Raw genomic sequence first — 72089 nt, 5'->3', positions numbered from 1 at the left:
TCTCCTCCAGAAATGGCCACACAAATATACTTACTGATAATGTTTTACCAGGTATCGGGCTATCCCTTAGTCCAATCAGATTGACACATAAAATTAACCATCATAGTCTACCTTTGTAGTTTTTTCCTATGATTGAGGCTATTATTTCAGAAAATTCATAAGTCAAAAATCTTCAAACAAATGAATGCCAATAGGAAATGTAGAAACTTGACATCATTTCTAAACTACTCTCTTAATGTTTCTGAAGCATGAGCCATGTATATTGGGCCATGCTGTGACATTGGCAATGTACTCTACAGCCAATGAACAAAGATGAAACTAGAAATAAAGATATTCTTTCTTCTAGATGAAGTTAAAAAAGCTTTACCGTGACCTATAAGGCATTATGTGGTTCATTCCATCATGCCTTCATCTTGTATTACTCTTCCTGTGATGTTAACTGACAAAATTTTGGTGCCATGATATTAGTCTATTAGCTTGAAATGGCAACCACTAAAAGTTTACACTTGGTATAACCCTCCCACAAATATTACTTCAAGTGATTTTCTTAACATCCTTGTGAGAGATAATAATACCTATTTAAAACTGTGGATACAGGATTGGAAACATTAAAAAAAAAACATATTAACTGGTAGAGCCATGACACAAACCTAGGCATTCTGACTCCACACCTCATGAGTTTTCCAGTCTGCCATGCCTGTCCTACTACAAACACAGTGATTATGCCACTTCCTTTGAGAGATTGTCTTGCCCTTTACTGATCTACTTCTTCTAAGATACCATATTCTTTTGGTAGTATCCATTTTAAGCTGTAGTAGATTTTTTTTTTTTTTTTGAATTTTATTTATTTATTTATTTTTTTTTTTTTTTATGAAATTTATTGACAAATTGGTTTCCATACAACACCCAGTGCTCATCCCAAAAGGTGCCCTCCTCAATACCCATCACCCACCCTCTCCTCCCTCCCACCCCCCATCAACCCTCAGTTCTCAGTTTTTAAGTCTCTTATGCTTTGGCTCTCTCCCATTCTAACCTCTTTTTTTTTTTTTTTTTTTTTTTCCTTCCCCTCCCCCATGGGTTCCTGTGAAGTTTCTCAGGATCCACATAAGAGTGAAACCATATGGTATCTGTCTTTCTCTGTATGGCTTATTTCACTTAGCATCACACTCTCCAGTTCCATCCACGTTGCTACGAAAGGCCATATTTCATTTTTTCTCATTGCCACGTAATATTCCATTGTGTATATAAACCACAATTTCTTTATCCATTCATCAGTTGATGGACATTTAGGCTCTTTCCATAATTTGGCTATTGTTGAGAGTGCTGCTATGAACATTGGGGTACAAGTGCCCCTATGCATCAGTGCTCCTGTATCCCTTGGATAAATTCCTAGCAGTGCTATTGCTGGGTCATAGGGTAGGTCTATTTTTAATTTTCTGAGGAACCTCCACACTGCTTTCCAGAGCGGCTGCACCAATTTGCATTCCCACCAACAGTGCAAGAGGGTTCCCGTTTCTCCACATCCTCTCCAGCATCTATAGTCTCCTGATTTGCTCATTTTGGCCACTCTGACTGGCGTGAGGTGATACCTGAGTGTGGTTTTGATTTGTATTTCCCTGATAAGGAGCGACGCTGAACATCTTTTCATGTGCCTGTTGGCCATCCGGATGTCTTCTTTAGAGAAGTGTCTATTCATGTTTTCTGCCCATTTCTTCACTGGGTTATTTGTTTTTCGGGTGTGGAGTTTGGTGAGCTCTTTATAGATTTTGGATACTAGCCCTTTGTCCGATATGTCATTTGCGAATATCTTTTCCCATTCCGTTGGTTGCCTTTTAGTTTTGTTGGTTGTTTCCTTGGCTGTGCAGAAGCTTTTTATCTTCATAAGGTCCCAGTAATTCACTTTTGCTTTTAATTCCCTTGCCTTTGGGGATGTGTCGAGTAAGAGATTGCTACGGCTGAGGTCAGAGAGGTCTTTTCCTGCTTTCTCCTCTAAGGTTTTGATGGTTTCCTGTCTCACATTTAGGTCCTTTATCCATTTTGAGTTTATTTTTGTGAATGGTGTGAGAAAGTGGTCTAGTTTCAACCTTCTGCATGTTGCTGTCCAGTTCTCCCAGCACCATTTGTTAAAGAGGCTGTCTTTTTTCCATTGGATGTTCTTTCCTGCTTTGTCAAAGATGAGTTGGCCATACGTTTGTGGGTCTAGTTCTGGGGTTTCTATTCTATTCCATTGGTCTATGTGTCTGTTTTTTTGCCAGTACCATGCTGTCTTGATGATGACAGCTTTGTAGTAGAGGCTAAAGTCTGGGATTGTGATGCCTCCTGCTTTGGTCTTCTTCTTCAAAATTCCTTTGGCTATTCGGGGCCTTTTGTGGTTCCATATGAATTTTAGGATTGCTTGTTCTAGTTTCACGAAGAATGCTGGTGCAATTTTGATTGGGATTGCATTGAATGTGTAGATCGCTTTGGGTAGTATTGACATTTTGACAATATTTATTTTTCCAATCCATGAGCAGGGAATGTCTTTCCATTTCTTTAAATCTTCTTCAATTTCCTTCATAAGCTTTCTATAATTTTCAGCATACAGATCCTTTACATCTTTGGTTAGATTTATTCCTAGGTATTTTATGCTTCTTGGTGCAATTGTGAATGGGATCAGTTTCTTTATTTGTCTTTCTGCTGCTTCATTGTTAGTGTATAAGAATGCAACTGATTTCTGTACATTGATTTTGTATCCTGCAACTTTGCTGAATTCCTGTATCAGTTCTAGCAGACTTTTGGTGGAGTCTATCGGATTTTCCATGTATAATATCATGTCATCTGCAAAAAGCGAAAGCTTGACTTCATCTTTGCCAATTTGGATGCCTTTGATTTCCTTTTGTTGTCTGATTGCTGATGCTAGAACTTCCAGCACTATGTTAAACAGCAGCGGTGAGAGTGGGCATCCTTGTCGTGTTCCTGATCTCAGGGAAAAAGCTCTCAGTTTTTCCCCGTTGAGGATGATGTTAGCTGTGGGCTTTTCATAAATGGCTTTTATGATCTTTAAGTATGTTCCTTCTATCCCAACTTTCTCAAGGGTTTTTATTAAGAAAGGGTGCTGGATTTTGTCGAAGGCCTTTTCTGCATCGATTGACAGGATCATATGGTTCTTCTCTTTTTTTTTGTTAATGTGATGTATCACGTTGATTGATTTGCGAATGTTGAACCAGCCCTGCATCCCAGGAATGAATCCCACTTGATCATGGTGAATACTTCTTTTTATATGCCGTTGAATTCGATTTGCTAGTACCTTATTGAGAATTTTTGCATCCATATTCATCAGGGATATTGGCCTGTAGTTCTCTTTTTTTACTGGGTCTCTGTCTGGTTTAGGAATCAAAGTAATACTGGCTTCATAGAATGAGTCTGGAAGTTTTCCTTCCCTTTCTATTTCTTGGAATAGCTTGAGAAGGATAGGTATTATCTCTGCTTTAAACGTCTGGTAGAACTCCCCTGGGAAGCCATCTGGTCCTGGACTCTTATTTGTTGGGAGATTTTTGATAACCGATTCAATTTCTTCGCTGGTTATGGGTCTGTTCAAGCTTTCTATTTCCTCCTGATTGAGTTTTGGAAGAGTGTGGTTGTTCAGGAATTTGTCCATTTCTTCCAGGTTGTCCAGTTTGTTGGCATATAATTTTTCATAGTATTCCCTGATAATTGTTTGTATCTCTGAGGGATTGGTTGTAATAATTCCATTTTCATTCATGATTTTATCTATTTGGGTCATCTCCCTTTTCTTTTTGAGAAGCCTGGCTAGAGGTTTGTCAATTTTGTTTATTTTTTCAAAAAACCAACTCTTGGTTTCGTTGATCTGCTCTACAGTTTTTTTAGTTTCTATATTGTTTATTTCTGCCCTGATCTTTATTATTTCTCTTCTTCTGCTGGGCTTAGGCTGCCTTTGCTGTTCTGCTTCTAGTTCCTTTAGGTGTGCTGTTAGATTTTGTATTTGGGATTTTTCTTGTTTCTTGAGATAGGCCTGGATTGCAATGTATTTTCCTCTCAGGACTGCCTTTGCTGCGTCCCAAAGCGTTTGGATTGTTGTATTTTCATTTTCGTTTGTTTCCATATATTTTTTAATTTCTTCTCTAATTGCCTGGTTGACCCACTCATTCGTTAGTAGGGTGTTCTTTAACCTCCATGCTTTTGGAGGTTTTCCAGACTTTTTTCTGTGGTTGATTTCAAGCTTCATAGCATTGTGGTCTGAAAGTAAGCATGGTATAATTTCAATTCTTGTAAACTTATGAAGGGCTGTTTTGTGACCCAGTATATGATCTATCTTGGAGAATGTTCCATGTGCACTCGAGAAGAAAGTATATTCTGTTGCTTTGGGATGCAGAGTTCTAAATATATCTGTCAAGTCCATCTGATCCAATGTCTCATTCAGGGCCCTTGTTTCTTTATTGACCGTGTGTCTAGATGATCTATCCATTTCTGTAAGTGGTGTATTAAAGTCCCCTGCAATTACCACATTCTTATCAATAAGGTTGCTTATGTTTATGAGTAATTGTTTTATATATTTGGGGGCTCCGGTATTCGGTGCATAGACATTTATAATTGTTAGCTCTTCCTGATGGATAGACCCTGTAACTATTATATAATGTCCTTCTTCATCTCTTGTTACAGCCTTTAATTTAAAGTCTAGTTTGTCTGATATAAGTATGGCTACTCCAGCTTTCTTTTGGCTTCCAGTAGCATGGTAAATAGTTCTCCATCCCCTCACTCTCAATCTAAAGGTGTCCTCAGGTCTAAAATGAGTCTCTTGTAGACAGCAAATAGATGGGTCTTGTTTTTTTATCCATTCTGATACCCTATGTCTTTTGGTTGGCGCATTTAATCCATTTACATTCAGTGTTATTATAGAAAGATACGGGTTTAGAGTCATTGTGATGTCTGTATGTTTTATGCTTATAGTGATGTCTCTGGGATTTTGTCTCACAGGGTCCCCCTTAGGATCTCTTGTAGGGCTGGTTTAGTGGTGACAAATTCCTTCAGTTTTTGTTTGTTTGGGAAGACCTTTATCTCTCCTTCTATTCTAAATGACAGACTTGCTGGATAAAGGATTCTCGGCTGCATATTTTTTCTGTCTAGCACCCTGAAAATCTCGTGCCAATTCTTTCTGGCCTGCCAAGTTTCAAAAGAGAGATCAGTCACGAGTCTTATAGGTCTCCCTTTATATGTGAGGGCACGTTTACCCCTTGCTGCTTTCAGAATTTTCTCTTTATCCTTGTATTTTGCCAGTTTCACTATGATATGTCGTGCAGAAGATCGATTCAAGTTACGTCTGAAGGGAGTTCTCTGTGCCTCTTGGATTTCAATGCCTTTTTCCTTCCCCAGTTCAGGGAAGTTCTCAGCTATTATTTCTTCAAGTACCCCTTCAGCACTTTTCCCTCTCTCTTCCTCCTCTGGGATACCAATTATGCGTATATTATTTCTCTTTAGTGCATCACTTAGTTCTCTAATTTTCCCCTCATACTCCTGGATTTTTTTATCTCTCTTTTTCTCAGCTTCCTCTTTTTCCATAACTTTATCTTCTAGTTCACCTATTCTCTCCTCTGCCTCTTCAAGCCGAGCTGTGGTGGTTTCCATTTTGTTATGCATTTCGTTTAAAGCGTTTTTCAGCTCCTCGTGACTGTTCCTTAGTCCCTTGATCTCTGTAGCAAGAGATTCTCTGCTGTCCTGTATACTGTTTTCAAGCCCAGCGATTAATTTTATGACTATTATTCTAAATTCACTTTCTGTTATGTTATTTAAGTCCTTTTTGATCAGCTCATTAGCTGTTGTTATTTCCTGGAGATTCTTCTGAGGGGAATTCTTCCGCTTGGTCATTTTGGATAGTCCCTGGCGTGGTGAGGACCTGCAGGGCACTTCCCCTGTGCTGTGGTGTATAACTGGAGTTGGTGGGCGGGGCCGCAGTCAGACCTGATGTCTGCCCCCAGCCCACCGCTGGGGCCACAGTCAGACTGGTGTGTGCCTTCTCTTCCCCTCTCCTAGGGGCGGGATTCACTGTGGGGTGGTGTGGCTCGTCTGGGCTACTTGCACCGTGCCAGGCTTGTGATGCTGGGGATCTGGCGTATTAGCTGGGGTGGGTAGGCAAGGTGCTCGGGGGCAGGAGGGGCAGGCTTAGATCGCTTCTCCTTAGGTGATCCACTTCAGGAGGGGCCCTGTGGCAGCGGGAGGGAGTCAGATCCGCTGCCGGAGGTTTGGCTCCGCAGAAGCGCAGAGTTGGGTGTTTGCGCGGATCCAGCAAGTTCCCTGGCAGGAACCAGTTCCCTTTGGGATTTCGGCTGGGGGATGGGCGGGGGAGATGGCGCTGGCGAGCGCCTTTGTTCCCCACCAAACTGAGCTCTGTTGTCAGGGGGCTCAGCAGCTCTCCCTCCCTTTGTCCTCCAGCCTTCCCGCTTTCCGAGCAGAGCTGTTAACTTATGACCTCCCAGACGCTAAGTCGTGCTTGTTGTGGGAACACAGTCCGTCAGGCCCCTCCGCTTTTGCAAGCCAGATTCGGTGGCTGTGCTTGGCCGGCGAGCCGCCCCTCCGCCCCGGCTCCCTCCCGCCAGTCCGTGGAGCGCGCACCGCCTCGCCGCCCTTCCTACCCTCTTCCGTGGGCCTCTCGTCTGCGTTTGGCTCCGGCGACTCCGTTCTGCTAATCCTCTGGCGGTTTTCTGGGTTATTTAGGCAGATGTAGATGGAATCTAAGTGATCAGCAGGACGTGTGGTGAGCCCAGCGTCCTCCTAAGCCGCCATCTTGCCCTAAGCTGTAGTAGATTTTGATCCATGTGTTCTGACTTGCATTTAATCACATTTCTGCATGCTTTCATGGCCTCAATGATTAATTATCCCTATACCTCCCACCACCAGAGCAGGCCACCCAGAAGTTTTGGATATGGAGCGCTGCAGACTATTTAGTAATGGTAGTCAGCCTCAGGTGGCACATTGTAAGGATAGTAGAAATCTTTATTTCCCTTGTTCGCTCCAAGATGATAGCAGTTGGAAAAATGTTATGCAATTAGGCTCCTTTCTGTCTTGAAAACAAATTTTTCTTTGAGATGTCGGAGATAACTGGCTGATTATTTGCCTATGGGTCCTAGAATTACATTTTATAAAGGTAGAAGCAGACTCCATTAAAAAAATGTTTGAATTCCATATACTTTCATTAGAGGACTGTACAGCCTTGTTAGCAAACACAGGTGATGCTCACAACTGGTGAGGCTGCTTGCTGTGCCCTCCCTAGTGCCAGAAATCCTCAGGCTGACTTGGAACCACAGTCCGCATTCCTAGCAGTCTCTAGCTGCCCATGAAGAAGGCCCCGCTACAACAAGTTAGAGGCAGTGATGGCAGAGCAAAGCTGTGACTGAATGTGTCTCCTCACTCTCCTCACACTGACTCAGTGGTTTGGGTGCACCTGTATATTTCCTCACACTTTGATTTGGCCATGGGACTTGTTTTAGCCAATAGGATGTCAGCAGATGTATTGCCAACAGAGGACTGAAAAATTCCTTGCTCGATATAGTTTCCCTCTCCTGGATCACTGCCATGATCATGGGAAGAATGTGCTCACTGATCACATGAGGAGATAAACACATGGAACAGAGCTGAACCTCCCCAGCTGAGCCCAAACTAGATCAGCCAAACCCCAGACAACCCTCAACTCTGTGATAAAATTAACTGTTGTTTAAGGCCACTGTGTTTGGGGTTGGTTTTCTAGGAAACATTTTTTGTAGCATTGATTAAGTGGCACATACTGTCTTTTTTACTGTTATCTCACAGTCAAAAAAATGAATGTACTACCATTACCAAGAAACATGTTGGACACATTGAGTTTTATACTAGGATAAAATATCATACATCATAAAATATACACTAAAATGCTGAGTTACTTATGTTGATTTTACTAATGAGGAAACTGAAACTCAGAAGGATGCCACTATTTACAAAACTAGATGGAATAAGATGGAATTATGACCTCAGAAACAAAGCCTTTTACAATATATTATTTGTCTCTGGCTTGAAGGTGATTTGCCAAAATTTAGGATTCTTGCCAGCCAAATCATCCATCATAAACAACACCATAAAATGCATAAGCATAATAAATCCATTCAAATATTAGTTAGATCCTTAGGGTTCATGATCCTAAACTGAATCATACCTGCAATTATGGGATATAATAAGCTTTGCAGATAGGTGAATTACTGTCATGTTTTCCATTTCTACCCCCACCAATCATTATAAACATAAAAGTGACTGAGCAGTAATGCAGTCATGGCTGTTAATAAATCATCACTATTGATAACATGACTTAAAAATCCATCTATAAAAGCAGTTCTGGGCTAGCCATATTCTGAGAGATTTGGCAGTATGGCATTTTCCTGGCAAATGTTTTCTAACTTAAAACGAGAATTTGTAAATAAATTGGAACACATGCAATTTTATCTTACAGTAAAACCTATAATAATAGCGTTGTTCAATCAACTTCACAGAAAGAGTAAGGCAAGACAACAGGTTGAAGACCCAACTAAGGACCTAATCACAAAATGCCTTAGAGATCATATCAAGGATTTTGGACCTCATCCGAAGCAATGGCATGATGTATTATTTTCCTAAGACTGTCATAACAAACTATCACAAGGTATATGGCATAAAAAAATTTCTCTTGGTTCTGGAGGCTAGAAGTACAAAATCAAGATGTCAGCAGGATCATGTTCCCTCTGAAGACTCCAGAAAGAATCCTTCCCCATTTCTTCTAGCTTTGAGCTGGTGAGTGCCAGCATTCCTTGAGTTCCATGGCTTATGGCAGTATAACTCCAATCTCTGCCTCTGTCCATACATGCCTATTTCTGTGTTGAAATCCGCCCTCCTTTTTTTTTTTCTTTTTTTAACAGGCAAAGGTAAACTATACAGATGGGAGTCAAGACAGTGATTGCCTTTTCTTTGTTTAAAAAACTTTTTTTTTAATGTTTATTATTTATTTTTGACAAAGAGGGAGAAAGAGATAGAATTCAAGCAAGGGAAGGGCAGAGAGAGAAGGAAACACAGACTCCAAAGCAGGCTCCAAGCTCTGAGCCGTCAGCACAGAGCTTGATGCAGGGCTCAAACTCACAAATCACAAGATCCTGACCTGAGCCAACGTAAGACACTTACCTGCCGGAGCCACCCAGGTGCCCCAAAATGTCCCTTTTCTTATAAGGACATGTTATTGGATTGTCACCCACCATAATCCAGTATGACCTCATCGTAAATTGATAGCATCTTTGGAGAGCACATATCCAATTAAGGTCATGTTCACAGGTTCCAGATAGACATGAATTTTGGGGAGACACAGTTCAATTCAATGCAGAATCATGAAAAAGTTTTATGCAAGAAATTAGCTTGACTATGTGGCCCTCTATACATATGTCTTCTCCATGTGTGGCACTAATTAGGAACCTTATTACCTCAAGTGCTATGCATCAGTATAGACTCTTATTTACAGACAGTAGCAAACATCTCAAACATTTTAAAATGTTTAACACACAGCAAATCCAAAATGCATTTGACTAGATGATTTTGTTCTTAATAAGATAATACAATTAAACTTTAGTTCCCACATTTCTAATTCACTTATATTTAAGTCAGCAGAAATTTCTATCTGTCCAGGTATCATAGTCCCCAAATTTTCAAATATACCTACATATACATACATGAGAGAAAGATTGAGAGAGGGTGAGAGAGAGAGTCATTTGTACTTTATGCATCAATAACAAATTCAGATTAAAAAGCTTCAAGAAAAAATTAAAATCTAATATGATAAAAAGAGGGTTTTCTCAATTTGAACTTTATTTGAGATTTTTTATTGATAAAAGCATTTCATATATAATGAATAAGAATAACTTTTTATCCTATCTTGGAAGGTTTCTGGAATATAGAGTTTATTCTCATGAAGAATTTAAAAATTCAAATGAATTCCTAGAGATAACATAATATTGTATTTCCAACAAATTCAACAATGTAATAGTTTTTCTCTAGAATAGCTTTTCTCTATAAATTTCATGACTCTTTGTTAATTGTGGGCAGAAAATTTATATATATATATATATATATATACACATATATATACAAAAATATACAAATATAGATAGATAGATAGATAGATAGATAGATATAAACTTTTTTATTGGCCTTCACACTTGATTATTTCTTTTTTTCCTTTTTAAAACAGTGAGGGAAAAGTATTTTTTTTAATTTTTTATGTTTATTTATTTTTGAGAAAATAGAGAATGTGAGCAGGGGAGGGGCAGACAGAGAGGAAGACATAGAATTTGAAGCAGGTTCCAGGCTCTGAGCTGTCAGCACAGAGCCTGATGCGGGGCTCAAACTCACAGACTGTGAGATCGTGACCTGAGCCAAAGTCAGATGCTTAACCGACTGAGCCACCCAGGCACCCTGAGGGAAAAGTATTAATGGTGCATTTCTGAAACGTGTGGATGACTTGCACTGATTTAAGTCCCTAAAGCTGATAAATCTGTAATCATAGGACTCTGTGACTTTGAAGGAGTTCATCAGCTTTAGATTTCCAGTCATCAAATTTGTACAGTTCCACACTGGTGATGGAAATAGAGCTTTAGATCTTCTCAGCCTTTTGGCTAAGATCAACTGAAACAGAGCCATAGAAAAGTCTCTGGTGTTCTGTTAACACTCTCAGAATACAGTTCTCTCCACCTCCCTTTCCCTGTACCTTCTTTCTCCTTCTCTTATCCCCAAAACTATCTACCAGTGAAACATTCAAGTGGTTACTCGTGATACTCATAACAAGATCATGTGTCAGGCCCTGTAAGAGGGAGCCTCCTTATCTCTAGACCAGGGGCTTCTTAATTCATGGATCCATGTGTCCAAGGAGACTTCACAGATGGGGATCTCAGGTCTGTGAGCCCCTTAAAGCTGTATGCAGCATTGTAAGTGTGGTATATATATATATATATATATATATATATATATACAGTGGAATATTATTCAGCTTTAAAAGGGAATGAAATCTTGCCATTTGCCATGACATGGATGGAGCTAGAGACTATTATGAAATAAGTCAGTCAGAGAAAGACAAATACCATATGATTTCACTCAGATGTGGAATTTAAGAGTCAAAACAAATGAACAAAGGGAAGAAAAGAGAGAGGCAAACAAAGAAACAGACTCCTAATTATAGAGAACAAACTGATGGTTACCAGAGGAGAGGTGTGGGGGGGTGGGGGTATGGGTTAAAAAGGTGATGGGGATTAAGAAGGGCACTTGTGATGAGCACCGGGTGTTGTATGGAAGTGTTGGATCACTATATTATACAACTGATATATTTATTAATTGGAATTTAAATGAAAACATAAAAATAAGTGGTATAAGTTATTAAAGTCATTATTACATGTTTAGATAGAGATCATAATGAAACGTTGCACACTTTGCCTTATGTAAAATAGACAAAAACCCAAAAATATTTTCCCAGGTAATATAAAGATGTAAAAAACTCTTGTATCTTCAATGCCTCTATACTTGTATACAAAGTCTGATTTTTAACTCCTGTGGGTTTAAGAAAGTCAAAAATCTTTCAAATATCAGGGTGGACTTTGAACTAAATCTATTCTCTGGTTCAAAGCATCCAACTGAAGTATCTCCAAAGGAGGTCTGCAATGGAATCTACAATTAACCTACTTACAAGATCATTAATGTCATGCTATAATGAAATATTTGAGCATATTATAGCTATTTTTAAAAAGTTTCTAAAATCATGCTATTGATGCAGAAAGAGAAGTAAATTGAAATTCAATTAGCCTCTACTTTTAGAACGCTTTTAATTATCAGGTTGAAAACCTGCACCAATTCAATTCCCATTCATTAGGGACATGAATTTTTAGGACTCTCCTAAATTTAACACGTAAAAAAATAAAATCTTTTGCTGTGAAGCACTTAGAAGTATTGTTTCACCAATGGAAAATAACTGGGGCAATATGAGTAGGCAATGTTAAACTGTGATAATTTTCACACAGATATTGTACTAACTCATCCCTAAGATGCTTGGATTTCACTTTACCCCATCAGCTACAGAGTATACATGTTCCAGTGCCCAGGAGCTGCTGAAAAATAGACTAATGGGAGGAGACAGGTGACCAGTAACTAAGGAAATGCTGCTTGCACATTTTAGCCATGGGTCCACACTGACGTGGACCAAGTCATGTTTCACTAAGTCACTAAGTGAAACACTTTTCCATCTAATTCACAGCTTCTTTCCTTCACTAAATTTTTCTATTTCAAACAGAATCTGATGAAAGATTTTCCAAACTGCCAAAGAAAGCCCTACAAATCAATTTTTAAAGGTCAAGGGACACCTGGGGAACTCAGTTGGCTGAGCGACACATTCTTGATTTGGGCTTAGGTCATGATCCCACAGTTCATGGGATTGAGCCCTACATCAAGCTCTGTGCTCATAGCATGGAGCCTGCTTGGGATTCTCTCTGCTCCTCCTCCATTCGCGTGCACATGCTCTCTCCCTCTCTTTCTCTCTCAAAATAAATAAATGAACTTAAAAAAAAGTCAAGCAACCCAATTTAAGAAGATGAACAAAATATTTTAATCATCACTTCACAAAAGAGTCTATCTAAATGTGCAGTAAGAAAATGAAATCATCCAGGCATCTGGGTAGCTCAGTCGGTTAAGCCTCCGACTTTGGCTCAGGTCATGATCTCTCAATTCGTGAGTTTGAGGCCAGCTTTGGGCTCTGTACTGACAGCTCAGAGACTGGAACCGGCTTTGGATTCTGTGCCTCCCGCTCTCTCTGCCCTTCTCCCACTTGTGTGTTCTCTCTCTCTCTCTCTCTCTCTCTCTCTCAAAAATAAATAAAAAACATTAAAAAATTTTAAGGAAAAAAGAAAATGAAATCAGCAGCAGCAAACACAAAAACCATAAGTGTATTCTACTACACTCTTATCCAAATGACAAATAAAAAAATCTGGAAAGGATATGAAGCAACAAAATTTCTCATGCAACACGGATTAATAAAACCATTTTGAAAATTTCCTTAACAGTTTCTAATAAAGATGACTACAATATATAACCTATTACCAAGTGATTGCATTCTTAAATATATACCCAGCATTAATCAATATATGCTTGAACCAAAAGACATGAGTAAGAATGTTTTTAGAAATGTTTTTATAATAACTAAAACTAGAAAAAACCAATATGTCCATCCACAAAATGCCATATTATACAGTGATAAAGAAGTTGTTGAAGTATAAATCTCATTCACATAATGTTGACACAAAATCATCCAGACCCCAAATAATATATACTTTTTTCTTTTGCCTTATTGTGGTAAAATTAACAGATATAATTGTAATATACTTACAGTATACAATGTGATGATTTGATATACATTGCGAAAGGACTCCCACAATGAAGTCAATTAACACATCCATCACTTCACATATTTACCTTTATTATGAGAACACTGAAGTTCCACTTTAGGCAAATTTCAAGTATGTATTATTAACTATAGTGACTATGTTATACATTAGGTCCTCAGACTTTATTTGATAATTAAAAGTTTGCACCTTTACTGGGTGGCTTGGTTGGTTGAGCATCTGACTTCAGCTCAGGTCACGATCTCATGGTTCATGAGTTTGAGCCCTGTGTCGGACTCTGTGCTGACAGCTCAGAGCCAGGAGCCTACTTCAGATTCTGTGTCTCCCTCTCTCTCTGACCCTCCCCTCCTCATGCTCTGTCTGTCTGTCTCTCTCTCTCTCTCAAAAATAAATAAACATTTAAAAAAAATAAAAGTGAAAAAATTCCCCACCCTTTTGGGGCACCTGGGTGGTTCAGTCAGTTAAGCATCTTGACTTTAGCTCCCATCATGACCTCATGGTTAATGAGTTTGAGCCCTGAATCAGGCTCTAAGCTGACAGTGAGGAACCTGCTTGGGATTCTTTCTTTCTCAAAAACAAAAACATAAACATTAAAAAAAGTTTGCACCCTATTTCTCCCATCCCCTATCCTCTGAAAAACCACCATTATACTCTTCTTATTTCTCTGAGTTTGACTTTTTTTTTTTTTGATTCCACATATAAGTGATATTGTGCTTTTCCTGTCTGGATTACTTCACTTGGCATAATTCCCTGTAGATTAATCCATGTTGTTGCAAATGGCAGGAGTTTCTTTTTTCTTTAAAGCTAGATAGTAGTCTATTATTCCATAATACTATTCCATATATATATGTATGTATATATATGGGAGGGGGGCAGAGAGAGAGAGAGCTGTTTCTTTATACATTCATCTGTTGGAGACTTAGGTTGTTTCCATACCTTAGCTATTATCAATAACGCTGCAATGAACATAGGAGTACATATATGTCTTTGAGATCCTGATTTTATTTCCCAGATATATAATTAGAAATGGGATTGCTAGATTACATGGTAATTCTATTTGTGACTTCTTGAGGAACTTCCATATTGTTTTCCATAGTGGTTGTAGCAATCTGCATCCCCACCAACAGTGTACAAAGATTCTTTTTCTCTGCATGTTCACCAATGCTTGTCCTTCTGTTCTCTTTTTGATAGCAGAGATCAGCCATGAAATTGTATCTTGTTGTGATTTTGATTTGCATTTCTCTGATAATTACTGATGTTGAGCATCTTTTCATGTATCTGTTGGCTGTTTGTATTTCTTCTTTGGAAAATGTCTTTTTTTGGAATCATGTCTATTCAGACCCTTTGCCCATTTTTTAATTGGATTATTTGGAGTTTTGCTACAATGTTGTTTCTTCTATATTTTGAATATTAACTCCTTATCAGAGATGTGGTTTGTGAATATTTTCTTCCCTTCACAGGATGCCTTTTCATTTTGTTGATGGTTTCCTTTGCTGCACAAAAGCTTTTTGTTTGATGCAGTCCCATTTGTTTACTTTTGCTTTTGTTGCCTTTGCTTTTGATGTCAAATCCAAAAAAAAACCATCGCTAAGACCAATGTAAAAGAGCATACACCTGCTTTTTTCTAGATGCTTTATGGTTTCAGGTCTTACATTGAAGTCTTTGATCCATTTTGAGTTGATTTTTGTGTATTGTATAACATAGGGGTCTAGTTTTATTCTCGTGCGTGTGGCTGTCCAGTTTTCCCATCACCATTTAGAGACGATCCTTTTGCCATTATATATTCTTGGCACTTCTGTCAAAAATTAATTGACCACTTATGTATAAATTTAGTTCTGAGTTTTCTATTCTATTCCATTGATTTATTTATGTGTCTGTTTGTATGCCAGTACCATAATTTTTTATTTCCATGGTTTTCTAGTTTGAAATCAGGAAATATAATGTCTCCAGCTTTGTTCTTCTTTCTCAGGGTTACTTTGGCTATTTGGGGTCTTTTGTGGTTCATACAAATTTTAGGATTGTTTATTCCATTTCTATGAAATTTTAGGAGTCTTTAGTCTATTTCTGTGAAAAATGCCATTGATATTTTTATTGGGATTGTACTGAATCTGTAGATTGCTTTGGGTAGTCTAACATTTTAACAATATCAATTCTTCCAATCCATCAACACAGATTGTCTGTCAATTTATTTGTGTCTTCTTTAAATTCTGTCACGATTTATAGTTTTCAGTGTAGAGATATTTTACCTCCTTGGTTACATTTATTGCTAGGTATTTTATTCTTTTTGATGTAATTGTGAATGGACAAATTGGACTGTTTCCTTAATTTCTTTTTCCAGTAGTTTGTTTTTAGTGTACAGAAATATAAATAATCTTTACATTTTTTGTGTCCTGCAACTTTACTGAACTCATTTATTAGCTCTAATAATTTTTTGGTAAATCCTTTAGGATTCTCTATACATATTTTATGTGTATAAAGTATAGTGTAATTTTCAAATAGAGAGTATATTGTTCTTCATTTCTGATTTGGATATATCTTATTTCTTTACTTATCTAATTGCTCTGGTTAGGACTCTAAGTACTAATGTTGAATAAAAGTGGTGAGAGTGCACATCCTTGTCCTGTTTCTCATCTTAGAGGACAACCTCTCAGCTTTTCACCATGGAGTAACACCATGGATGTTAGTTCTGGGCTTTTCATGTATGGCCTTTATTATGTTGAGGTACATTCCTTCTCTACCTGATTTGTTTAGAACTTGTATCATAAAAGGATTTTGAATTTTGGCAAATGCATCTGTTCTGTCTATTGAGATGATCATTTGATTTTTATTCTTCATTTTATTTATGTGGCATATTACTGAATAATTAGTGTATGTTGAAACATCTTTGTATTCCAATAAATTTTACCTTATCATGAAGTATAATCTTTCTTGTGTATTTTTTAATTGGGTTTGCTAATATTTTATTGAGGATGTCTGCATCGATGCTCATCAAGGATATTAGCTTATAATTTTCTTTTTCCCCTGTAGTGCTTTACTTTGGCTTTTGGTATTAGGGTAATGCTTGCCTTGTGAAATGAGTTTGAAGAGCTTTTTCCTCTTCATCCTCTTCGATTTGGTGAGAAATCTGAAAATAATTCATATTGTCTTCTTTAAATTTTTGTTAATGTTTATTTTTAATAGAGAGAGACACAGAATGTGAGTGGGGGAGGGTCAGGAGAGAGGGAGACACAGAATCTGAAGCAGGCTGTTAGCACAGAGTCCAGTGTGGGGCTCCAACTCACAAACAGTGAGATCAGACCTGAGCTGAAGTCAGACGCTTAGCCAACTGAGCCAACCAGGCGCCTCTTCTTTAAATGTTTTGCAGAATTCACCAGTGAAGACATTTAGCCTGGACCTTGGTTTTTGGGGAGGTTTTTGATTAACTGATTCAATCTCCAGAGGGAGATAGCAGGGAACGTGCCCGCCAGCTCTGTTAGGCTCCTGGAGGATCCCAGCCAGCACCCACAAGCAGGCTGAGTAGAAGTTGGAACCTCAAGCGACAGCTGAGAAACAATGCAGTCAGATCTCTTCCAAGAGAAACTGGGAGATGAGAATTTTTGCAGGCTTCCTCTGTGTTGAGCCGAGGGGTACAACCACAGCAAGTGCTCAGGTGCCCATTTAACAACTGCATCTTGGTTTTCTGTAATTCTGTAGGGACTCCTGATTACAAGCCCTGTCAGTTATCAGCGATCAGTGATTTGGGACTCATCTCTCAAATGGCAGTTATAAAAGCTGAGGAGCCAGATGTGTGGACAAGCCTCTTACAGGGGTGAAGATGGTGACTTGATTTTATTGGTGGAGCAAGTGATAGGAAGTGAGGTAGAGAAGTATCCACTGACTCTTTGGAGTTCTGGGGTAGGTTCCCAGTTAGCACCAAGATGTGAGCTAATTAGAAGCCTAACCTTCAGAGACCAGTTGGTCAAGTATGCAGTCAAATACCTTCCAAGGAAAAGCTCAGATATGGGTATACTTTGCCAGCCACCTCTGTGGTGAGCTCAGGGAAACAGCTACCAGGATTAGTCGTGTGTCTTTTTAACAACAGTTTCTTCGTTTGCTGTAGCCCTGAGGGCTCCTGAGTGCAAACTCTGCTGGCTTTCAGAGCTGGGTGATTTGAAGCCCCAGTCCTCAGATGGCAGACTTAAAAGTTGGGGTGCTATATGTGGTGTCCAAACCCTTTACTCCACAGGGAGAAGCTGAGAGTTAGGGGTTCCCTATTGACTGTAAGTTGCTATGCCAGCGTAAGGTATATGGCAAGAGTATATCTCAGCCTATCCTACCCATTTTGATGTATATTCACTTTGTATTCATTTCATGTGTACATTCCACTGTAAGAGCCAGTCACCTAGTTTCTGGATATCTCTCAAAGGGAATTAATTATGTATGGCTGTATATTCAGTGTATCTGTGGGAGGAGGAAAATTCAGGAACCTCCTACTTTGCCATCTTTGTGACATTTCCAAATAATCTATGCTTTAAGTTTTTCATTTAAAAACATTTAAGAACACACAAAACTGAATTTTGGTGATAGATTGAAATGGTGTAACCATTGGAGTTATTGACTGAGTTATTGACCCAAAGAAGGCTTCTATGATGGTGAAAATGTTCTGTATCCTTGATGTTTGCAAGGGTACATAATATGTAAAATATAAAATTATGTATGTAAAATTTATATGTAAACGTCATCAATTTGAACTTTCAAAATTTGTTTTAAATATATACATGTATGTATATGCATATGCATACACATGATGTATGAATAAATGTATATACACATTAGGCCTCAAATATGTGTATTTTCGGGTGCTTTGTATATGACTTCATAATGTGTCAAAGAATTTTAGGTGACTAATCATTATAATTTTCCTCTCTTCCGATATGTAACACAATGAATATTCTGAAATAACCACTAATTATGATAAGATCCTGAATAAATTTAAATTTTAAATAGACATACTTTTAATGTTTTACTACTTCTGCACAAAGGAAAATATATTTTAAAAAGAATTACAGAAAACAAACAAGGAATTGTGACATATTAAAAAAAAAAAAACCGTCGGGGCGTCTGGGTGGCGCAGTCGGTTAAGCGTCCAACTTCAGCCAGGTCATGATCTCGCGGTCCGTGAGTTCGAGCCGCCTCAGGCTCTGGGCTGATGGCTCGGAGCCTGGAGCCTGCTTCCGATTCTGTGTCTCCCTCTCTCTCTGCCCCTCCCCCGTTCATGCTCTGTCTCTCTCTGTCCCAAAAATAAATTAAAACGTTGAAAAAAAAAATTAAAAAAAAAAAAAAACCGTCAAGGCTGCAAAGGGGCGGGGAACCTGGGTGCTCAGTCCCTTGAATGTCTGACTTCAGCTACGGCCATAATATCGTGGTTCGTGAGTTCGATCCCCGAATAGGACTCTCTGCTGTCAGTGCAGACCCCCATTCCAATACTCTGTCTCCCTCTCTCTCTGCCCCTCACCCATGCTGTCTCTTTTTCTCTCTCTCAAAAATAAATAAATAAACATTAAAATAAAAAAGACTGCACAGGGACAACTGGACACATTTGCCTAGGATATGTGGACAAGCACTTGCATGTACATGTAAAATTCCTACATTAAGCCAGGTTCATTAAAAAGCCTAAATGGCCCCAAGTTGGTATCATTCTAACTCACAAAGTAGCAAGTACAAATCATCCTAGAAAAACATTCCAAACTTAGGCCCTCAGATCTGCCACAAATTGAATTAACTCAAATATGAGCTCACAATTAAAAATTATCAAATAGACGAAAAAAGGAGCAACAGACACAGAGCAAAAAACAGTCGATCCTATACAAAAACTTCTGATATTAATCTTATGTCCACTTTTTACTTTGCCTATTCTGAAACATTTAGAAAACGAAAGAAAAATCAGGAAAATGAGATAGCAAGAAGTAAACATAAAAATGACTTGGCTTATTTGGAGAAGCAGATTGCAATTCTAGAAATGAAAAGTATAATCATTGAAATTTAAAAAAAACAGTAGATTTGCTGAAAAACAAGTTAAACACAGCAAAAGGAGAATTAGCGATCTAAAGATAGATCTGAAGAAATTGCTTTACATGAAGCACAGAGAGATTAAAAAATACAAAAGAGTAGTTACGAAATGGGAGGAAAATATAGATTAAAAAAAAGAATATATACAGGGGTACCTGGCTGGTAGAGCATGTGACTCTTGATCTCAGGGCCGTGAGTTCAAGCCCCATGTTAGGGGTAGAGATTACTTAATTAATAGGAGGGTGTTGTTGTTGTTGTTGTTGTTGTTGTTGTGTTTAAAGAGTATAAACATATATATACTTAGGAGAGAGTGAGACAGAGAGAGAGACCCCAAGATTTAAAAATCTAGCGACTTCCCACTAAACATGAGAGTACTTCCTTCTCACCAGTGCTCAGAACTTCGGCACTGGGGTGGCTCAGTCAGTTGCGCGTCCAACTTCAGCACAGGTCATGATCTAACGGTTTGTGAGTTCAAGACCTGCATTGGGCTCTGTGCCGACAGCTTGGAGTCTGGAGCCTGCTTCAGATTTGTGTCTCCCTCTGTCTCTGCCCCTCCCCAACTCATTCATTCTCTCTCTCTCTCTCTCAAAAATAAATAATAAAACACTTAAAAAGTTTTAAAAAGAAAGAACTTAGTCTCAATGAAAAGTCAATTCTTCTGACTCTCCCTTCAAAATATTACACATCAGTGATGGATTGAGTCTAGCATTGCCAATGTCCTTGTAAAACAAGTCAGTCTCATCAGTATTGAAAACTTGTGCTTCCTCATATGCTTTTCCTGAATAACTCTTCTGTAGTCTTAGCCTCCAAACCTTCAGACCACCTCACCTGCACATATAACATTTTTCGTGTCTTATCATCTTTTGAAATGTATGAGTCAGTCTGAGCTAGCTAAAAAGGTAATGGTTTCCTGTCCCTGGATAATATGACAATATATTTCTTTGGCTTTTAGCCTCACCATGATGCTGTTACTACACTTTTTGGTTAGTGGCCATTTCACAAATTTAAAAATTTCCCTGCTTTTCCATAGCTTTATCACACATTATAGACGTTACGTTCTGGAGAGGCCTCACCTACAGATTGGAGAATTTTCTCTTCCATTTTCTGATGCATCATGTTGTTGATTTATTAACAGTGAACTCACTGCCACTGGCACTGTAACTCATGTCTGAATGAAGCTTATGTAATACATATGTTTTCTCTGTAAGGCACATCACAGCCTTCTCTCACTTAAGAACACCAGATAACACCTCAGCGCTATGCTTGGGGAACATTTTAAACAGCAAAATCACCAACGAAAAGCACAAAAATGCAGAACTCATGGCACTAAATACACTGCCAAAAGGATGCTTATTTATAGTAGGAAAGCTGAAATAAGAACACTGAGCATAGCCTTGTTCAACCTCCACCGGAACCTTGCTCATTAGGCCACTCAAATTTTTCCTTTCTTTGTGCATTTCCATGAATGATCACGGAAGTGCCACGAGTGTTGGTTTGGGGCCACAAACACGTTTAGCAAGTAAGTAAATTTGCAAATACAAAATCTGCAAATGATGAAGACACAACGTGCCTCCCACAGTTTGTATTCATTTTCTATTGAGGCAGCAAAAAAGTTTCCTCAAGCTTAACAGCCTATAACAACATGCCTTTATTATCTCATGTTTCCATAGGTCAGAAAACTAGACACAGCATGTCTCACTTGGGCCTTCTGCTCAGAACCTAACAAGATGGAAATAAAGGCGTTACCTAGATGGGGCCCTTATCTTGAGGCTCTGAGGACAACTCTGCTTGCAAGCTCATTAAGGTTGTTGGCAGAATTCATTTCCCTCCCATGCTTTCCACATGGTCATCTCCATCTGCAAGCCACCAATGGCACTCCAATCCTTCTCAGCCCTAGTACACCCTCTAACTTTCCCTTCTGCCAGATTTTTAGGGCTCATAGGATTAAATTAGGCCCACATTGAGAATCCAGCCTAATTCCAGCCTATTTCAAGGTTAGATGATTAGTAACATTAGCTCTGCAAAGCAGCTTTTATCATGTGATGTAACATATTCAGAGTAACATCGCCAGGGTCAAAGTACTGCCTACCACACAGTTTTAAAAATAAAGGACTAAAATATTAGAAATAGCCTGTAGGTTGGAAAGTTTATAAGACTTAAAACTCAAGATGTTATGGAGTTGGAGGTGAGGGGAATGTTAAGCTGGTAGTTAAGTTTAAACTTTATTAAGTTTAATATTGAATATACAGATTAAAACGCCACACATAAGGGGAAAAGCAGCAAAAAAACGAGATAAAAAAACACACACAAAAAAATCAACTCTAACCTTAAAAAAGTAAAGAAGAACAAAAACATCAGGGCATTTATAATGTACAAAATAAGATTTTAGAGATAAATCACAGTCATAGACTCCTCCCCCCAAAAACATGGTCAGGATTGATAAGAAGAACCATACAGCTATATATTATTTTCAAGAGACCAACTTAAGAGCTAAGGATACAGAAAATTTGAAAATAAAGGATAGAAAAAGAAATTTCAGGCCAACTAAAAAAACCCTCTGGGGATAAATTTAAAAGTCTTCAGTTACCAGGACAATGGAAGGATTGTGACTGTGTATACACTAACAACATAACTTCATATTTTGTGAAGAAAAAAAAGTGTTAAGTCAGGGAAAAACCAACAGATCTAACAATACAATAGAAGAATTCAGGACAAATTTCTCAGTTACTGATAGTAAAAACAAGTAAAAAGTAACAAATATATGGCTTGAGGTGATATACAGATCCCTGCACCAAATAATTTTGAAGCTAAACATTATTCTCAAGAGCACATTTATTTTATTTTCTCTAAATATGTATTTATTTATTTTGAGAGAGAGAGAGAGAGAGAGAATACCAAGCAGATTCTGTGCTGTCAGTGCAGAGCCCGACACGGGGCTCAAGCCCACAAACCGTGAGATCATTACCTAAGCCAAAATCAAAAGTCAGACGTTTAACTGACTGAGCCACGCAGGTTCCTCTCAATAGCGCATTTATAAAAGCTGAACAGATATACGATCACGAAGCAAGGTGAAACAGACATCACAGGATCAATAAAATGCATTTGTGCAATTAAGAGGATCACCACACAAAAAGTAATCATTTCAAAGGTCATTAATCTGCAAATTTAAAAAGATGACTTTAAATCAAGAATTGAAGACATGAAAGTCAAAATGAAGATGAATATAAATTTCAGGTATTCTCAGAATGTTTCCCAAATTATGGAAAACTACAGCGGTGATGTCATTTTTATAAAGCTCAAAAACAACACAAAGCAACACGTTGTGTAGAAAGCATGAAACTGTCAAAACCAAAGGAAACATAACCAAAATATACAAAATAGCAGTTTCTTCTGTGGAGGGGGCAGAGTGAGCGAGAAACTCAAATGGTGTATCAGTGGTGTGTTGGTATAGCTTTACAATGGGTGCTAATCTCGAGAATGTTTTATTGTTATGTTTCTTTCACAACTTAAATATTCATCATAAATATCTCTCTGTGGATATACTAAATAATACACAATGTTAAAATGACCATAAAGAATAGATGTTATTTTCTGACAGAGATACTGAAGCTGACGAGAAACCTGCCATGTATAAAGTTAGCAGAATTTTAAAAGCTGTAAACACCATGAGCCACAGAAACAAACGATAGCGTGAAATGTGCTGAAGAGTGTTGTGTTGTGAAGGGCTCTAGAGGACAGCCTTTTCCTTTTCCTCCTCCGGACACACATGCCAGTCTTTTTCTATGGCCTGTATAAAGAAGCTATGGGAATTTCTCCATCCCGCAATTATGCTGCTCAAAAGAAAGACGGACAGTTTTGTATCTCATACTTATTCTTGTTCACTGGAGTTCCTATCTAATATATCCCCCTGGTGCCGTGGGCTTTGTCAGGTAATCTAATGCATTCCCTTGTGGGATTCCTGATTTTTTTCTCCTGCCCCTTGACAGCTTCATGCATCCACAGGACCTCATGGTAGCTGTTACCAACATGGGATCCCTCTTTCACCCTCTCACTACTAAGCTCTCCATTTGTTGTTTTGTTTTTATCTGCTTTCTGAGATGATGCAGAAGTATTGTTTCCTGGTCGTTTGTGGCATTAATGAAAGTGTGTTGTGGCTTTTGTCAAAGAAGCTGACCTTCCGTGCTCCCTTGGCTTCATTATATGTGTTAGGTCTTTTTACATTATCAGCGGGGGTGATGGGTGGGCATACATGTGTGACTCTCCAATTAAGACAGTCATGAAAATTCTGGGGCTCAACAGAGATCAAAGCTGCCCCAAATGCTAATTAGAGATCCTCCCTTACACCATTTTGGGTTTTGTCAGAGCATTTGATTAAAATGGTTTCTGCCTTTCCTTACTCTATCTTAACATGAAAAGAAGGGAAAACTCATCTGAGTGAAGTACAGACATACAGACATACACATCTACGCCCTGCCAAATAAAATTTCATGATTCATATTCATACATAAAGTTTTCTAGAGTACACATGCATTATCACTTTTTTTTATTTACCACAAATTTAGTGGCTTAAAACAATGTACATTTATTATCTCTCAGGTTCTGTCAGGAGTCCAGGCATGGCTTATCTAGGTCATCACACCTCATAGCTGTATTCATGGGGGTCTCAGCTTCTTACTGACTCTTAGCTAGAGGCCACTGTTAGGTCCTGGAAGCCACTCACTTCTACTCGCCACGTGGCCTTCTTCATAGGCAGTCATAACATAGCTGTGTCTTTTATTGTTTTTTAAAATATTTATTTATTTATTTTTGAGAGAGAGAGAGAGAGAGAGAGAGAGAGAGAGAGAGAGAATATGAGCCAAGGAAGGGCAGAGAGAGAGGGAGACAGAGAATCCCAAACAGGTGCCACACTGTCAGCACAGAGTTTGATGTGGGGCTGGAACCCATGAAACATGAGATCATGACCTGAGCTGAAATTGAGTCAGATTATTAACCGACTGAGCCACCCAGGCACCCCATAGCTGTGTGTTTTATCAACAGGATAGTCACAGTGGGCAAAGATGGAAATTTTACATAATATAAAGTCATCACAGGAGTGGCATCCATTATCTTTGTCGTAGAACCTAACTTAATGAAGAAGTGATATTCCATCACCATATTCTAATGGTAAGAAGTAAGTCACAGGCTCCACCTGAACTCAAGGTGATAAAACTACACAAAGCCTTAGATAGGTCAGAGGCAGGAGTTATTAGGAGTTACCCTAGGATCTGTCTGCCACCCCACAGATATTTAGTAAAATATTGCCTATTACTGAAGAGTTACATCATGTGTTTTGAAAATATTTTGAAAAAATGATTGCCTATTCTTTAAAATAATTTTTTCTTAATGTTTATTTGTGAGAGAGAGACAGACAGACAAAGTGTGAGCGAGGGAGGGGCAGAGAGTGAGGGAGACACAGACTTGAAGCAGGCTCTAGGCTCCGAGCTGTCAGCACTGAGACTGAACTCATGAACCGTTGAGATCATGACCTGAGCCAAAGTCAGACACTTAACTGACTGAGCCTCCCAGCTGCCCCAATGATTGCCCATTCTTAGTTATCTAAGTGCAAGTCAGAAAGTTACTATTACACTCACAGCACAATATATGAAATTATTATGCTTCCTTAAGTTGCTTATTTTTCTCTTTATCTTCTTTGGAAGAATGTGACCATGGTTTTTGCTATTTTCTTTGCTTCCCAAAAAGATGAGTTATAGCAAGTGCTTTTTTATGTATCTCATTAAAACATAATCTTTATACACTCATCTAATTAAAGGTATAAATCAAATTTTAACTATCCCACTTTTATAAAATGTAAAGATAGAACATTTTCAATAAATAAATTCTAATAAACAGAGAACAGAGGAGGCACATATGCCTACTTCTATTTTTTCCACATCCCTAAAGGATTTCCCATTGCGTGTGTGATATCTTATTTGCAAAAGATAGCCTTAAGTATTCGCCCAGAGGAGAATCGGAGACGCATATGAAGAATCAGTGGTACTTTTCAATTTTTCTCATCCTTCTTACAAGTTCCAGGTGTCCATAATGGTTCTTTCCTGAATGTGATCTACTGCAGAAATAAAGACCATCAGATAACACATTGGAATATGCCTATTTTTTCTATATAGAGTCTCCATGGGAGTACTTTTGCCTCACACAAAAATTACATAGTTCTGCACTTTGTCAATTTCATTGTTCAAAGTTACTCCCTCCTGACAAAGCAATACTTTGTAAATCAGGTAATAACTGAAGATGTCACATGCATATGGTTTTCACATATACGTATACTCGGTAAAAATAGCAGTTATGGCTTATACATTGACTGCAACGGCTTTACAGATGGAACTTTTTAAATTAGCCTTTCCAAGAAGTAGAGCTACTGTATTTAAGCAGCTAAACCTGTGCCATCATCATTAGATTATTTCTCTTTCTTGTTTTCTCAGTTAAAAATATGTTTCCTTATACTGCTCAAATCCTGGGAAAGAAGGCTGAGAACTGATATTAGGATATCAACCTAAGCAGATGGGTAAGTTTATTCTGGTTGTTGCTGCTTTTGAATGTATAAGAAAGGAATAGTAATAAGGCTTCCTTTGTGAGGTAATTGGGAGGATTAAATAAGTCATTACATATAAAACCTTAAGGATAGTGCTCCTTGTATTGTAAGCCTTCAATAGGAGCTAATATTATAAATTACAAATTTGAGAGCTCAAATATTTTAAATATCATGAAATTCCAATTACAGAATCATAAGGATGAGAACTAAAATGAAAACAGGAAGATTTAAGTTGATTTGTGTAAGAGCCAACTATAACAAGATTAAATTCTATCCATCATCTCTAGGTTTTCTTAATACATCCATGTGGTTGGAAGGTGGTGAGGAAAAATCCCTAGACCATTTCAAGAAAGAGACTATGTCCCATGCCATGATCACAAATTGTTGAAACAGGGTTCTAGTCAATACACTTGTAAATCGAAAGTGAGTATCTTTCAATGCCTTGTGCTTTGTCAGGTGAAAACTCAAACCTATCATAGATACACGTAGTTCTATCTTTCTGATGGTTGTTAAAGGTGACAAGTGAAATGACTTCTAGCAGTTTCACTCAGATCCCCAGAGAGCAAGAGCCAAATTCAAGATACAAGCAGTAAAAGAATGTTGTATGAAAGTGATACAGGGCTTGATGGATTGAAACACAGTCTCAGTGGGATTAGGAGGAGAGACTAAAGCAAGTCAAGTCCTATTAAATTGTCTACCAGGCTCAGGGATTATGTTATTCAAGTGGCAAAAGTGATAGAGCATCGGGGTATTGGCTCTCTATGTCAAGAATTCAGTTACTTCGTTTTGATGGTGGGCAACTTAGGGTCTCGTAAGTTGGAGCAGCTGCAACAACTGCTAACTGAACAATATTCAACGAAGTTAAACAAACTGGGAGTGAAATTTCTTATTTCACTTGCCCACCATTTATGTGTGTGTGTGTGTGTGTGTGTTTATTTGTGCAAATTTTACTTCCTAAGATCCAGATTCCAAATAAAACTTTCCTGAGAAATTAAAAGACAAGTGTTTTGTTTGATGGGGGGGGGGGGGAGGACGCATTTCCTATGTAGATTTTTATTACTATTATTACTTACGCAGCAGAAATTAAACTGAGGAGAAAAACACATTTCTTTTTTTTTTGTAGGACTTATTGTAATTTTATGTATATGTGTATATTTCTAAGCTTATTTGGTACTTTAGTGTCTTCCCTCTTCACGGTTAAAGGGTTTTTTTTTTCCTTTTTGCAGGGGAGAAAGAAATTCAAATTGTGTAGAGACTGCATCACCATTCGGTAGAATTTGCCATGGTTATAAAGCTGGCTTTTGAGAAAATTTCATAAACAATTTCTGCAGATGAGCATCCATTCTCTCACTCGGAGGTCCACAACAATGCTTTTTTTGGTAGGCATAATTGCCTATTCTTATGTTATTTCAGAGGAGAAACTGTGGTTCGAGTTTGATATTAGACTCTGCAGTCCAGCTGCCTTTATTTTATATAGGTCTGCTTCTGTAACTATTCTACAAGCCTTTAGGGAGCGGTGAAGAGGAGTAAACCATACAACTAAAGAGGCATTTACCATAGGTGAACATTTAATTAGTCCCTTGTTCGACAGGATTGACCCTCACTATGGATCTACTATAAAAATTTCCCTGTAATAAAAACTGCACTTGATACTTTTGTTTCAGGGAAGTACTTCAAAATATACACAACATATCTTAGAAATCAGAGAGGAACCGTCTACAGTGCAATAAATTATTCCTGATACATTGCCATTTTGTTTACGAATTATGGTTTCTGTATTCTCAATTTATATGCCAACCTTACACAATAAACTACATAAAAGAAAAAAAAGACCCAAAGAAAGTCATAATATTTCAGAGAAATGATCATTTTTGACAGGACAAGTTTAAACAATTAAAAAACACCATAAGAAAACATATTATGATCAAATCCTTGACATATACACACTTTGAGTTCATTTTTTCACACATATATTTTGTTAGCTGAAAATAACAATACACTTGTAAGATATCCATACTTAATTAATTATAATCAGCTACACATTTAGCAATGTAGATGTTGGAATATTATGAAAAAGATCTCTGAAATTTGGGCTCTCTTGGTCGTTCCATTAGTCTAAGCCCTCTGAGACGCTGATCACAAGATGATATTAAATGTGCAAATATTTTATCAAGTAAGATGCCTGTGTGAGAGAAAATAGGGACAAAGCTGGTAAAGGATAAGAAAGCCATCAGACCACCAAGCAAGTCTGACCTTGTGAGAGGAAGACTGTGGACCACTAGATTATTGTGCATTCTGAGATCAGGATGGCAAATTCATGACAGAGTCCTCTTGCCAAAGTCTGCAGCCATTTATAAGATCTTAGGTAAATTACAGCTTTCTGTGCTCAGTGTTCTCATTTGTAGACTAAACAATTTATCTGCCCCTGTTAAATGTAATGATATCTATATGGTTTCTACCTTACATAAAATCCTGTCCTATTATTACAATTAGCCTAGAAAAAATGTAAAAGATCCAGTTAGTAAAAATCAAAGAAAATTTTGTAAATTCACAAGACCATTAGTGTGAGTTTAGTGATTAGTAATATCAAAATCATTATTCTTCTAACCATACAGATTGCTCTAATCTTTTCAACAAGCTAACTATGAAGTCTATAGTTTTCAATTTGTGTGCATATTTTTAGGGGGTGGAATGTAAAGAAAAAAATCCAATAGAGAAAAATGACCTCTTCATTTGCTTTAAGTTATATAAGTCAATAGGAATGGTTATTTTTTAACACCTAGTTAAAAATCATACCAAAACTCATATTCCAATTGAAAAGCTAGTGAAGCTTCGAGGACACTGGATGAATATAATATTTCTAAAGTTTCCTAGGAATTTTTTTATAATTCTTAACAAAGAATCATATGTTATTTTAACATTAGGCTGCTCACTGTTCGCTTATCCTATATTAGCAGGCTTTTGTTGCTGTTCTCATTGTTCATTCATACTCATTTACCTAGTTTAGTCTTCCAATTGTGTGAGTCAATGACCATCTTATACATGGTTTATAAGAGCTTTTTCTTTCTCTACTAATTATATTATTTTGATAGTATTTAAAATTCAGTACAGAAGTCATCTGAAATAGGGGTATATATATCATACATAGATTACATATATAATATGCCTAGTTTTTTTAAATATTCTGTAGGGAAGTCTCACAAAATACAGTTTATTTGGGGCACCTAGGTGTATCAGTCGGCTAAGCACCCAACTTAGGTTTGGGTCATGATCCCACAGTTCGTCAGTTTGAGCCCCACAGTGGGCTCTGCACAGATGGGGATAGCCTGCTTGGAATTATCTCTCTCCCTCTCTCTTTCTGCTCCTGTCTCACACTCTCTCTCTCTAAAAAATAAACAAATAAATAAAAAAGATTATATATATAGTTTGTTTTTGAGTTTCTTGTATTGCTCCTCATTTAAGACACTCATTCATACAGAAAAGTGCCCAGTTTTTAAAATTAAAATTTAAAAAACTGTCTTTGTATGAAGTAAGGGTGCATAATGCTGAAGATGAGGTAAGTAAAAAAAGAAGGCAGACATTGGCAGGCATCATCCTTATGGTGGACAGGTACAATGCATGTATTTCCAAGATTTTCCTGAGAGAATCCAGAAAAGAAGCAATCACATTTTAAATGCTAACAAGAGCCAGGATAAGAATAACTTGGCAGTGAGAAGAGCATTGCCCCTTTAAGTGAAACTCTGTAATACCAGGATTCCAGAACACAAACATCCCAGTTAATGAAGACAGCAGTGGTTGGACATGCTGTTCCACAGCTAAACATAAACCTCATTTGAGAAGAGAATCCGGCCACAATAAGAAAAGTAACAGGTTTTGTTTCTCTGTTTGATCACAATCAAAAGAAGCATAGCATGATGAAGAAGAAAGAATAAGAAGTATTGAGTGTTATTTTCAGGTCTTCTAAGGAAGCTTTCTGTATTTGAGCAAGTCATGGAATGTTTCTGAGTCTTGGGCGTTTCAACTACAAAGTTGAATGATAAAAGCTGAATGTTATTAACAAGACAATGTATGAAAAGTCTGATAATAGTAAAACGTTGAGCAGTTGTGATGGGGCTTTCTAGCATTTCATTTCTGTAAAGAAATAATTATGGATGATTGATAGATAGATAATGTATGTGTGTGTCTGTATATATATATATATATATATATATATATATACACATATATATATAATGAATCTAGAGAACTTTTTATTTTCACAACAGAAAAATTCCAACTATATTAATCAATATCAATAAGTAATAATATATTATTCTTTTTCTTATAATCATTAATTTACATACATTTACTAGCAAATACATGAATTCAGGGCTACTGTTTCTTTGTTTAGAAAAGTATCAAAACATACTTATGTTTCAGCAATTAAAACCACCCACATGGGGTCGCCTGGGTGGCTCAGTCGGTTGAGTCTACAACTTTGTCTCAAGTCACAATCTCACGGTTTGTGAGTTCAAACCCCATGTCGGGCTCTGTGCTGATAGCTCAGAGCCTTGAGCCTGCTTCGGATTCTGTCTCCCTCTCTCTCTGCCCCTTCCACACTTGTGCTGTCTCTCTCTCTCTCTCTCTCTCTCTCTCTCTCTCTCTGTCTCAAAAATAAACATTAAAAAATATAAAAAATAAATTAAAAACAAATACCAAAATAAATTCATTTTCTGTGGTGTCTATGAGTCTACCTTTTTCATTTTAAGCACCTTCTCTACCACTCATTCATTCCTTCTTCAGTGCTCTATCTATTGCATTTCCACTTGGCATTCTCAAGGCTTAACGTAATGTTTCTTTATTTGAAAACTGTCATTGACATAACATAGCTTTGGTGCCATCTGCCTTATGTGACAAATTTGAACTTAACAGCTTTATTGAGGCCTCATCTATCCCTGAACATACCGCATATTATTTTCATCCAGGTGCACTTTAAAATGCCTTAGATGGAGTATAAATATTTCTACTAGCTCATCAAGTTATATAACTGAATTGAATTTTCTGCTTAAACATGGCATACACTAGAAACAGATGAAAAATTGAATGAAAGCACACACATACTTGTTAGTTATTAACATTAACAGGTGTATTTCTAATAACTTTCTGTTTATTTGCCTATATCTGTAGTATGACTGTGGTGTGCGTGCATGTGTGTGTAGTTATATGTGTGTCACCTGGCAAGTAGGGGGCTATTTATTTCTTATATGGAAGAAGTTTAAGTGTTTGAGCTTTGCCCTTTCATTCTTGCAACTTGAGCAAAAAAGTCCTTTACTGCCATCACCTGGAATAAACACAATCAAAAAAAGGAAAAATAATAAGAGAGTATTGTATTTAAATTCTAAGAGTGCTCATTTCAGTAAACATTTATCTAGTGATTATCAGCAATGCACTGTCATAGTCCATGGAATACAGGCAAATACAGAAAGAAAGAGAGAGATATAATCTCTGGGTATAAGAACTTATGATCTCAAACATAAATATACGAGCTACCATGTACAAATAAATATATCTCATAATCTTGGTGAAACAACACTTTTCCTGAATAACTTCCTCCTCTGGACCAATTTAATAAGAATATTTTTCCGTAATTCTAACGATACATGGAAATGGGGCTGGAAACAGCAAGAAGCGAATAGAAGTAATCATGCTTTATGAGAGAATTATTTTCTAGCTGTGATATGAGGTCCCCAATTCACTATGTTTCCAAATGTATAAAAGGTTATAATTGTGAAAGACCCATATTATTTGATATACGAATATGGAATGAAGTTATAGTTTGTTGGGAGAAAAAAGCACCAGTGCAAACATAACGTATGTAGTACTTTCAGTTTTCCCCAACCACCTTTTGCACAATAATAGGCTGAATCATTTCTCCCCTTATTTGAACCACCAAAACGTTAATTTTTGGAAGCTGGATATAAATAGTTATAGACAGCTATTGTAAATTTTAGTAATATCACAAACTGGGTGATTTCTTAAACAGCCACAGAAATATATGACAAGGAACTATATTAGGTTGTCTTTTTACATAATTCTGCGATAGTAATATTGAAAATAAAGTAGTCTTCTAGATGAATGCTGTATTTGGTATATGGATCAAAATGGAGCATTATAATTTATTTCTCCACATTTAATATTACTAATCAAGGATCTACATTCCTATTCCTATTCTCATAAAAGTACTATAATGATAAAATCCTTCATTGGGAATTTTAAAATGTTATTTGAAATAAACATAAAATTAATAGTTAAACTGAAGCTGTCAGAGTTTATGTGATATTTCAGAGTAAATATTTCTTAAAAGGATTGAAATATTCATGTGTAGGCATTATGCTACTAAAAAATACAACAGGAGAATTCTTGATTTTTTTTTAATATTGGGAAAATATATAATCTTGAATAGGTGCTCATTTTGTTAGACAAATCTGAAAAAAATACATACTTAAAATGTATATATATGTTTACTTGTTAAATCCAAACTATAACATTCTCATACTTTCAAGAAAAGAAACATTGGGAAAGGAAAAGCTATGGGTGGAGTATTAAAATATTCTAGGTGGGGGGCGCCTGCGTGGCGCAGTCGGTTAAGCGTCCGACTTCAGCCAGGTCACGATCTCGCGGTCCGTGAGTTCGAGCCCCACGTCAGGCTCTGGGCTGATGGCTCAGAGCCTGGAGCCTGTTTCTGATTCTGTGTCTCCCTCTCTCTCTGCCCCTCCCCCATTCATGCTCTGTCTCTGTCTGTCCCAAAAATAAATAAACGTTGAAAAAAAAAATTAAAAAAAATAAAATATTCTAGGAAGTAGGGACATAATTCTGGTGTTAAAAGTAAGAAGATTTGGAGGTGCTTGGGTGGCTCTGTAGGTTAAGCATCTATGGCTCAGGTTGTGATCTCATGGTTCCTGAGCTCAAACCCTGCTTCAGGTGAGCATGAGCCCTGCTTTGGGTGAGCTTCACTACTCTCTCTCTCCTTCTCTCCCTGCCCCTTGCTTACTTGCGCCCTCTCTCTAGATCTCTCAAAAAAAAAAAAAAAAAAGGTGTGAAGACTTAGTTAATTATAGGGAATATAATGGGTGCAGGAATAACAGGATTTCATATTCAAGTGGATGTGGGAATGGATCCAGAAGAGGCACCTGAAGATAAAGTTAAGGTTTCTAATAATTTAGGAAATAGTGGAAAATAGAGGTATTGATGTTTGGGGGAAAAAAAGAGTAGGGATGAAGATATAAAGGAAAAACGTGTTTTATGGTAAAGATGATAAAAACAATTTCTTACATGAAACGTTACTCATGTTGAACTAGTGAGCAAGTCTTTACACATATGGTACTAACAGTTAGGATTGACAGCTATCTACAGAGAGATGATGGTTAAAGTCCTATGGCAGGATGAGATTCTTCTCAGAGAGACAGGAGAGGAAGGGGTGGAAAGGGAAGGACAAGGGAGGGAAGGGAGAAAAAAAATGAAAACAGAGACAGATACAGGGAGAATCTTCTTAAGTAGAGATCAGATATGGGGCTGTTTCAATAATGACAAGGAGGGAAAATTAGAGACAAAGAGAGACTAGAAAGCTGAATGAAGAGAGATATTTTTAAAAATACTAAGACTGACAAAATGATTTAAAAATTAAGAAAACATTTAAAACTTTAAAAAAAGGCTGCTTGGAGAGAATGGTGGAGAGAATGGTAAAGATAATGAAAAATAAAAAGAGGAAGAAAGAAAGAAAGAAAGAAAGAAAGAAAGAAAGAAAGAAAGAAAAGAAACAAGAAAGCAAGGAGGGAAGGAGGAAGGAAGGAAGGGAGGGAGGGAGGAAGGAAGAGCAAGTGGGCCAAGATGTTTAGAGTAAATAAAAGATAAGCAACACAAAACATGGATAATCTTTTTGGGAAATTTCATAATAAAAGGAAGGAAATAATTAGAATAGTATCTAGAAAACTCAGTAAGATGTTGAAAAACCTCATTTTTATAAGGAGTTTTACATGTTTTTAGAGACAGAAATAAAAAATTAAAATTAGAAGAAATCAATAGTAATCGACGGAACAAGATTCAACGAAACCTCCAAATTAACTTTCCCCCAGAGGACAAAAAAATTACAATCTAGGATTGCTAATGTTCATTGCCTTACTTTCCATCTTGAAATACTGAATAATTGAGAAAGCAATTTGATTGTACAAAATGAGGACTAAACTCATTTGAAACATTGCCTTTTGCATTAAAATTGAGAACTTATATCATACAAGGAGGCTGTGGCTCCAGATTATTAATACTTATTATCCATTAAACACGTTTTATTTTAGGGGTGCCTGGGTGGCTCCGTCGGCTAAGCAGCTGACTTCGGCTCAGGTCATGATCTCATGGTTTGTGAGTTCGAGCCCTGCATCTGGCTCTGTGCTGACAGCCTGGAGCCTGCTTCAGATTCTGTGTCTCCCTCTCTCTCTGCCCCTTCCCTGCTCATGCCCCCTGAAGCAGCAAGAGAATGGTTGAGAAAAAGACTGTAGTGCATACTACCAACAGTCACCCCCACATCCTGAAATAAATGTTAAAACATCACGTTTAAATCACATATTGACATTTTTATTGAATTTGTAAGAACTGGTGTTTATCTGAAGTTAGTTGTCTATTACTACAGGACACAAACATGGTCAGCAAATCATTAATTATAGCCAATTGTCTTGGGAATCAATCATTTTGTTTGGACATTTAAAATTAGTTTCTGGGTTTATTATCTTTGATAATTTTAAAAGCCTGAGAAGAAAAAGCAGTGAAGGTTAGAGAACGTACTTGACAAGCAAATATCTAACCCTGACCCACAAGCAAATACACCAAATATCCACAATTCCTCTGCGACAGCAGCATACTGATTCAAGTATTAAATCAGCAGAGGAAAGCTGAGTGACAGAGAATGAGGAGACCACTGGCTTTGAGGGGCTGATCTCATGGGAAATAAGCACAGCTAGAGGAGAAAATGCAACAGGGACCAAAAGAGATTTTATACTTTGGTTCTGATTTCATTCTGGTTGGAGCTTCTACTAGGTCATGTTTTTTTCCAATTCAGTTAAAGCTGTTATAAATTAATTCTGCATTGGAGCACCAATAAAGTACATGTGAAAATGACATATTTTATCCTTGAGCACTCTTGGTGGCAGAAAATATAAAACTTCCTTTTCTGGATAGTAAAAAGAGCAAGATAGAGGAGATTTTGTATCACCTAATGTGTAGCAAAGCCTGCAAATGATTCTCAACAGAACACTGTTTTCCATAAGAGAAAACCCATGCCTTTGAGTTTCAACAAATCATCACTGAGCAGTATTAACTTGGTGAAAAGTATTTTTGAAATTTTTATTACCATTTGAGTGATTAGCTGTTATTTTTTAAGATAATAATAACATAATGTCTTACAATATATTTTGTTGAGGGTTTCTAATGTCTGTTCACAAACACTATCTCTTTCATTCTTAAAAATTGTGTTTATTACTGTTTGATCCAAATCAACTAAATCATGAGACAGGATATTTATAAAGTCTGAGTTCATGTAACTGAAGGTAAGACTGATTGGAATTTTCTGTTTATAGGCAGTATACCCACTATAGTGTTTGAATTATTTAATATAATAAACTGAATGGTGATAAAAAAAAAACTCTCTCCAGTTTAGTTAGACATTTCATGTTGCTTTCTATGAGGAAAGTATCATTATGCATGGTATGAAGCATAGAAGTAAAATACTGTAATCTACCCAAGATGCACCTACATTTGTGCTGGAGAGACATGTGCACAGTCAAGAAGTCAGGAAACAATATGGTTAAGAGTAAACTCTGATGGGGCATCTGGGTGGCTCAGTTGGTTAAGTATCTGACTCTGGATTTGGGATCAGGTCACAATCTCTTGGTTCGTGAGATGGTGCTGTAAATTGGGCTCAGCACTGACATCATGGAACTTACTTGGTATTCTTTCTCTCTCTCTTTCTGCCCCTCCCCTGCACTCTCTCTCCCTCAATAAATAAATAAACTAAAAAAAAAAAAAAAGAGTGAACTCTGAAATCATACTATCTGGGTTCAAATACTGACACATAGCAGGTTTCAATAAATGTTCCTTGAATGAATTAATTAATTGTTGGAACGAGAAGATATGGATGCAACAGTGACTGATTAATACCTAAACAACACTCAGTGTATGTATTTATATTTGTGTGTGTGTGTGTGTGTGTATAGACACACACACACAGATATAGATAGATAGATAGATAGATAGATAGATAGATAGATATAGATAGATAGATATATAAGATATATATATAAACATAAAATTTGAATATGTTTCATCTGAAAAATCTTTAGTCTGCCTCCTTAACCACTAGTTCCTTTTTTCCAATATATTACATAGGACCAGAGTTCATTTCCTCTTATTTGCTTCTCACTTATCTTTCTTTTACACTTTGATCTTTGAGAGATGAGGAAAGATAATGGAAGTGAGACCAATAACTTTGTATTTTCGTATACTGTACAGAATGGTATGGAAAAGATAAGAAAGAGAAATGAGTTTAACCTTAAAGAAATGGAAATCATCCTGGAATCAAGAAAGGATGCATTAAAGTAGACCCTATCATCAAATCCTGGAAATGAAGAAAGTCTACAGGATATAGGGTCAGAGTAAAACTGGAAAGATTTGAGTGAATAAATTGTTACTTGTGAACAACATAAAGAGAGTTATTTGCAGAAGAGGTTTCCATTTCTGTATGTAAACTACATTTTAGAAGTAGAGAAGCGTGTTCTATTGTATGATAGCAAGTCCTTTTCTTTCCATTAATGAGCTATTTTGTTGATTGTTTCCTAGTTGGATCTATTTGATGTTCACCAAAATAGATATAGAAACTGCTGTTGCTATATATGTTCTATATATATGTTGCCTTCCAAGGTTTTGCAAAAAGATGCAAACATTTTATTCATTTATTTTTACCCCAGAATTTACCCTGGACGTTGTACACAACCAGCAAATATATTTTATCTCATCTGGACAGGGATCATTTACTAGTTTGAAATGTCAAAGAAATGTATTATGTTCCAGAAAGGAGAGAAAAATGAACCCCTCAGTATCAGTAATCAGATCATATACCTGGCAATCACTGAAAAGCCTCACCCTTCAAAGAAGAAAGAAGAGGCGATAAACCACCTTCACTGGGCAAATACCTGGTGTCTGTTGTTACACTGAGTCGTTTACATGTATTATGCATTTTAAACATTACAATAGCCCTGTGAGGGAATTCCTGTCATAGGTCCCATTTTACTTCTGAGGAACCCGGAGGTATTGACAAGTAATTGATTTTCTCAAAGTATCACATTCTGCAAATAATAAAGACTAATAATTGTAACTAAAATAAAAAACAGTAATAATGACAATGACACTTGTAGTTGCAGGAATGTCTACCATTTATAAAGTTCTTACTATGAGACAAGAATGAGCCAATGCTTCACATGCACCATTTAAACCTTATAACCTCTAAGTCATTGGTAGGAAACAGTGGTTTAAATAAATAAAGATATTAGGTTATCATTGGGACTAATAACTGATGACAAACCCTTCTTGTACACTGGGCGATCATATTGTTGTTCCCCTTAAAAATAGTTTTCAAATGAATATTGGCAAAATTTGTTGAAATCATCCTAACATAGCTAGGAAAACATGGGCTCTAAAACTGTGTAGAGTAGGCTAAAATCCCAAATATACCAATTACCAATTTTTAGATTTTGGACAAGTTAAATTTTCAGAACCTGTTTTACCTTTTTTCAAAATATATATAGAATCTTGTAATTTTCAGGGTCACCATAGAGATTAAGTAACTAAATATGTCATCTCTACTAATACAGCACAGGTGGTATGGCAGACAATAAATGGTAGTCATCAGTATCGCCAAGAGGCCTGAAAAAGCAAAGGCATTCATTCCTCTAGTTTCTAGTTTGTGGGGGACGGGGAGGGGTGGAGAGTGCAGAAGAATAAGCACAAAACACTAGATATACTTCATTTTAAAGCACACTTCTAATTGTTAATTGAAGCCAAATGTGTGTGAATATAGACTGGGCAGAATAAAAATCAATAAATAAATGCAAGCTACTATATTTTAAAATTATATTTAATTATTTAAAAGCTGGCAGATTAAGGCCACGAACAAGTCACAGATTTGCAGAAAATATTTGCAAAATATATATCTGATAAAGGACTTGTATCCAAGATATTAAAAAACAAATTAAAGCTCTACAGTAAGAAAGCAAATAACGTAAATTAAAAAGTGGGCAAAGGGTCAAAACAGACACTTCACAAACAAGATATGCAGATAGAAATAAGCATATCAAAAGATGTTCCAGATCATATGCTATTATGTAACTGCATATCAAAACAATGAGATACCACCACACATATCAGAATGTCTAAAATCCAAAACATTAACAACACCTAATGCTGGTCAGGATGTGGAGTAAGAGGAACTCTAATTAACTGCCAGTAGGAAATGCAAAATGGTACGGCCACTTAACAAGACAATTTGAGATTCTTACAAAGTTAAACATGGCCTTACCAAACAATTTATCTCTTGCTCTCCTAGGTATTTACTCAGATAAGCTGAAAACTTACTTCCACACAAAAACCTACACACCAATGTTTTTAGCAGTTTTTTCATGATTGTTAGAAATAGGAAACAACTGAGATGTCCTTCAATAGTTGAAAAAATAAATAAACTGTTTATCCAGACAATGCAAGATTAAAAGAAGAATAAGAAAGGGGCACCTGGGTGGCTCAGTCAGTTGAGCCTCCGACTTTGGCTCAGGTCATGATCTCACAGTTCATGAGTTCGAGCCCCACGTCAGACTCTGTGCTGACTGCTCAGAGCCTGGAGCCTGCTTCGGATTCTGGGTCTCCCTCTCTCTCTGCCCCTCCCCTGCTCATGCTCTGTCTCTCTCTCTCTGTGTCAAAAATAAACATTAAAAAATTTTTTAAAAAAAGGAGGAGGAGGAGAGTGGAGGAGGAGGAGGAGGAGGAGGAGAAGAAAAGAAGACGACGATAACATATAACGACGACAACAATATTTGACAGCAATTTTAGACAGTAAAATTATAGACAGTAAAAAGATCAGTGGAAAATATCAGTGGTTTCTAGGAATTGCAGAGGAGAGAGAAGGGATTAGTAGGTGTGGCCAACTGAGGTGCCTGGGTGGCTCAGTCAGTGAAGCATCCAACTCTTGATTTCCGGTCAGGTCATGATCTCATATTTCATGGGTTCCAGTCCCTCGTTGGGCTGTGCACTGAAAAAGCAGAGCCTGCTTGGGATTCTCTCCCTCTCTGCCCTTCTCCCACTCATGTACACTCTCTGTCTCTCTCAAAATAAACTTAAAAAACCAGGTGTGGCAAAGGAGATATTCAAATTAGTGAAAGTGTTTTGTAGAAGATTGTAATATTAGATACATAATATTATTCATTTGTTAAACTCATGGAACTGTACAACACTGAGAGTGAATGCTGATGTAAACTATGGCTCGGTTAATAATAATGTACCAATATTAATTCCTCAATTGTAATAAATGTACTGCACTAATGCACAATGATGCTAATAGGGGAAGTGAGGGAGGGGTTGAGGGAAGGATAGGTTATGTAGGAAATCTTTATACTTCCTGCTTAATTCTTTTGTCAAACAAAAAGAACTCTAAAAATAGTCTATTAGTTATTGTGTTATTTATTTCTTCACAAGAACAAAAATCAACAATGAAGATAGTCTTTTAAATCTAGCTGAAAGGTTTGGGAGACCTATGTATTACTGGCATACCTAGTTTTATTGGGCTTCACAGACATTGCATTTTTGTGAATTGAAGATTTGTGGCAACCATGCTTGGAGTAAGTCTATTGGTGCCATTTTTTTCCAATACCATTTGCTTACTACATGTTTCCATGTCACATTTTGATAACTGCATAATATTTCAAACTTCATTATATTTTTGTTATGGTGATCTGTGGTCAGTGACTATGACTCACAGACTGAATGCTTGGATGATGGTTAGTATGTTTTAGCAACAAAGCATTTTTAACTAAGTTGTGTACATGGTTGTTTTAGACATAAGGCTATTGAACATTTTATGGACTACAGTATAGTGAAAACATATATGCCCTGGGAAACCAAAATATTCATTTGATTCACCTTATTGCAATAGTCGCTTTATTGCAGCAGTCTGGGACCAAACCTGCAATGTACCTGAGGTATACTATGCTTTTGCCTCTTAGAGATCAGAATTGCACCAGTATATTAAAAGTTGAGATGACCTCAAGTAAAGGGACATGTTGTTTTTTGTTATTTTTAGTCCCATGTTTCCTGACACTTTTGATTTCTGAACCTATCTTTTTATATATTAGAGAGAGAGCATGCGCAAGTGGGGCAGGGGCAGAAGAGAGGGAGAAAGAGAATTCTAAGCAGACTCCACAGTCAGCTCAGAGCCTGACACAGGCCTCCATCTCACAACCATGAGATCATGACCTGAACCGAAATCAAGAGTCAGCTTAACCGACTGAGTCACCCAGGCTTCCCTGAACCTTCTTTTCTCCAAAAAGTATCTATAAGCTGTATGGCACATGTTAGAAAAAGGTTGGACTGGACATTTTAAGGGCATTGTAACAGCAGTCTACTTGTATTCACATCCCAGTTTCTTTCACTCTCCAGCTGGGCAATCCAGTAGCATCTAAAATATAAACAGTGAGTTCTCATAAATAGTAGCAGTTATCACTATTAATTTTATTTTGCATAAATTTCAAATTGATTTTGATAGTATGACCTTCTTAAAAAGGAAGAGAATCAGAATACTGGGGCAAAGCTGTAGCTACCATACAAAAATTGCACCACGCAATATGAAAACAACTGGTCAAAAGTGGAAACCCTATGTAAAAGGTATTTTACTTTGCTATTTGCAGCCCTCTTCATTCTCCAGTTCCTTCACATACTGGCTCCAATCAACATCACACATGCAATGACTTTAAGGCTTGGTGTACATGCATTACTATAATTTTTAAATTGCTTTGAATGTGTGAGTATCCATGGTTCCCTAAGACATAACTTAATTCAGATTTAGGGAAAATAACTAAAATGTCAGGCTGAATTCTGAAAATGAGAGTTGATTATTTCACATAATATTTAATTATATGCTGAAATATTAATGTTTCACTGAACTGAAAATGTTCCTCTTCTGAAACCTGGAAATATCATAAAAATAGATATATAATAATAAAAATTAGATCTATATAATACATATTTTAATAATAAAAAGTTTGTGTTAAACACTAAAAAGCTCAGTATTATTTATTAATTGCTTTATCCCACTTGTGCTAATTCTAATGAAATAAATTGATACAAGAGTCTGTAATATGTTGTTTAATATTTTTTGTAATTACTTAATGATAGTTAATGCATCATTAAAACGTGTGACTGATATCAGTTTGAGATAAATTGTCAGATATTATTAATTAACCTAGTACTCATTACACTTGCATTAATCATGTTATTGTGGATGTAAAATGTTCTTTCAGAAATAGTCATTGGCAAATCTGAATTAAATTAAAATACTTTAACATCTCCGTTCTATAAGGCACATAATTAATAGTTTTTCTTCTCTTGGAATATATGTGCACATCAATGAATGGGCATGAATTTTTTATCACATTGTATCTCCTTAAGTATTCTTACAGGAGGACTAATGTCATTAGCATTTATTAACTTGCAGTTGATTCTTTAAAATGGTCCTGCTGAGAATAAACTTTCTTTCACACATTTCACATAGTTTGTCCTTCTTTCATTGGGAAATACGACTTGTCCCTAAATTTGCTATAGGTATTTCCTTGTGATTGCAAGAAAGCTTGAAGTCATCCTTAAAATGTGTTTCATATCACTTAATTATCCTTCTCTTTATGTATTTTTGTGTATTACTTATTAATGTATTGTATGTGTAGTTCATGATGTTTTTGGTAATTGTAATTGGAGATGATTTTTTGTGCCCACAAATCAGGAGGTTAAATCACTACATGATTTCAACTCTACAAGTTTGTAAATTTTTATCTCATAAAAAGTTTTACAACATAAATTCAGCAAATTGGACACCTGGGTGACTTGGTTGGTTAAGCTTATGACTCTTGATTTCGCCTCAGGGCGATTTTGAGCGTCACATTGAGCTCTCTGCTATCAGCACAGAGCCCGCTTCTGATCTTCTGTCTCCCTCTCTCTCTGCCCCTTCCCCACTCATTCTCTCTCTCTCTCTCTCTCTCTCTCTCTCTCTCTCTCTCTCTCAAAAATAAACATTTAGAAAAAGGAACTCAGCATATTATTCATAAAACTTAAATAAAAAATAAATACTATATATTTTATAATAATACATGAATTTACAGAAGTATTGAGATTAAGGAGTAGGGATTAGAATGGAAAACATAAAAAGTCTCTACAAGATCCAACAATGATTGTATACCTGAAATACCTCGTGGAAGACACAATCATAATCTCTAGGATTCATTAGTATTTTATATTTACACATTTAATAATTCTCCATTTAATAATTTAAACTTCCATACCAGAAGCAAAAAGCCTAAATGTTGGATATGTCAAACTTGGGAAAACACAGTCCAATACTGGATCTAGTGTTGTTAGAAGAAACATGTTTTGATGATTACGAACTCTCTCCATATGTTGGCAAATGAAGAAACCAGGTAACGTAATTAATTTTATAACATCTTCAAACCAGGAGTTACCAACAAGCAATTCCCAGAACGAAGACTTGAATAGTATTGTATTTTTCATAGATCTATGCTAGTGAAGACAGTAAAAAATATATATAAATTCACCAAACTAAAGTACCAGTGGTGCTGAGAACCGTGGTAGCATGTTATCGGCCTTCATCTTGAAGTGACATGAGTACCACCTATTTTGTTCACTGGCCCAAGATTGGATCATTCCCCATTTTCCATAGGAAAACAACTGAGTCATGCATGACTGAGTGAAGTTTGTAGTGCCAACATCCTTCATGGAGTGCCTCCAATGCTAACTTAATACTCTCTCCTCTCCACCCACTGGATTACTGAGGGATGAATCTATGTCGATAGCACTTGTCAGGAAAAAAATGCCAGATTTAGATGACAAAGTTCTGTTTTCCTATAGCTTAAGAAAATTCCGTGTATTCGCTTGACATGCATAATTTCTAACCAGAGTGAATCTAACATAAGGGGGAAGGGTTGTTTGCACAAAAGGACCTATTTGAAGAGCACTTTCCTACTCCAGACTCCATCCGGAAGTGACAGACCTCCATGCCACCTAGTATCTGGCTGTAGCAGTATTCAAATGTGTGGCAGGTTTTACTTCCAGAACACAAAGAGGCATGCCAGGTACCACGCCTCCTTTGTTGTTGTTGTTGTTGTTGTTGTTGTTGCAGGTAATACAAGATGGAGCAATTTCTTCTTTTGTCTAGAGGATATCTTAGCATGCTCCTGAACACTGAACTCCTACAAACTTCACTGAACAGGTAGGTCCCTGAATCTTCCTAATATGTATCTCCAATCCTCTGAAGTGTAAGGTCTCCAGTATAGTAGGCAATATCCTCAGGGACATTCATTCAGATGTCTCTATCCCATATTTATGCATCTCAGGTTTTCCCAGCCAGGGTCCTAAACTTAGCATTATAGACCTGTCTTGACTAAGTCTTTCTGGAGCTCTTCAAATTTATTCAGCTCAGCTCTTCCCACCATATCATTGAAGGAGTTATAGGTCTCCTTGTAAGTTATGAAAGAAGCTCTCTAGTTCTCACATTCATTAACTGTTTTTTAACAGCACTCAGAATTTTTTATTCTTAGGCAGGACATCAGTACAACCAACCAGAAACCAAACACCCTTATAGATTTCATAGGATTTGTTCCTCCATATCTTTTGATCATTGCACCTGCAAGGGGACTCTTCTGCACTGGAGCATTTCCCCAGGTTATCTCCAGGGAAATTTTCAGCAATTAGACAACAAAAAGTTGCCAGGAATTTCCTTTGTCCCAAATACCACTCAGGATTGCATGGCTTTTCCCGTCTGGCAGTGAGTGAGCCAATCCCAGAATCTTATCATACTTTCTGTTTTCTTGGACTGCTTCTGGCAAAAAATGCACCCAGTTTGTCTAAAAAGGAGGTTCCAACAGGATTTGATATACAAGTGATTCATTGAGCTAATACCCATGAAAGAAAACAGAGAGAGAGCAGCCAGAAGAGACTAAAGGACCATCGGCCCTGTCAGGGGGCATACCTGTGAAGGAGGGAGAGAAGGAAAAGAGGATAGGCAGGAAGAGGCTAAGACAACAGTGAATTTCTTTAGAATTTAGCCAACACCAATGGAGAGTCCTTGAGCCACAGTTATTTGTCAAAGGAATCTTGTGTCTCACAGAACTAGACCTGAGTTCGTTTCTCGGCCATGTTCATTCAGTGACTCACAACAGCTTGCTGTTAGAAGTCTGGCCACTTCATAAGGTTGGTGGTGTGTTCAGAGCCATCACTTAATTAGGCTTCCCAAAGTGACAGATCTGCAGGGCTCATTTTCATGGTGACCAAAGCCAGGAACTTAAAAAAGGCACTCAGTGAAAAACATGCAGATAGAGAATCATTTTGTGTCTCTTTTTCTGAACAAAGGAGCATCATGAATATGTAGGTTTTTCTGAGTAATTTTTCTTGCAGACCTCTCAATGTTATATTCTGGTCCTGCAGCTGCACAAACTGCATCCCTCTTGCTTACTATTAAGCAATATTCTCTATGTAAAATGGATGTGTCAGAAGGAATGAAAGCTGTTTCGTCTATTCAAAGTTACATTTGTGAGATTATATATTCAGTGTTATCTTAAGAATCCATTTCTTCTCTTTAAAGTTTTAACTTTTAATTATACAGCTCCAAGGAGAAGTGAAAAGGATTTCTTTATTGAACTACCATTTTCTGCCCACATGTCACCTTTATTTACCCCTCAATTCCCATTAATCTGGTCCAATTCCTTTATGTGTGTGCAGTCATGCATGGCAGGGAAAGGATATGAAAAGATAGAATAATGAAATATGTTGTCACATCGCAGCAATAAATTCTGCCTCTCTCCTCATCACTTTGCCTATACTTTGCAAAATTGGGCTGAACAGTATTAAAGATTTGAAGTTCTATGTTTCATTAATTTCTATACTACATTGTTCCAATACTCTCTGCCTTTTCCAGGTGTTGTGACTATCTCTTCCATCTCATCTTAGCACCATCATTATTAGTGAGTAGCCAGAACTTTTGTGCCTACTCTTTAAAAATATCCTTTGGAAGATGCAATTGATTGTCTTCCTTGAATGCTCCTATTAAGTATATACCCACATCCATAACTGGAGATGGTCTTTATTTCATTGTGACATGTGAAATCATTTAGTCTTTTTTAAATCATTTACTCCTAATAATAAAAATAGTACAAATATATAGATATAATATGAGACATGCAAGCAGAATTTCTTTTTTCATCAATATATCTATTGAGATTTAAAGTCTAGTGAATATATAAACTGACTAATTGATGTTAAACTTAAATTTTAATAGATCTTTTAATATTGTCTAAAAAACAAAAGAAGAAAGTGAAAGGTGTAGGTAATGATTTTAGCATGCTTATCATTGTAGAAAAACAAAAAAAAAACATCCATTTTCCTTATTTCTCCCAGACAGAAGGAAAAGAAGCAGAACAACTTCAGAAAGGGAATCTTCCTGTAGAGGTACGAGTGTGTGAAAATTGTAGGGTGAGACTTCAGTTCTCTTACTACCTCATCCTTTCACCATAGCTGCTCTTATGGAAAAGGAAGATGTGAGAGATATAGATAGATATAGATACAGATAATGGAGTATTATGCAGCCATAAACAAGGCTGAGATGCTGCCATTTGTAATAATATGGATGGACCTAGAAGGTATTATGCTAAATAAAATAAGTCAGACTGAGAAATATGAATGCCATGATTTCACTTATATGTGGAATCTCTTACAAAATAACTGAATAAACAAACAAAAACAATCAGAACTACAAATACAGAGAACAAACTGGCAGAGGAGGTAGGTAGTTGAGGAGAAGGTGGATAGAAGGAGAGTGGGAGGTACAGGTCTCCACCTGTGGAATGAATAAGTCACGGGAATAAAAAGCACAGCATAAGGAATATAGTCAATGGTATTGTATCAGTATTGTATGGTGACATAGCTACGCTTGTGGTGAGCACAGTGTAACTTACAAACTTGTCAAATCACTATGTTTATGCCTAACAATAATGTAACATTATGTGCCAACTATAAAATATTTTTTTAAAAAGAAAGCACCTATACATTTGCCATACACCACCACTGGCATTAAAACTTATGCTCTACAGGCTAGGATCTTGGAAAGATAGCAGAGTAGGAGGCCCTTGGGCTCACCCCATCCCACATTTACAACTAGATATCATCCACCTCCAAGTCAATCAACCAGAGAGCAATCCAAAGACTGGCAGAATAATCTCCACAACTAAATACAGAGAAGCTCCGTCAAAAGGTTAGTAAGGTCAGAAAGGTGAAGGGGGACTGCCTGCAAAAGGGAGTGAGTTGCATGCCTGGAGAGGACAGAGAAACTGAGCCCTCACACCAGGGAGCTCACACAGAGAAAACTAATTGCCATAATATTTTGGCTTTAAAAACCAGAGGAGCTGAATTCTTTGAATTTGTAAAACCAGTGGGACTTGGAGCCTGGAGCTTTATAAGTCAGCTGACTCACCACTGGGTGAGACTGGAGGGGGAGTGATACCTGGGATGCTGCTGTCACTGCGCAGAGCTTAAAGAGACAGCAGCCTGCCCAGATAGGCAACATAAAAACAGGACTTTACATAATGCTGGGGGCAAATGGGAGGTAGACCTTTTCATCTGATTTCAGAGCATATTGAGGGACTTCCCCAAAAATGAAGGATCTGACACTTTCTTTCCCCATCCTCCAGTGTAAACATAGAGCCAACTGTGGGGGTTTCACAGACACCTGTAGCCTCATCCCAGGGCTCAGGGCAACTTTTATTAAAGCTGTGCCTGCACTCTACCCGGCTGCTGGGTAAGCAACTACTGCTGTGCCAACCCACATTCACCATACCCAACCATCAGGTGCCCAACCACTTGGCACACAGCTGCTGCCTTAAACAGCATCCAGCCACCACGTGGCACCCAGCTGCACACCAGCATAGGGTGCTGTGCCCAGATGCCAGGTGCATAGCTGCCCCTCAACAACATGCCCAGGCAGGCACTGCACCAGGCCCAACCGCCTGGTCCCAGACACCATCAGGCACCAGACCCAGCATCGCCCACCTGCCTGCCCCAGTGCACAGCCACCAATCCACAGCTGTTCTTTGGGGGATCAGACATAGGACTAGTGGCTCAATGCAAATTTTGCTAACACTGCCGCCCCATTCCCAAGTTCCCCAAGCAAGCATGCTCCCTTAGAGTTGGCCTGCCTGAGTCCCACTAGCACCACAGAGGACAAGCACAGCCCACAACAGACAGTCAGTGCAGATGACTGGATGACTTCAATGGAAGGAAAGTGACTCAGACACAACAGCCAGGCCAAAACACACATAGGTTATTCTCCTGAAGTGCCAGGTTCTGGTAAACAGAGGACACTGTACTGCAGGGTACTGCAGAAACTCTTCTTTATAAAGTCACTACTTTCAAAAGCAGAAGACATAGCTGACTTTCTTAACACAGAAAAACAGACAGAGAGAGGCAGACAACAGGAGGAGACAGAGAAATATATCCCAAATGAAAAACAGGACAACGCCATCTATTTAAGGGAAATAGATATAAGTAACATGACTGATAGAGAATTTAAAGCAATGATCATAAGGATACTCATTGGACTTGAGAAAAGAGTGGAAGACATGAGTGAATCCATTATCACAAAGATAAGGAATAACATAAAGAGATAAAAGGCTCAATAAATGAATTGAGAAACATACTTGTTGGAATGAATAGCAAAATATAAGGAGAGGAGCAAATTAGTGACATAGTAGACAAAATAATGCAAAATAATGAAGCTGAGCAAAAAAGAGAAAGAATTATGCAACACAAAAATAGGCTTAGAGACCTCAGTAATGCCACTAAACATAAAAACATTCATATTATAAAAGTCCCAGAAGAAGAGAGAGAAAAGGGGGCAGACAATTTATATGAAGAAATAATAGCAGAAAACTTTCCTAATCTGGGGAAGGAAACAGATATCCAGATCTAGGAAGCACAGAGAAATCCAGACAAAATCAACAAAAGCAGACCCACAAAAGATATACTGTAATTAGATTTGCAAAATATAGTGATAAAGAAAAAATCTTAAAATCACCAAGACAAAAGAAGTCAGTAACTTACAAGAGAAAACCCATAAGACTAGCAGGAGACTTTTCAACAGAAACTTGGCAAGACAGAAGGTAGTGGCATGATATATTCAAAGTGCTGAATGGGAAAAATCTTCAGCCAAATACTCTATCCAGCAAGATTATCCTTCAGAATCAAAGGAAATAATGTTTCCAGACAAACAAAAACTAAAGGACTTTGTGATCACTAAACCTGCTCTGCAAGAAATATTAAAAGGGACTCTGAGTGGAAATCGAGACCAAAATGACAGTATAAAGGTAGGAAACACAAAAGTGGCAAAAATAAGTATTTCTGTAAAAAGTCATTCAAGAAAATCACAAAGGATGTAAAATATAATAACATATACCTAAACCAAGAGGAGGAGAAAAGAATGGGTTCAAATTTAAACAATCATGAACTTGACTTAGACTGCTATATGCAGAAAAGGTTACATATAAACCTAATGGTGATGATGTATCAGAAACCACTAATAAACATGCAAGGAACAGAGAAATCCATATTTGTCACTAATGAAAATCAGCAAAACATGAAAGAAAGAATAAGAAAGGGTCGGAGAATATATTCAGAAACAACCATAAAACAAGTAATAAAATGGCAATAAATACTTATCTATCAATAATGATTTTGAATGTAAATGGTGTAATTACTTAAGTCAAAAGACACAGGGTGACAGAATGGATGAAACAGTAAGACCCACTATGAGCTGCCTACAATAGATTGGTTTCAGACCTAATGTCACCTGCAGATTGAAAATGAGAGGATGCAGACACATTTATCATCCAAATGAATGTCAGAAGAAAGCCAGAGTAACAATACTTATATTGACAAAATAATTTTTAAAACAAGGAGTATAGCAAGAGACAAAGAAGGGCACTATAGCGTTATAAACAGGACAACAAATAAGGAGTTACAACTGTAAGTATTTATGCACCCAATATGAAGGCACCCAAATATATGAACAATAACAAACATAAGGAAGCTATTTGATAATAATACAATAATAGTAGGGTATTTTAAAAACCCACTCACATCAATGGACAGATCATCTAAACAGAAAATCAAACGGGAAAAAAAATAGCTTTGAATGACACAATGGACCAGATGAATTTAACAGATATATTCAGAATATTCCATCCTGAAATAGAAGATAACACATTCTTTCAAGGACACAAGGGACATTTTCCAAAATAGCCCACATATTAAGCCAGAAAAGAAGCTTCAACAAGTTCCAAAAGATTGAAATCATACCATTCATCTTTCTGAACACAATGCTAAGAAGCAGAAGTCAACTATAAGAAAAAATCTGGAAAAACTACAGCTCCATGGACGTTAAATAACATGTTACTAAACAATGAATGAGTCAACAAGGAAATCAAAGAAGTTTAAAAGTACATGGAACCATATAAAAATTAAAACACTATGGTTCAAAATCGGATGCAGCAAAAATGATTTTAATAGGAGAGTTTATAGCAATACAGGCCTACCTCAAGAAGAAAGAAAAATATAAAATAAATAAAATAAAGTAAATCTTAACCTTACCCCTAAAATCTAGAAACAGAAATACAAGCAAAGCCTAAGGCCAGCAAAAGGAAGGAAATAATAAAGGTTAGAGCAGAAATGAATGATGTAGAAATTCAAAAAATAATAGAATATATCAACAAAAAAAGGAACTGATTCATTAAAAGAATTAATTAAATTGATAAACTTCTAGCTGGAATTATCAAAAATAAAAGAGAAAGGACTCAAACAAAATCACAAACGAGAGAGAAGAAATAACAGCCAATATCACAGAAATACAAAGGATTATAAGGGAATATTATGAAAAACTATATGCCAACAAATTGGACAACTTGCAAAAAATGGTTAATTCCTAGAAATATATAACCTATCACAACTGAAGCAGGAAGAAATAGAAAACTTGACCAGAGCAGTAACCAACAAAGAAATTGAATCAGTAATAAAAAAAAAAAAAATCTCCCAACAAAGAAAAGTCCAGGACCAGATGTCCTCACAGGAGAATTTTACCAAACATTTATTTATTTTTTTTTAAATTTTTTTTAACGTTTACTTATTTTTGAGACAGAGACAGAGCATGAACAGGGGAGGGTCAGAGAGAGGGAGACACAGAATCAGAAACAGGCTCCAGGCTCTGAGCTGTCAGCAGAGCCCAACGCGAGGCTCAAACTCACAGACTGCGAGATCATGACCTGAGCCGAAGTCGGCCGCCCAACCGACTGAGCCACCCAGGTGCCCCTTTACCAAACATTTAAAGAAGACTTAAAACCTATTCTTCTCAAACTATTCCAAAACAAAACAAACAAAAAAACAAACAAAAAACAAAAACAAAAGCAGAAAAGGAAGGAAAATGTCCAAATTCATTCTATGAGGCCAGCATTATCTTGATACCAAAACCAGATTGAGACTCCACTAAAAAAGAGAACTACAGGCCAATATCCCTGAGGAACAGAGTTGCAAAATTTCTAAATGAAATTTAACAAACCAAATTCAACAACAACAGTTTCAAATAATCATGTGTGATCAAGTGGGATTTATTCATTGGTTGCAAGGGTCATTCAGTATTCACAAATCAACCAACGTAATAGATACATCAATAAGAGAAATGGTAAGAACCATATGATCATTTCAATAGACACAGAAAAAGCATTAGACAAAGTATAACTTCTATTCACGATAAGAACCCCCAACAAAGTAGGTTTAGAGGGAACATTCCTTAATATAATCAAGGCCAAATATAAAAAAATCCACAGCTAATACATTCCTCAATGGGGGAAAAGCTGACAGCTTTTCCCTAAGGTCAGAAACAAAATAAGGATGTCCACTATCACCACTTCTATTCAATATAGTACTGAAGTCCTAGCCACAGCATCTCACAACAAAAAGAAATAAAAGGCATCCAGATCGACAAGGAAAAAGTAAGACTTTCAGTATTTGCAGATGACATGATACCGTATATAGAAAACTTGAAAGACTACCAAAAAAACTGTGAGAACTGATAAAAGAATTCAGGGAAGTCACAGGATACAAAGTCAATGTACAGAAATATGCTGAATTTCTATATACCAATACTGAAGTAGCAAAAATAGAAATTAAGAAAACAGGGCATCTGGGTGGCTTAGTCTGTTAAGTGTCCAACTTCTGCTCATGTCATGATCTCATGGTTTGTGAATTTGAGCTCCACATGGGGCTCTCTCCAATCCAGTGCAGAGCCCACTTCAATCCTCTGTCCCCACTCCTCTGCCCCTCCCCCACTCATGCTTGCTGTCTCTTAAAAATAAATAAACACTTTTTTTAAAAATCAAGAAAACAATCCCATTTACAACTGCACCAAAAATGATACCTAGGATAAAATTAACCAAAAGAGATGAAAATCCTGTTATCTGAAAACGATAAAACACTGATGAAAGAAACTGAAGGTGACACAAAAAAATGGAAAAACATTCCATGCTCATAGATTGGAAGAACAAATATTGTTAAAATGTCTGCACTACCTAAGCAATCTACATATGTAATACAATCCTTATCAAAATGCCAACAGCATCTTTCACAGAAGTGGAAAAAACAATTATAATACTTATATGGAACCACAAAAGATCCCAAGAGCCAATTTTCAAAAGAAAAGCAAGGCTCAGGTTGCCTGGGTAGCTAAGTTGGCCAAGTGTTTGACTCTTGATCTCAGCTCAGGCCTTGATCTCAAGGTTGTGAGTTCAAGCCCTTCCTTGTTGGGCTCTGTGCTGGATGTGAAGCCTAGTGAAAAAAAAAAAAAAGCTGGGGCCATCACAATTCCGGACATCGAGAGTTCACAAAGTTGTAGTGATCAAAATGCTATGGTACTGGCACAAAAATAGACACACAGGTCAATGGAACAGAATAGAAAATCCAGAAATAAACCCACAACCATATGGTCAATAAATCTTCAACAAAGCAGGAAAGAATCCCCAATGGGAAAAAGATAGTCTCCTTAACACAGTGGGAAAAACTGGACAGCAACTTGCAAAAAAAAAAAAAAAGAAAGAAACCAGACGACTTTATTACATCACACACAAAAATAAATTCAAAATGGATTAAAGACCTAAATGTGAGACCTAAAACCATAAAAATCCTAGAGGAGAACACAGGAAGTAACCTCTTTGTTATTGGCTATAGCAACTTTTTTCAAGATAATGTCTTCTGGAACATACTTAATCATAAAAGCCATTAATGAAAAGCCCACAGCTAATATCATCCTCAATGGGGGAAAACTGAGAGCTTTTTCCCTGAGATCAGGAACACAACAGGGATGTCCACTCTCACTGCTGTTGTTTAACATAGTGTTGGAACTGCAAGACTCAGCAATCAGACAACAAAAGGAAATCAAAGGCATCAAAATTGGCAAAGATGAAGTCAAGCTTTCACTTTTTGCAGATGACATGATATTATACATGGAAAACCCGATAGACTCCACCAAAAGTCTTCTAGAACTGATACATGAATTTAGCAAAGTTGCAGGATACAAAATCAATGTACACAAATCAGTTGCATTCTTATACACTAATGAAGCAACAGAAAGACAAATAAAGAAACTGATCCCATTCACAATTGCACCAAGAAGCATAAAATACCTAGGGATAAATCTAACCAAAGATGTACAAGATCTGTACGATGAAAACTGTAGAAAGCTTATGAAGGAAATTGAAGAAGATATAAAGAAATGGAAAAACATTCCGTGCTCATGGGTTGGAAGAATAAAAATTGTTAAAATGTCAAGACTACCCAAAGCTATCTACACATTCAATGCAATCCAATCAAAATTGCACCAGTATTCTTCTCGAAGCTAGAACAAGCAATCCTAAAATTCATATGGAACCACAAAAGGCCCCAAATAGCCAAAGTAATTTTGAAGAAGACCAAAGCAGGAGGCATCACAATCCCAGACTTTAGCCTCTACTACAGAGCTGTAATCATCAAGACAGCATGGTATTGGCATAAAAACAGACACATAGACCAATGGAATAGAATAGAAACCCCAGAACTAGACCCACAAAAGTATGGCGAACTTGACATAGCGGGAAAGAATCTTTGACAAAGCAGCAAAGAATACCCAATGGAAAAAAGACAGTCTCTTTAACAAATGGTGCTGGGAGAACTGACAGCAACATGCAGAAGAATGAAACTAGACCACTTTCTTACACCATTCACAAAAATAAACTCAAAATGGATAAAGGACTTGAATGTGAGACAGGAAACCATCAAAACCCTAGAAGAGAAAGCAGGAAAAGACCTCTCTGACCTCAGCCGCAGCAATTTCTTAATTGACACATCCCCAAAGGCAAGGGAATTAAAAGCAAAAATGAACTATTGGGACCTCATGAAGATAAAAAGCTTCTGCACAGCAAAGGAAACAATCAACAAAACTAAAAGGCAACCAACGGAATGAGAAAAGATATTTGCAAATGACATATTGGACAAAGGGCTAGTATCCAAAATCTATAAAGAACTCACCAAACTCCACACCCGAAAAACAAATAATCCAGTGAAGAAATGGGCAGAAAACATGAATAGACACTTCTCTAAAGAAGACATCCAGATAGCCAACAGGCACATGAAAAGATGCTCAACATTGCTCCTCATCAGGGAAATACAAATGAAAACCACACTCAGATATCACCTCACGCCAGTCAGAGTGGCTAAAATGAACAAATCAGGAGACTATAGATGCTGGAGAGGCTGTGGAGAAACGGGAACCCTCTTGCAATGTTGGTGGGAATGCAAACTGGTGTGGCCACTCTGGAAAACAGTGTGGAGGTTCCTCAAAAAATTAAAAATAGACCTACCCTATGGCCCAGCAATAGCACTGCTAGGAATTTACCCAAGGGATACAGGAGTACTGATGCATAGGGGCACTTGTACCCCAATGTTTATAGCAGCACTCTCAACAATAGTCAAATTGTGGAAAAAGCCTAAATGTCCATCAACTGATGAATGGATAAAGCAATTGTGTTTTATATACACAATGGAGTACTACGTGGCAATGAGAAAGAATGAAATATGGCCCTTTGTAGCAACATAGTTGGAACTGGAGAGTGTTATGCTAAGTGAAAGAAGCCATACAGAGAAAGACAGATACCATATGTTTTCACTTTTATGTGGATCCTGAGAAACTTAACAGAAACCCATGGGGGAGGGGAAGGAAAAAAAAGAAACAAAAGAGGTTATAGTGGGAGAGAGAGCCAAAGCATAAGAGACTTTTAAAAACAGAACAAACTGAGGGTTGATGGGGGGTAGGAGGGTAGGTGATGGGCATTGAAGAGGGCATCTTTTGGGATGAGCACTGGGTGTTGTATGGAAACCAATTTGACAATAAATTTCATATAATAATAATTAAAAAAAGATAATGTCTTCTGCAGCAAGGGAAACAAAAACAAAAATAAACTACTGAGACTACATCAAAATAAAAGCTTCTGGGGACACTTCAGTGGGTCAGTCAGTTAAGCATCAGACTCTTGATTTCAGGTCTGGCCATGATTCCAGGGTCATGGGATCGAGCCCCAAGTTGGGCTCTGCACTGAGTGTGAAGCCTGCTTAACAGTCTCTCTCTCTCTCTCTCTCTCTCTCTCTCTGCCCCTCTCTTTGCTTGATTTCTATCTTTCTCTAAAGAAAAAATAAATTAGTTTCTGCACAGTAAAGGAAACCATCAACAAAACAAAAAGGCAATCTACAGAGTGGGAGAAGATATTTGCAAATGACATATCTGATAAAGGGTTAGTATCCAAAATATATATAGAACTTATACAACTCAACAATCCAAAATGAATAATCCAATTAAAAAATGGGCAGAAGGAGCACGTAGGTGGCTCAGACGGTTAAGCATTTGACTCTTGTTTCAGCTCAGGTCATAATCTCATGGTTTGTGGGTTGGACCCTTGCATTGGGCTCCTCACTGACAGTGCAGAGCCTACTTGGGATTCTCTCTCCCTTTCTCTCTTACCCTGCCTTGCTCGTTCTCCCTTGCTCTCTCTCTCTCTCTCTCTCTCTCTCTCTCTCTCTCTCAAAATAAATAAACTTAAAAAAATTGAAAGTGGGGAAATAATTTATATTTCATGCTCCATATTTTACTGAGCCCAAATTGAAATTCTATTCAACATATAGCAACTACTACTAGCTGAGAAATCCTCTGTGTGACCTGTGAAAGACAAGTTTCTTAATTTTCACAAAGTGTCCAGGGTCATGTAAACAGGGCTCTAACCAGTTTCTCTAATTTGTTTGGAGTCCATCATACCCATGGGGAAAACTTCTAAATGTGTCCTCAACAGAGGTTAAAGAATCCATAAACATGTCTGTCGGGCCATGTGTTGGAATTGTCTTAGGGAAGCCATACAGTGATAGATAATGCTAAACTTTGTATGGAACCAGAAAGGATCCTGAATAGTCAAAGTAATGTTGAAAAAGAAAACCAAGGCTGAAGGCATCACAATTCCAGACTTTAATCTGTATTACAAAGCTGTAATCATCAAGACAGTATGGTACTGGCACAAAAACAGACATAGATCAATGGAATGGAATAGAGAACCCACAAATGGACCCACAAATGTATGACCAACTAATCTTTGAAAAAGCAAGAAAGAGAATCCAATGGAAAAAAGAGAGTCTCTTTAGCAAATGGTACTGGGAATACTGAACCGTGACCTGCAGAAGAATGAAACTTAACCACTTTGTTACACCACAGACAAAAATAAATTCAAAATGGATGAAAGACCTAAATGAGATGTCAGGAAACCAACAAAATCCTCCAGAAGAACACAGGCAGCAACCTCTTTGACCATGGCCACGGCAACTTCTTACTAGACATGTCTCTGGAGGCAAGAGAAGCAAAAGCAAAAATGAACTGTTGGAACCTCATCAAGATAAAAATCTTCTGCACAGCAAATAAAACAAACAATAAAACTAAAAGGCAACACAAGAAATGGGAGCATTTACAAATGACATATCAGATAAAGAGTTAGTATCCAAAATCTTTAAATGGATAAAGAAGATGTGGTATACGTATAAAATGGAATATGACTCAGTGATCAAAATGAATGAAATCTTGCCATTTGTAATAACATAGATGGAACCAGAATGTATTATGCTAAGTGAAATAAATCAGTTAGAGACAGACAAGTATCATGATTTCACTCATACGTGGAATTTAAAAAAAAAAACAGATGAACATAGTGGAAGGAAGGAAAAATAAAATAAAAACAGAGAAGGAAGAAAACCAAAAGAGCTTCTTAAATATAGAGAACAAACTGAGGGTTGCTGGAGGGGAGTTCAGTGGGGGGATGGGCTAAATAGGTGATGGGCATTAAGGAGGGCACTTGTGGAAATGAGCACTGGGTGTTGTATGTAAGTGATGAATCACTGGGTTCTAATCCAGAAACCAATAAATACTACACTGTATGTTAACTAACTTGAATTTAAATAAATTAACTATGTACATAAATAAATAATTTTTAAAAAGCAACATAAATAAGGCAGGTGTGTTGAAGAGGACCAAATTCAACATGGCAGTATGAGTTAATACAGTATATTGTGAGACTGAATATTGAACACTTGAGCACTAAAAACCCAATGCTTCCTCTACCCCACATATCATCACCACCATTGTTGCTGTTTGTGCTTGAGAATGTTTTGGAATGGCTAAGCTACAATAGAAATAAAAGAAATGCTTGTCTATTGGTCCAATTCAGAGATAAATGAGCTTTCTCATAAGAGAAGGCAATTTTCTCTGACCAAGAAGCAGATTCTGAAGATTTAGTGAGGGGTGATAGCAGAGATAGGAATCCAAAGGGAAAATCCTTGGGTAGCATGTCCAGATGGTCCATAACTGAAGGCTGCAACTCACAGATCATGTGCTCAATAATAAATAACAAATGTGTCCTATTGTTATGTTCTCCCCAAAACCAACTAATTGACCACTTGCCAAGTATTAAAAGTTACTTTAAGAACTGAATACCTTTTTAAAATATATTTTATAAAATGTCAACACTATCGAAATTAAGGACTGGTTTACTTTTTTTTTCTTTCTTCAACTTCTATTTTACAAGAATTTAACTTTGAGGATAATATTGAAAATGGATTTGTCCAATTTGTTTTTCTCTTGCCTTTGCTGCCAACCTTAAAATTCCACTAATATTTCTATTATCAAGAGGAAAGGCTCTAAAATAAACCTCTTGAATTTAAAACCTCCCTACCTTACTTGCTAGCTGTTTTACCTTAGACAAGTTGTATATTTCTAAGACAGAATTTCTTCATGTAAAATTAGAGCATTTCTGTTCACCATCTCTGAGGGCTCCTGAGAAAACAAAATGAATTAATACAACTGAAGTCCTTAGAACATGACCTGAAGCCAAATAAGTATTCAATAAATATTGGATACCACTCTTATCATTAGATTCTTTTAAGGACATCTGATATTTTGCCTTTGTCCCTAAGATGGAAAGGAACAACTTTATGCAAAATATGTCTCAGGAAGCAGAAGAAAGATATTAGAAGAAAAACAACCTGAGGCATGACACTTTTAAGTAATTTTTTTTTACAACTTACATAAAATAAAATTCAGTCATTTTTAAATAAACAGTTTGATAAGTTTTAACAGATATCAAAATGTGTAACCATAAGCAAGAACAATGTCACCATGCCAGAAAGTTCCCTAAAGTCCCTCAACAATCATCCCCACCCACTCAGAGCCCCAGGCATCACAGATGTGCCTTCTATCACTACAGATTATTTATGCCTTTTCTAGAATCTCATTAAAATGGAATCATACATTATTTATTCATTTGCTCCTACTTTTTTTGCTCAGAATAATCTTCTTTGTATTAATTCATGTTGTTTCTTTCTTTTACCAGTAGCTTATTCCTTTTAAATGCTAAGTAGTATTATATTGTGTGAACATATTATAGTTTATTCATTCACTTGTTGAGGGACATTTAGTAGTTTCTGGTTTAGGACAATTAGTAGTAAAGATGCTATGAATATTTGTACCCATTTCTGGATGGATACATGCTTTCTTATCTCTTGGAGCATGGAGTCAGAAGGTAAGTGTTATATTTAAGTTTCTTAGAAAGTTAACATTTTAGAAAATTGTCTAAAATGGTTGTACTATTTTATATTTCATCCAGCAGTATATGAGAATTCCAATAATCTAAATTTTCACCTGCATTTGCTACTTCCACGTATTTTTAATTTAAATTCTATTTTACTGTGTGTAAAATATCTTATTGGTTTTATTTTATATTTCCCTGATGAATAAAGTTGGCCAACAACTTTTGACATGCATATTGGCCTTTTTTATATCTTCAAATGTGAAATGTTGGTACAAATATTTTGTGTATTTGTAACTGAGTTGTTTGTATCATTTTATAATATTGAACAGTTTTTATTTGTTCAACATCCAAACTTTTTTCTGATATATGTGTGGCAAATATTTCCTCCCACTATGTGGATTCTCTTTTTGCTTTCTTAATAATGTCTTTTGAGAATAAGAAAGTTTTCATTCTGATAAAGAAAACTCCATGTGTGTATGTGTGTGTATGTATACAACTTGCGTATACACATACCACGCACACACACACACACATACACACATGCCCACATATATAGTTTTTTTATTTATGCATTTTATGCCTTACCTCAGAAATCTGTACCCAACTAAAAATCACAAAGATGCTCTTCTATGTTCTCACTGGCAGTGTTATAATTTTAGCTTTCACATTTAGCTTTCTGATCTATTTCAAGTTATTTTTCTATGTGTGTATATGTGAGGAAAATGGTTGAGGGGTTTTGTTTGTTTTTGTTTTGTTTTGCTTTAGTGGATATCAGTTTTTCCAGCATCATTTTTAAAATTGAAAAACCATCCTTTCTGCATTCAAAATCTCAACAGGCTTTGTTATGTTACCATAACATCTTTGTTGAAGACCAATTGACTATACATATGGGTCCATTTTTGTACTATATTTCTATACTATATCCCTGTAAGGTCATCCCTGTGCCAATGCCATGTTGTCTTGGTTACTGTACCTTTATAATATGGTTTTATGTCTAAGAAAATAAATATTGCCACTTTGGGGGTTTTCCCCCCATACTGTGTACCTTTCCTTTGCATTTTCTTTTAAATATTAGAATGAATTTGTCAATTTCTACTTACTCCCAAAGCAAAGCCTGTTGAGATTTTGAAAATAATTGCATTGACTCTCCAGATCAATTTGGGAAGAACTTACATCTACAAATCATGAGTCTTCCAAACCATGTACATGGCATGGTTTTAAATTTATTTGATATTTCCGTATTTTTCCTTCACAATGTTTTGTAATTTTCAGTGCACACATCTTGCACATATTTTTCTAAATTTATGTCTACGTATTCCATGTTTTTTGGTGCTGGTTTAACGTGAATTTATTAAAAATCAATATTCTAACTGTTCACTGCTACCATAAAGATATATTTTTAATATTAAGCATTACTTTATTTCCTCAAACATTTCCTTATAAGTTCTTTTAGCTTTTGTGTAGATTCTTTAGTATTTTCAACATTGTCGATAATCACATTATGAGAATAGAGACTGTTCTATTACTTCATTTCAATCTTTATGTTTTTATTTCACTTCCTTTACTTACTTTAATGTACTTGGTGGAGCCTCCATTGTAAAAGTGCATAGCATTGATGACAACACACATAACTCTTGTTCCCGATGAGAAGGGCAAAATATTCAGTTTTTTACCTTTCAATGTGAAATCGGCTCCTATTCATTTGTCCTTTAGTAGATTGAAGAAGTTCTCTTTTATGCTAAGTCGTTAAGAGCTTTTAATCATGAGTTGGTGTTAAATAAGAGCAAAGATTTTTTTTCTACACATATTGAGATAATTAAAAGTTTTTGCTTCTGAGTTTCCAAAATTTACAGCGAGTGAATTACTTTGAGTGATTTTTTTTTTAGTTCTAAAACCAGCCATCCATTTTTGAGATAAGCTCCACATGGTTAGAGTATATTATCCTTTATCTATGGCTCTATTGTATTTCCTAATGTTTTTAAAAGGGTTTTTTTGCATCAGTGATTATTAGGAATATTGTTCTGAAGTTTTATTGTTTTTCTAAAACCTTTTTTTTTATTTGTTTTATCCTCAAGAAAATACTACCTTGATAAAGGCAGTTGGGACTTTTTCCCTCTGTCTTGATTTTCTGAAAAAAGAAAATGTATGTGTTAATATATTTTCTTCCTTAAATTTTGGATATACATCAACAATGAAGGCAACTGGGCCTAGAATTTTCTTTATGAGAAGGTTTTCAATTGTATATTCAATTTCCTTAGTCAAAACAGGACTGTTTTGAGTTTTTATTTCTTCCCGCTTCAGTTTTGGTTAACTTGTGATTATCAAGGACTTTATGATTTTTTCAAACTGATGCATTTATTTTATATATATATATGTATATATTTTTTCCATTGTATGTTCTCAAAAACTTTCTGTGGATCTGTACTGATGTCCACATTTTCATTTCTGATAATGGATGTTTATCTTTCCTTTTTTTATTTGTTTTTACATCATTTTATCTAGAAATATATCAATATTATGTACTTTGTCAAAGAACCATATTTTAGTTTTAATCAGTTTTCTCAAATTTTTTTTTTGCTTTTCAAATTTCACTAATATCCTCTCTTAACTATTTGCCATCTACTTACTATATACATGACTTGTTTTGCGGCCCAGTATAAGGTTCATCTTGGTGAACATTTCATGTACATTTATAAAACACAGTTGTTCTGCAGTTGTTCAGCCCAGTGTTCAAGTTGTAGTGAGAGTGGATATCCCTTTCTTGTTCCTGACAGTATTTAGAGGAAATGGTCTCAGTTTTTCCCCCACTAAGAATAATGTTATCTATGGGTTTTCATAGATGGCCTTTATTCTGTTGAAGTATGTTCCCTCTAAACCTACTTTGTTGAGGATTTTTATCATGAATGGATGTTGTACTTTTGTCAAATGCTTTTTCTGTGTCTATTGAAACAATCATATGGTTCGTATCATTTCTCTTATCATGTTGGTTGATTTGTGAATACTGAATCACCCTTGAAACCAATGAATAAATCCCACTAGATCACACTGAATGATTTTTTTTAATGTATTGTTGAATTCAGTTTGCTAATATTTCATTGAGAATTTTTGCATCTGTGTTCATCAGGGATATTGGCCTGTGGTTCTCTTTCTTAGTGGAGTCTTAATCTGGTTTTGGTATCAGGTATCATAGAATGAATTTGGAAGTTTTCCTTCCTTTCCTGTTTTGTTTTGTTTTTTTTTTTGGTTTTTTGGTTTGTTTGGGTTTTTTTGTTTTGTTTTGTTTTGTTTTGTTTGGAATAGTTTGAGAAGAATAGATTTTAAGTCTTCTTTAAATGTTTGGTAAAATTCTCCTGTGAGGACATCTGGTCCTGGACTTTTCTTTGTTGGGAGATTTTTTTTTATTACTGATCCAACTTCTTTGTTGGTTATTGCTCTGTTCAAGTTTTCCATTTCTTCATGCTTCAGTTGTGATAGGTTATATGTTTCTAGGAATTTAACCATTTTTTCCAAGTTGTCCAATTTGTTGGCATATAGTTTTTCATAATATTCCCTTATAATCCTTTGTATTTCTGTGATTATCGGCTGTTATTTCTCCTCTCTTGTTCATGATTTTACTTATTTGAGTCCTTTCTCTTTTATTTTTGATAATTCCAGCTAGAATTTTATCAATTTAATTAATATTTTTAATGAACCAGCTCCTTGTTTCATTGGTCTGTTGTATTGTTTTTTGGCTTCTACATCATTCATTTCTGCTCTAACATTTATTATTTCTTCCTTCTGGTGGTTTTAGGTTTTATTTGCTGTTCTTTTCCTAGTTTCTTTAGATTGTAAGGTTAGATTGTTTATTTGAGATTTTTCTTGCTCGTTGAGGTAGGCCTGTATTGCAATATATTCTTCCCTCTTAGGACCACTTTCACTGCATCCCAAAGATTTTGAACCATAGTGTTTTCATTTTCATTTGTTTCCATGTATTTTTTTTAATTTCTTCTTTGATTTCCTGGTTGACCCATTCATTGCTTAATAACATGTTATTTAACCTCTATGTATTTGTGATCTTTCCAAATTTCTTCTTGTGATTGACCTCTAGTTTCATGGTTTGTGGTCAGAAAAGGTGCATGGTACAATTCCACTCTCTTTGTATTTGCTGAAACCTGTTTTGTGACCTCATATGTGACGTATTCTGGACAATGTCCCATGTGCATTTGAATAGAATGTGTTATCTGCTGTTTTAGGATGGAACGTTCTGAATATATCTGTTAAGTCTATCTGGTCCAGAGTGTCATCTAAAGTTATTGTTTCCTTGTTGATTTTCTATCTAGATGATCTATTCATTGATGTGAAAGCATTGTTAAAATATCCTACTGGTATTGTATTATTATTAGCTTCCTTATATTTGTTATTACTTAATATATTTGGTCCTCCCATGTTGCATGCCTAATTATTTATGTTTGTTATATCTTCTTGTTGCATAGATCCCTTAATTATGATATAATTCCCTCCTTCATCTCTTGTTACAGTCTTTGTTTTAAAATCTAGTTTGTCTGATGTAAGTATGGCTACTACAGCTTTCTTTTTAAATTCATTAGCATGATAGATGGTTCACCATCCCCTCACTTTCAAACTGCAGGTAACTTTAGGTCTAAAGTGAGTGTCTTGTAGGCAGCATATATATGGGTCTTGTGTTTTTCATCCATTCTGACACCCTATGTCTTTTGATTGGAATGGTTAGTACATTTGCTTTCAAATGTTTGTTTCTGGAGATGTTCTCTGATCTTTTCTTGTTTTTGTCAGTTTTGGTCTTTCTGTTCCACTCAGAGTCCCCTTTAACATTTCTTGCAGGGATGGTTTAGTGGTTTAGAACTCCTTTAATTTTGTTTGTCTGGGAAACTCTATGTATCCTTCTATTCTGAAATATAAACTTGCTGGATAGAGTATTCACGGCTTCATATTTATTCCATTCAGCACTTTGAATATCATTCCACTCTCTTCTGGCTTGGTACATTTTTGTTGAAAAATCTCCTACTAGCTTTATGCGTTTTCCCTTGTAATCTAAGGACTTCTTTTGTCTTGCTGCTTTTAGGATTCTTTCTTTATCACTAGATTTTGCAAATTTAATTCCAATATGTCTTGATTTGGGCCTGCTCTTGTTGATTTTGATGGGAGTTCTCTGTGCTTCCTACATCCAGATGTCTATTTCCTTCCCCAGCTTAGAAAACTTTTCAGCTATTATTTCTTGAAATAAAGTCTCTGCCCCCTTTTCTCTCTCTTCTTCTTCTTGGACTCCTATAATATGAATATTACTACATTTCATGGAGTCACTGAGTTCTCTAAGTCCATCCTCATATTCCATAATTCCTCTTTATCTCTTTTGTTCAGCTTCATTATTTCCATTATTTTGTTTTCTTGTGAGTAATTTGTTCCTCTGCTTCTTCCAGCCTGCTGTTCATTGCATCAAGCCTGTTTCCAATCTTGTTTACTGCATTTTTCATCTCTGATTGATTCTTTTGTAAGCCTTTTATCTCTATGGTAAGGTTCTCACTGATTTCTTCTATTCTTTTCTCAAGCCCAGTGAATATCCTTATGATTGTTGCTTTAGGTTCTTATATCAATTTGCTTATGATAAGCAATTTCTCTGGGTTTGGCATTATCTGGTTCTTTCATTTGAGATGAATTCTTCAATCTTGGCCTTTTTTCTAAGTCTACCTCCTTCTCTGTGTTAGAAAAGCCAGTTATGTTTCCTTCCTATGAAAGTAATGACCTTATGAGGAAAAGGTCATGTAGTGCCCAGGGCCTGGGTGTCCCTCTGGTGTGTGCTGCATGTGCTTTGCTGTTGTGTTTTGGCTGCTCTGTCCTTCAGGTCATTTGTCTACAGAGGCTCTTCTTGACTGTTCTGGGCAGTGTTTGGTCCCTGGCCTGAATGTGGTGAGTTTTCATTAGATGTACTCTGATCTGCTTGTGAAATGAGACTTTACACCAACTCTACCAGAACCAAGACTCTGCAGAACTCGGGTCAAGAAACATCATATGGGCAGGGGTTTATGTTGGGGAAAGGCCTGCCATACTGGAACCGAGGCAACTTGACTGAAAGAGCAGTCATACCAGAGTATAGGGTGTCGGGCTTGGTGTAAGCAGTTAGGCATCCATTGTTCATGCTGGGCTGCTTCCCCCAGGTGTCTCGCTGTTTATGTTGAGGGGTGGGGGAGAAAAAATGGCCTCAGCCAGTTCCTTTCTTTCTGAGCGGCATCTCTATGAATGCTGCCTCTCAGGATCAGGCTCTGAGAAGATCAAATTATCTCCCCACTGTGTGTCTCATGTGTTTTTCAGATTGCTGTTTCCAAGCTGTCTGCCCCTGGGGTTGTTTGCCTGCCTTGTCTCCAGAAGCATTACAGTGCCCTCTGGGTTCTATCCCAGCCAAACCCACTGACTTTTAAAATTCTAGGCTTTAAAGAAGTGGTGTGGGCCAGGTTTGTGCTCGTCTTCTAGGGGCAGGGCCCACCAAGCTGGGACTGAAGCACTCTTGACCGAGTCACATTCATTTTTAAATGATATTTATACTGTATAGAAATTTATAGTTTGGCACATTTTTTTTCTTTCAGCACTTTGAAGATGTTCTTCCATTATTCTTTGTTTTGTTGTTATTGTGTTTAATTTTTATTTCACAATCAGAGCCTTAAATCTGCAATCCAGCCAGACTTGGAGGGGAATAAGGAAAATATGGAGGCCACAGAATTGTAATGAAAGCATAAAGATTATGGATATTTTGAGCAGATTGAGGCAAAGGGGTACTTTTCTGAGCAATAGAAGGAATGGTCTGGTAGTTAAGATAAAACACAAGTCAAATTTATTAGATTTGTCCACAGTCAGCAATGGGGATCTTGCTGTTCTTGCTATTCCTGGGCCCAAAGTGCTCCATGGTTTCCACAATATTCATGCCCTTTTTCACCTTGCCAAAGACCACATGCTTGCCATCCAACTACTCAGTCTTTGCAGTGCTGATTAAAAACTGGGAATCATCTATGTTTGGTCTAGCATATGGCATGGACAAGATGCTAGGACTTGTATGCTTCAGGATGAAATTTTCATCATCAAATTGCTCCCCATAGGTTGACTTCTTCCCAGTGCCATCATGGCATGTGAAGTCATGACCCTTACACTTAAATCCCAGAATAATCTTGTGAAAGCAGGCACCTTTATAACCAAATCATTTCTCCTCAGAGCTCAGAGTAGGAAATTTTCTGTTGTTTTTGGAACTTTGTCTATAATCAGCTGAATGGAGACACAGCCCAAGGAATCACTATCCAAGGAATATGCTGGGGTTGACCATGGCTGGGTAGCATGGGTAGCTCCAGGGTGGCTTGTGTGTGCAAGGCCACTGTTTCACTTTCATTTGGGTAACATTATTTTTTTGAGAGATGACCGTGTATATTTTTGTTTTTCTATTTGTATTGTGTTTCTTTTCTCTCTGGCTGCTTTTATAATAAAATTTAAATTTCTCACTATCTCTGGATTTCAAAAAATTTATTAAAATATTTCTTGCTATGGTCATATCTGTGATTAGCCTACATAAGATTCACTGAGCTTTTCCTTTTTTTTTTTTTTTTGATTTGTGGATTATTGGCATCTATCAAATTTGGAAACATTATTCCTTAAAATTGTTTTCTGCCCTTCTCTCCTCTTTCTAGAACTGCAATTGCACATATGCTACACTACATGATAGTGCTTTGCAGGTAACTAATACTGTTCATTTTCTTTCTTTTTTTTCTTTTTTTATCTTTATACTTAGGCCTAAATAGTCCTATGCCTTTAAGTTCTCCCCTGCCTCTATTTTTTCCTTCCAATCTCTTACATTATTTTATTCTCGCCCAGTGAATTTTGCATCTCAGCTATTACATTTTTCATTTGGAAAAATTCTTTTTGTTCTTTTCTATAAATGCTATTCTTTTCTATAAATATATAAATATTTCTATTTCTATTTCTATATTTATATTTCTAAATATTATATTTCTATAAAAATATAAATATAAATGCTTTTCTTTTCTATAAATGCTATTTCTCTCCTAATTATGTTCTTTTTTTCCTCTACACCCTTGAGCATATTTATTATATTTATAACATATATTTTATTTTATTTTATTTTTAATGTTTATTCATTTTTTGAGAGACAGAGACAGAGATAGAGTGGGGGATGGGCAGAGAGAGAGGGAGACACAGAATCTGAAGCAAGCTGCAGGCTCTCAACTGACAGCACAGAGCCTGATGTGGGACTCAACTCACAAACCGTGAGATCATGACCTGAGCCGAAGTCGGTCGCTTAATGGACTGATCCACCCAGGCGCCCCTATAATATACATTTTAAATTCTTGTCTTCAAATCCAATGATCTCCATTATTTCTAGGTTTTTTTTATTAACTGATTTTCTTCTTGGTTATGGGTCACATTTGAAAGTTTCCATATGTCTTACTTATTTTGTATTGGATGCTTGACTTTGCATGCTTAATTCAGAATTCTACTTGGCTGAAAAAAACGCAAATAATTTTCAGCTCTGTGTGAACACTGGGATTTATTCAATTTATAATTCTCTGAGAGTTGTCTTGCTTGTATTCCTGGAGTCACGCATTGTGTAGGTATAGATCAGTAAATAGCCAAAGACTCCAGGCTCCATAGGATTCTTCTCCTGATTTCTTGAGCTCTTTTTACTTTATAGTTACCTCACTATGTTATTCTGTTCGGCAAATTTCAGCTGCCTCAGACTACAACTCCTGTCTGTGTTTTCATTTTGAAAAATTGTCGAGCTCTGCTTATATTCTCCCTTCTTGTACTGTGGAGTAAAAAGCACATCTAGTTAAGAAGCCCAGTGAAATTTTAGTTCTCATCTCATTTATTCTTTCTCTCAAGGTTTGCAGTCTTATTTTTCCTGTTGTACCAATACCTGGACACATATGTTTTATATATTTTATCCAGATTTTTTAGCAGACAGTAAGTTCTGCACCAGAAATTTTCATGGATAGAAGCAGAAGTTAAACGTGGCATGGTATTTTAATTACAAATTTTATGTGGCCACCAATCCTTACTCAATATGAAATATACTCATATATTAACTGCCTCTTCCCATCTGATGCTGTGAAGCAGCATTCTAATAGCAGACAGACATATAATCTCTCTGGTTTCCAATCTTCTTAATTCTGGTATGTAAGTATCCTGCAGATTATTCTCATTTTTTCCACCATGCTCTTCCTGAATCAAAACTGATAGTTAAAATTTATTACTGAATCCACATTCATGCAAACTTTGTTCCTAAGTTTATTTCAAATGGGTATAATACCCCAATTTCATTGATTTATGAAAAAAACTTAAAATATGCCAAGTTTAAACATTCTTCAGGTGCAATATAAGGAATCATTAGGAACAACAGTAAAGTGAGAAAGACAGTTTTTTTGGATCTTTAAAAAATAGACTAAGCTCTCTATGAAATCGTGTCACAGGAACTAATAAATTTATTATTTATATAATATATAAAACTTATTATAAATAAATTTATAAACAATGAATCATTCAGATCCCAGTTATTACCACAAAACATCTTAATACGAAAGAGAAATAGCAAATAATACAGCACAGAGGTCTGAAAATGTATTTAAAAACATTTCAACAATGACTTTCATATGAATTTATGGAAACCACCAAGGATACTAAAATGCTCTTTATTAAAGAAAAATTAGGGACACCTTGGGTGGTTCAGTTGGTTAAGCAACCAACTTCGGCTCAGGTCATAATCAAATGGTCAGTGGTTTCGAGTTCCATTTCAGGTCTGTGCTCTCAGCTTGGAGCCTGAAGCCTGATTCAGATTCTGTGTCTCCCTCTCACTCTGCCCCTCCCCCATTTTCACTCTTTCTCTCTCTCAAAAATAAATAAACATTAAAAAAAAGAAAAGTAAAATTAGAGTCAGGAATAATTACTAAAGGTTACCCTTGGAGGGAAAATCTTCACATTGGGTATTACTACAACAAAAGGATATGGTCAGGACAATTCTAATTTGCCACTAACAGCTTTTATCTGTGTTGAAGAAAAAAAATGGTATGAAGTTTTGATGTTCAAGCACATTTGTCACAAACAGAAGGATTGCAGAACACCTCACAAGAAACATTCTTCTAATGTTGACCACATAGGTAAATTTTCCTGCATATTTTATTTAGGAAAAAAAAAAGATGATTAGAATAGGACATTACTGTGCTTTTCTTTAGATGAATATGTATTTTAAAATTGAGCAGGAGTTGAAGCTATTCACATTTTAAAAGCCATCTTCATTAGCAAACATTTATGACAAACGTTGAAATATTTTGTCTTCACTTGCACATATCTCCATAAGGATTTACAATCTGGCAATAGTTTCATTAAACATCTAAGAATACTTTGTCAGTTTGCATTTAAAAGCAAAAACTTATTTTTTTTTCAAAAAATAACAGTTACAATATGTGCTCAAGCACATAATCTGTGTTAATGTTAAGAAAAGAAACTCAAGTAAGAGTTACAGCATTCAAAGTACAGAGAGAAAGAAAAAGTCAATGTCATAAGATAAAAACCGTTCTAACACAAACATTTTTGAGTATATCCACCTACAGGTTAGTAATGTATTGGCACTTACAGTAGGCAGGGTTAGGTAAGTGCTTAGCTTTGAGTGAATTAAAATCATGAATCATAAAAATAAGCTTTCTAATATTAGGAAAAAACAGTTGACTGTATTAATGTGCAAACCATTTTTAAACCTGAAGTTGATAGACTTTAGTCAATTTAAAAAATAAATGATTGAATTCAATTTAAAGTTGACTTTAATATAATCAATTAGAACTCAATATTGCTGAAATCTGTTAGTGATTTGGCTTTCAACCAGGAAATGATAAATTATTGTGTGTCATGCTGGTGAGAAAACAGTAGTCCAGAGAGATGAGACTAATTATAGGCAAAGATTGGTAGCAGGAAATTGATGTATGAGTCAATCCATGGGATAGTACCTGAAGTTCAGAGTATTTCACTTTGCAGAGTCAGAGAAGAGTAGTAAAGATAAAACACACTGTTCCTTACTTTAGTTTTGACAGCACTGGAGCAGTAATTTTGCACTCTTACACCTCATTTTAAAATCCACAGTTTTCTCACCAAAAAACAAAAAGACTTCAGCTGGTCCAGTAATTTTTAGGATTCTTTCTAACTCTAAAAATTCAATTACATTTTTAAATGAAGGAAAATTTGGCAGAATCAATGGAAGGACCAGCAGTTTCTCCTAAACAGAGATAAATATAATCTCAAATTCTTTCTTTCAGTAGACAATTTAAAATTTTGTCTTCAAATATTACATATACTTATATAAAGTGTTATATGTGTAATTGCTTTGTTTCAAGTATATTTTAGGTACAAATCTAGGGATAGAACTAAAAAACAGTAGTTGAGATCAAAAATAATTTATAGCCCTAACATTCCCTTTCATCTATATAACTAAACTGCGTTCATTACCAGTTGAAATTATTTCTCTGCTCTTTCTAACCAAAATATGAAAATTATGGCAAATATATTTTACTTTCTACATTGTTTCACAAAACTAAAAAATCACAATAATAGATGGCCACAAATTCATTTTATCCAGGAAACTAATAACAATAAGTCTAGAAGAAAATTAAAAGTTCATTTATCTTTGAGGATACTCTGAATAAAAAAAACAAAGGTGGATATATAAACCACTATAACCTCTAATCAGTTTCAATGAGACTCACTGAATTATATAGTTGAAAAAATTATAAAGAAGCCTTTAAAATTTTGTTAAACATTTCTGTAGTATTCCCATTTGTCCCTTGCTGAAGCACATCCAACAACAAGAAACTTATTTCTTTATAATAAAATATTATCATTTCAAAAGTTAAAAACGGATTCCTGCCTCCCGGAAACCTGTACAATTATATCTTATGCTGGCTCAACTCAGGACAATTATGTCCTTTCCTTCAACTAGCCAAATCTACCAGATAAAATCACAGGTACTCTTTTCTTCATGACATCTCCCTTAATATTGAAAGCACTTATTTCTCATGTTGGTCTACTTTCCTCTAAATAAGCCATCCATTATTCTTTATTCATTCTTGAAATGGTTTAAAGACTCCCCTTCATAACAATGGGTTTCTTCAAAACACACTCCAATCTGTCAGACAGATTTAATGTTAATTAAATTATTAACTTTTAATACTGTTAGATGTTATCAATTATTGTATTTACTCCTATGTCACTGTATTAGGGTTCTCCAGAGAAACAACCAATGCTAAGTACGTATGTATATATATAAAGACATAAATGTGAGACCTTGAAGCCATAAAAATCCTACAAGAGAACAAAGGCAATAACCTTTTTGATATCGGCCATATCAATTTCTTTCTAGGTATGATTCCTGAGGCAAGGAAAACAAAAGCAAAAATAAACTATTAGGACTTCATCAAAATAAAAAGCTTCTATACAGAGAAGGAAAAACTCAATAAAACTAAAAGACAGCCTGAAGAATGGGAGAAGATATTTGCAAATGACATATCTGATAAAGGGTTGATATGAAAATCTATAAAGAACTTATAAAACTCAACACTCAAAAAATGAATAATCCAATTTTAAAAAGGGCAGAATACATGAATACATTTTTCCAAAGAGGATATCTAAATGGCCAACAGACACATGAAAAGATGCTCAAAAATCACTCAACATCAGGGAAATGCAAATCAAAACTACAATGAGATACCCCCTAACATTTGACAGTACGGCTAAAATTAACAACAAAAAACAACTGGTGTTGGCAAGAATGTGGAGAAAAGGAACCCTCTTGCACTGTTGGTGGGAATGCAAACTGGTGCAACCACTGTGGAAAACAGTATGGAGGTTCCTCAAAAAGGAGGAAAAAATTATATCACTACACACTTCTTTGAAGAAGGTGTTATGTATGTACAGCAATATATCAGAGGATAAATTTATTTGTGAAATATCTACAGGATCCTATGAAGATAGGAACTATAAAAAGCTCTTCTTTCCAGCTTACCTCAAAACCACCCCTCAGGTGATAGTGACTGCTGTAGCAAGACCTCCTCCCACCCAGACCACCTAGACCTTTTGAGTTAAATCCCTAGCTTGCAACTTGCACCTGTGCAAGATGTACTGTGGAATGACCTCTAAAATGACCTATAATCACCTTTACCTGATTATAATACTAAAATCTCTACCCAAGGAGGAACGTCAGCCTCATTTACATAACATACAATGCATGTATAGACATGTTTCCTTAAGGAGCATGCGTGATCTTATGTCCACCTCTGCATACAATGACAAGGTTTCCTTGTTTAAACATTGATCCTAACCCTAAACAAAAGAAACCCATTCACCCTCCCCCAGGATTCAAGGTTTGGGAAGCCATCCTCCTGATCTCCTTTAAAAAAAAAGTATGTATGTATATATGTATGTATGCAGACAGAGAAAGATTATAAGGAA

Source organism: Prionailurus viverrinus, chromosome B1 (genome assembly GCF_022837055.1).
Source record: "Prionailurus viverrinus isolate Anna chromosome B1, UM_Priviv_1.0, whole genome shotgun sequence".
Taxonomy (NCBI): Eukaryota; Metazoa; Chordata; class Mammalia; order Carnivora; family Felidae; genus Prionailurus; species Prionailurus viverrinus.
This window is presented reverse-complemented; position numbering follows the sequence as displayed.